General features: G+C 49.3%; 1 protein-coding gene across 1 annotated transcript; it reads left to right on the plus strand.

The window, feature by feature from the left end:
• The first annotated feature begins 12,817 nt into the window (after positions 1–12,817).
• PRLHR (prolactin releasing hormone receptor) lies at positions 12,818–13,930 on the plus strand. Its single transcript, XM_037059572.1, has one exon. The coding sequence runs from the start codon at positions 12,818–12,820 to the stop codon at positions 13,928–13,930; it is 1,113 nt and encodes a 370-aa protein (XP_036915467.1).
• The last annotated feature ends 57,734 nt before the right edge of the window (positions 13,931–71,664 follow it).

Here is a 71,664-nt window from a genome sequence, read left to right on the forward strand (position 1 = left end):
GAAGAACCGTGCCTGGAATGGGTTAGATGGAGGGGGCTGATCATTTCTGCAGGCGGCTGCCCCAGGGACTGAGATGTGTAAGCTGCTGGGTCTGGTTTCCAGCAGGTGGGCTGGGCTCTTCAGGGTGGGGGGGGGGACCCAAGAAATGGAGCTCCAGGCCCTGCTCCTCTAGCACTCGGCTCCCCCACCTATAAAATGTGGGTAGGCACAGCTGACGTCTGCTGAGCGCTCACTCTGTGTCAGGTGCTATTTTCAGCACTACAGTCATTGATTCTTATAAAGGAGGCTGGAAAATTACTTTTTAGAGATGGGGAAACAGAGGCCCCGGCCCACAGCCACATGTCACGTTGGTGGTGGAGACTGGTTTGCACCCCATAGTCCACACTCTGAACCCCGAGCTGTGTGTGTAGCAGGAGAGCAGCTGCCCTCCTCATTATAGGACGGAATTACACGAGGGACTCTACTTGTGCTGGGTGAGCCGCTTTGTCAGCTCAGGGGCTCCTTGGTGTTCTTAGGAGCACCCCCAGCCCCTGTGTGCTCATGAGGCGGAGTGGGGCGCGGAGGCAGATAGGCCAGTGTGTGCATCCGGGCTCTGCCCCTTCAGCCACAGGGTCTTTGGGAAATCACCCAATCTCTCTGAGCCTCGGCTTCCAAGTCTATACAATGGGCGTAACAATGCCAGCTGCTTCTAAAGTCCACTGTGAGGTGGAAGCAAGGCAAGGGACGTTGGGGGCACCAAGAAAAGCTGGAAAAAGGCTGACATGGTTGCTGACTTTTACTGAGGACCGACCATGTGCAGGAATCTCATGTAGACTCACAGCAGGGACTGTAAGGAACCCAATTTTACGGAGGCAGCAACAGGCTCAGAGAGGGAGGTAACTTGCCCAGCATCACACAGCCAGGAAGGGTTAGGACATGTGTACCCATGTCTTTAGCCGTGGCATGCTGTCCCCGCCACAGACCTTCACAGGCAGTGGTTTTGCAAAGTCTCCAGCCCCCTCCCACGAAGCCTTCTGGATGACTACCTCTGGGTGTACACTCAGTCCCCTTGAACTTGTGTTTTGACTACCACAAGCTTGTTCCCAAGAGTAACATGTCTCCTTAGTCGTCGTTCTCCCAGGCCTGCCTCTTGTCATCTACAAGGCTGGGACTTGCAGAGCAGTCATGTTTGAGCTGGGAGTGTGTGTGGGGGGCAGGCTAGTGACAGTGGGATTGTTTCCCACTCCCACTTTCCCTGTTCCTGCCCCTGGCTTCAGGTGAAGAACTCTGCCCGGGCATGGATGGTTGGAGTGCGTGATTTGAGCGACTGAGCTTAGGGAGGGCTGTGTGGATGCCCGACCTCACTGGGGTGCAGGAGTAAGTAACCAGGGCAGGCCAAAGGCTTTGGTGTCAGAAAACGCCGTTACCTGCTCAGAGCTAATTCAAAGGACGTGCGGCATTAATGCTGCCAGACCGTGTCCCAAGACTCTCAGGATGGCGGGGAGGGAGCGGCCTGAGTACAGAGGCAGGGCCCCAGCCCAGGACGTTTCCTGCTCTCGGGGCCTGGCCTGCTCTCAGCGTCTCAGGGAGGCCAGTGCCCGCCCGCTCTCTGTCCTGGTCTCACTCCTGCCTGGCGCTGCCTGCTTGGGCTCATAGACCCCTTTTGAGTGAAAAGGTAGAAATGACCAGATGTATGAATCAATTTTTCTCTTGCAGAACCAATGCTCTGCTTCCAAAGAATCGAAGGGAAACAGCAAAAGGTTGGATTTATAAGGCAGACATAATACTGTGTTGCTCTGTCTCCAGGGAAAACGTTTTTCTCCTCTCATCCTGGCTGGCTGGGACCCTCAGCACGCCTCCTGGGTATACTATACTCTTGGTGATTCTGGAAGCTGTTGAATCTCCTTCATCCGGAGGGAACTTAACCAGAACCTACAGAATGCTGAGGGGAACAGAAGGATGAATCGCTATTCTTTGCTGGTCTCTTGGGGGGCAATTAACCAAACCAATACAACCTGGGGCAAGGAGAAAGCACTGAACGAGGGTGAGAGCTGGACCCCAGGGCAGCGCAGGCCACAGGCACTGGGGGCATGAGGAAGAGGGAGGGCCAGTGTGGTCCCCCTTTTTTTGTTTTGAAAAATGAACAGGATTTTAAAGAATAAACATGCTTGAGGCTGCCTTTCCTCACTGGGGCGGGCACAACCTAGACAAAGAATTCCTGGGCCCGGGCAGACATCTGCGTGCCCTGCTTTTCTCTGTTTTTATCACTGTGTGCGCAGCCAGTGTGGGTTTCTGGGTTTGACTGGGTAGCAGAGACGTATGATGAAGGTCTGGGAAACCAGAGGGAGTCTGTTACTCGGGGACCTTGATGCGACCGGAACCTGCCCTGCCCCCCCCACCCCTCCCACCCTGAGGAAGAAGCAGGATGTGAGTTCCAGTGAGCCGGAGCCACGGCCTCCTCGCTGGGCTACTGACTAGCTAGTGGCCTTGGTCTATCATTCAGTCTGGCCTTGGGCTCCTCATCTGTAAACATCCCTTTTGCCTTCAAGTTCTGTGCTTGGCCATCTCCCTAGACACCCCAGGAAGTGCCTGGCTGTCCTGGGTGGACCCCACAGTAGCCAACCTGGGGTAACATCACGCCCAGGAGTGAGACACCCTTCTCCCAAAACCAAGAGGACCAGGGTGGCTTTGGCACTCGGGGTTCAACTGGAAATGACTGAGGCCCTGGGGACAGGGTCTGCTCTTGCCCTGTGCCCAGCGGGGTGCCAGACTCAGTGTTTTGGTTTTTTGTTTTGTTTATGTTGGTGTCTCTGTGTAATTTTAAATTGCACCTCTTTTAAAAATCTCCGTAGAGAGTGTACCTGTGGATGGATGTAAAGGAAATATGTAAATAATAGACTGCTTTTTTATTCTGAAAGATGTTCCTATTTCTCTGTGGATAAAACATGGTAGTTTTTGACTACAGGAAAAATCAAGTCTTTATTAATCTGAGTATTTTCTTAATTGGGCACAGACTCAGCACATTCTGAACTCAGTCCTGAACCTTCCCCCAACATCAGACGCCAAATGCCCTGGTGAAAGATTGGGGTTTACCAAAGGTTTGGCAGGAGGTGGAGAAGAGGTTACTTTGCACAACAGTGAGCCCTGTGGAACTTCCCTCTCGGTGCTGAGGACGCCCAAAGCCCCGCCTGCGGCCAGGCTGGGTGAGTGCGGAGGGCGGAGACACATCTCCGTCTTCCTATTGCTTCTCTTCCTTCTTTTATCTTCACCTGTAGCCTGGATTCACGCGTGGTGCCCACTCTGGTACTAAGAAGGAGGGATGCTCTCTCTCTCATTCATCCTTCCTACGTGGATCTGAAATGTCGCCGTCCTCGTGGGCTCTCCCGTCTGCTCCGGAAGGCAAAGCATTGAGTGGGAGCAGTGAACTGGAGATCGATGTTGCAAAATGGACGGACATTAAAAGCATAGTATTGAATGAAGATGGTTACCCAGAACCAGGTGGATGGCACAATAACATTTATGAAAATTTTAAGCCTTCCTCTAAGCCACGCTTCTTTGTTTCAGCGATATACGTGTATTTTCAAGAATTTGTATTAAATTATTAGATTGGGAGCCTAAAGTGGGACATAAGGGAGAAAAAAACCCAAACATTTATAGAAGGGGGGGACCTTGCTCAAATAGTGGATGCTGATTATCTCGGACGGAGAAGTAGGTTCAGTTCCCACCTGAAGTTCACACACACACACTCACTCACGCACACACCCCTACCTGTGTGGTGCAGGGCCGGAATAAGGAGTGATCTGGGTGAATGGGATGCCTGGGGTCTGGTGAGGGGTGAGATACCTCTGTTGGAAAGACCCAAATTGGACTGCGGTACCAGGGGGTTCAACCCACAGCCCATAGGTGGAGTGCAGCCCAGGGTGGCTATGAGTGCGGCCCAACACAAAATCGTAACTTTACTTAAAACCTTTATTTTGTTCATCAGTTTTCATTGGTATTTGAGTACTTAATGTGTGGCCCAAGACAACTCTTCTTCTTCCAGTGTGGCCCAGAGACGCCAAAAGGCTGGACACCCCTGTGTGAGTCTGAACAGCTCCAGGTCTTTTCAGGGCCTGATTTTGGCCTGAGCTGCGTGGCAGCATTTTCTCAAGTGCTGCTGCCGTGTCTGCGGCTGTGCAGACTGGGGTCCGAGATTCAGAGCGCCTGGCGGACGGCCAGGTAGAGAGGCTGCTGATGCAGTGCTTCCCAAACCGGAACGTGTGGCCAGATCCCTGGGGTCTCACTCAGGGGCTCCTTCTGATCCAGAAGGTCTAGGGTGGAGCATGGGGTTCTTTCTAGTTTCTAACAAACTCCCAGGTAAAGCTGCCAGGCCTGGGACCGATCCTGGAGTAGCAATCCCCTCAAATATTTAACCCCACTTCTGATAGGCGAGTAAATAGAATTGAAAAAACAAAATGAAGAAATGAAAGGAAGACGGTCTTAAGGCCCAGGATTGTCAACTGCTTAAACATTTCATTTACCACTGGACGTTTCCCAGGAAAATACCTGATGGTCTCTGTCCTGTGTCTTTTCTGTTCTTTTCTTTTGTTGATGAAGAGACTTGCATAAGAAATATCCCAGGAAGCTCTCTAGCTATGTTTAATTTTGTGAGTTTGATGTTAACAAAAAGAGAAACCCATGGCATCCTTTAATTATGCTTTTGAAAATTGTGATATGAAAAGAAAGTAGCTGAGGAAACAGTAAATTAACTATTACAATTTTTTAAAAAAATCTTGCATGCAAAGGCCTCAGTGAACCGGCAGCCTTCACGTGGCCGGAAAACGCCTGAAGGGTGAGAATGAGAGATTGTGTGGATTGGATCTGGTGAATCATAGGAATCGAACAAAACGCAGCCAACTGAACTCCAAAGCCTGGCTGACTGTCTTTACCGTGTTTAAAGGTCGAGAGCGGGACCTGCACAGAGTACAGGTGTTCTGACTCCTTTCTCTCAGGGGTACTTCCCTTAGCGGAGGGTGGGTCCAAGGGCCTCAGGTTATTTCCTGTATTTGTCAGAGGGCCAGACCCTTGGAGAGAAACACTCCAGGGAGGCTGCAAAGGATGTCCAGGTGCGTCAGAGAGAAGGGGGACTGCCTTTTACTAAGGAGGTAAGTGGGGGCACCCAGGTGTGGAGAGAGGATGTCATCCAGGTGTGTGCAAAGATTTGACTCGGGATCCCAATCTCCAACTTGCAGGGGCCTCCAACCTGAGGCCCGGGGGCTGCATGTGGCTCAGAATGGCTAAAAATGTGGCCCAACACAAAATTGTTAATTTACTTGGGACATTATGATATTTCTTTTTGTGATTCCATGTCACAGTGTATTTACTGTGAGGCCCAAGACAACTCTTCTTCTTCCAGTGTGGTCCGCAGATGCCAAAATGTTAGACAGCCCTGCACATTAGAACTTGTAGAGACCTTCAGGATAATGTAGGCCTCCCCCAGCCTGCTTTGTGGATGAGGACACAGAAGTCCTGGGCTGGATGGGGCTTGCTTGCTCTGGTGACTGGGGCAGTGGCCGTCAGTGTGGGAATTTGCACCAGGCATCCTGATTCGCAGGCCTGAACACGAGTGCTCCCCTGAGACCTCTCAGGCTGTCCTCTCATCCTCCACCCAGCTCGCTCCCGCCAGACTCAGCTAGAGATTCCACCTGACCCAGAGGGTCTGGCGGCTTAGCTTGTGGCTGTAGACATTTTAATAGCCACTGAATCATGAGGTTAAGTGACGTCACCGATGGGCACCTAATTTTTAAAACATTATAATGTGATTCCCTCTCCAGGTGGACAGCAGTGTCTTTGGCTGATGCACACACTTTGTATAAGTCTTTCCTGGTGAGCCAGTGGCCCCCCTCCCCCACCTGAGGAGAATTCATCTTTCCCAGCAGCTGCCATGAGGCCCTGGTTGGCAGTGAGCTCTGTAAGGACAGTGGCAGTTTGCCATGTCCGTGGGCCCTCTGGACATGTGTGCTCCCAGGGAGGAAGGGACACACGCAGGGAAGACCAAGTCAGGGGGACACGGCGGTCATTCCCAACATCCATGAAGAGTGCTGCTTGGTTCAAGAGCCGTGTCCCCTCCCACACTCACCGGACCATCACAAGCACTCACGCTGTGTGTGATGGGCTCTTACAATTCATTCAGCAAAGAGAGTCGCCTGCAGGGTGAACTGGGTCATATCTTGTGACTTGGAAATCTCTCTTTGCTGATGGACCCCTGAGACATGCTCCCCAAGGAGGTGTGTAGAAACATGTTTATTTTATTTTTTCCACATTTGAATCCTGAGTTTTTACCAAATGAATGACTATTGAGCACTATAAGAATGTTTGGGTCAGCTGGAAAACATCCCCATTGATAACATATGTATTTCTCTCTTTTTTTTAATGTTTTATTTATTTATCTTTAGAGGGGAAGGGAAGGAGAGAGGAAGGAAACATCAATGTATGGTTGCTTCTCGTGCATTCCCTGCAGGGAACTGGCCCCTGCCGGAAACTGGCCTGCAACCCAAGCATGTGCCCTGACTGGGAATCGAACCGCGATCGGCTATGTATTTCTCTCTTAACCCAAATCTCAGAATAACATTTGACGTCTCTTCCTCCAGATGTATGGGGATATATGTAATTGACATATTGCACAAGTGCGAGGTATACGACGTGTTGATCTGAAGCACTTGTATGCTACAACACGATTCCCATCATAGCACTAGCTAACACCCCCGTCATGTCACCTAACTACCATTTTTTTGTGCGCGCGCGGTGAGAACATTTCAGATCTACACTCTTAGCAACTTTCAAGTACATAGCACACCATTATTAATTGTAATCACTGTGCTGTCTGGTAGGTCCCTAGAGTTTTTCATCTCATAGCTGGAAGTTCGTACTCTTCCGCCAACATCCGGAGCACGTTCTTTGGGGTAAGCTCTGCAGTAGCAAAACGTTGCAAACAGCCTCACTTCCCGGACTTCATTCACTCCGGAAAGCTGGTCTAGAAGCGATTTGTCTGAAAACGGAGTCTCCTTGGTTTGCCACCCAAGGGACGTGTGACAGGTCTCACAGGACTCAGCAGGAAAGGGCTGTGGGTAGGGAATTAAGACCGGAAGTTTTCTCAGACCCCTAGACATTTTTTCCGTGAACACCTTGGTCGAGAGCCAGATTGTTCGAGACCTAAGATGTTTGAGCACCGAGGCTGGACTGTAGTTACTTTCCGTGGGTTCAGACGTATGTGTATAAATGCACGAGGAAAGGGCACATGCAACCTCTGAGGGAGGGACTGAGATTGAGGGTGGAGGTCAAAGGGGATGTTAGGCTTGTCTGTTTCATGTCCACAAAACATGAGAATGTGTTCACGTGCCCTTTTCATCATTAAAACCAACTTGAAACAGATGGAACAGAGAGAAAGCACTGAGCTCCTACAGTACAATTTTCTCCTTGTATTTAAGGAGGGAAGGAGGGCTGACATCCAATGTCAGCTCCTCCGGCGGGAGGCCGGGCTGAGCCTGGCGGCTGCTGAGTGCTCTGGGGCCAGCATCCCAGCTGTGGCGGGGAAGGGGGCAGCCAGGGTTCCAGAAAGTGCATGCCTCGTGGCAGCCTGCAGGACACAGGGCTCACGCTGAAGTCTGCCTCAGAATGACCTGCCACGCTGGCAATGTTTTCATTCTCCCAGGTCTGTCTGGTGGTCTGTCGATCTGCATTTTTTTAACGAGCACTAGGACTCATGCTGATGGGCGTGGTCTTTGAGCCACACTGGGGGGAGGAGACCTCCCTCATTGTTCGCCCTTTTCAGAGACAGTGCCTCATGATGTCCGCAAAGATGAAGGTGAAAGCCGTTTCCCTGGTGACAGAGACCCACTTGCTGAGAGAACACACCTGCCTGGATGTCTGAGCTGCCAAACTGGCATCCTTGAATGTCCTGTGTGTGCAAACGCACACGTAAATCACTGGAAAAACACCACCAGGGCCGTTCCAGCCTTGCATTTTGTTAAAAAAAAAATAAGCAGGCAATGGCCCAATCTCATGGGCTAGCAACACCAGCACGAATGTAGATGGGCCTAGGTAATAATTCAGAGAGGGCAGAAGGACACATGGTTTGGGTTTGTCAGTGTTTTGTCAGGAGGCGTACATCGTGGAAACCCAAATGAAAAGCTTTGGCAACGCTGAGTGTCCTGTCTCAATGTGACTATAAAGAGCTCTCCACCAGTAAATGCCATGATGCAAATGCAAGATGATTTTCCATCCATAAAAGCCATTTCTACTTGGTAATGAAGCAGATTGGAATCAAAAATAGAAAAGCAAATTGCCTGCCTTAGGAAGAGAATGTAGTAGAAATGGCTTTCAAGTGCTCATTTTTGGTCTTTATATGTATGTATGTATGTATGTATTTGTATATATTTTCTGATTCTAATATACTACACTGAGATAAGCCATCCATGCTGTTAATGTCTTGTGTTGGTAAGAGTCCAATCAAATGTTAAAATATAGAATGTGCTGAGATCTTGGATTGGTTAGACTGGTCAAGCCTTGTTGTTATTAGTTGTTGTTGTTGTTGTTGTTATTATTATTATTTTGTATAGAATGTCACCAGAGAAGGCAACCTGGCTGGATCCTGGATCTTCAGAAATGAAGTGATGTCCAGGCATGTATGTATTGAGGCTGCCTGTGGCAAGAGACCCTTGAGAAGGCCAAGGTCAGGGACTAAAGCTTCCCTGAAATGTTGGGGTGAGGGGGCAGCAACTGGGTTTCCCCTCAGCCCTGGATAATCCCCCCCAAATTAGGCCACACTGTTAGCATCACTCAGAGACCACTTGGGATGTTACTAAAGACATGCGTTTCTAAATCAAATTAAACCACCAGAAAGGAGGAGAAAGGGCCGAGTTACTCTGCCCCAGGGCCTGTTGGGCCCCTTCGAACCCGTCACAAGGTCAAAGAGCAGCTGGGGAAAGAGGGGCATGGATCCCTGGCACAGTGCTTCAGCCTGCAGAACTTTCTGATGATTAGAAAGACATAACGAGCGCTCAGTTTTGGTTCAGTTTCTGCCGCCTGAACATTCGCAGAGATTCATAACAACTAAATTGTCGTGTGTGTTTTATGTAAACCCAGGAAGGGAGACACATGCAAATGACACGTGCAGTGTTGATGTGGTTGAGTAAAAAGTGTTATGAACTCTTTAAAGACTCTAGTGAATTACAATAAGTCTGATCTATGAGGGTAAACACAATTCTAACTTACTCAGGCAACCAGTAAATTCCCCAGGGATCATCAATGCCTCCCTTTCCCAGCAGGTGGCAGTAGTAGCATCTATCACAGTCACACATCACCGTGACTTTTGTAGACTTCCCTCTCACCCACTGGAGTGCAAATTACCAGACAATAATGTTTGGTTCTTGTCGGCGGTGGAGCTTGATTCTTTCCACAATATCCCACCCTGGCCTTTGCATGCCTGGTAAACAATAATGAAACGAAGGAAAGCGTGGAGACTGAGAAACAGCAAATTCTCTTCACCACAAAGATGATCTTTGCGGATGGACATTCAAGCGGAAGGGCTGGGAACTGCACCCGGAAACTTTCTTGCCGAGAGGCAGGGACGTAAGACAGAGCAAAGATTGTCCAAAAGTAGACACCACGGCCGTGTGCTGGGCACATGCGGTTCCTTCACACATATCGGATCTAAACATCCTCTGGATGTGGGCATTTTTATGAGCTTCTTTCGTTGTCTACGACTGGGATTCTTCCAGTGTCAGGAATTCACCAAACACTCACATTTAGTAATGGTGGGGCTGCTACACCTGACTTGATTGGGCTTCGGGCTTCGGGAGTAGTGATCTCCTGTGTTTGGCAGTCAACTCGGGCTTAGGTTAGGGTTTTTCAGAAAAAAACCCAATCATCTTTTTTTCATTTGCCCCGGGGCTCTTTCAGGAAGCAGGGGGAGGACAGTCAGAGAAATGCAAAGTTCTTAAAACAACCCTGGCATTCAGATATCTGAAGAGAGCTAACTATGAAGGCTGGTAGCACTTTCAGGTGGATTACTTTGTGAACTTTAGGAATGCTGAATTGGGGTAAGGCCCTGGTTCTCAACCGGGGGTGATTTTGTCTTCCACCCCCCACCCCCACCCCCACCCCCAGGGAATATTTGGCAACTTTTAGAAGCATTTTTGGTTGTCACAACTCGGTGTGCGACCAGCATCTAGAGGGTAGAGGCCAGGGATGCTGCTAACCACCCTACAATACACTCAACAGCCCCGCGTGACGCGGAGTTACCCCGCCACAAATGTCTCTATTGCCGAGGGTGAGAAACCCTTTTATGAGGTGTGGCTATATTTCTCGTATCATTGGAAGCTAATTTGGGGGTGGCTTTAGCTAAATTGGTTATGACTCAGAGAGCGCGGGTCTAGAATAGATACAGTTGCATGAAATTGATTGCTTTTTTTCCAGCGTTGACTTTTCCTCCTGTGTGAGTGAATCACCTGAATCTGGAGGGTGGACTAGTTTTACTTCTTTCTGACCTAACAGAGAGCCCTGCATCCAGAAGACAAAGTACCAGGGCTTACCTGAGAGAAGCTCCACCCTCTGGAAAAAGGAATCGAGATGTGGGGAAATGAGACAGTTTCAAAGGAGCGTCATGCAAGAAGTATCTGAACCTGCAGGAGGTTTCTAGGGGCTTATTTGAGCCAAGCTGACGGCAGTTGCTGGGATGCTGAGTCTCACTGGACTGAGAGAACGCTCCAGATAATGGCGGTTTTGCAGCTTATTTTATACAGTGGAATCAAAGGGGAAGACAAGAGGTTCCATGAATTCTATTGGTAGATTAGTGAGGGAGGGGAAGCAAAGCAGGGAAATCTCTGGGATTGGATAGAGAGTAAAATGGAAACACGCTTCTTTTACATTGGAGGGTGCAGGGCAGTTAAGAATTAATGTTTACAGCACATAGAGATGGGTATTCAGGGAACAAGATAGCAACGGGGTGGGGGTGGGGGAGACTCTGTGGTCGGGGCCCCGAGGGGTCTGGAAAAAGAGATTGCTTTGTTAATCTAAAGGTATGTTATCTTAGATGTAAAACGACAATAGAAGGGCTTATTTAAGATACAGACTGACCTTTGTCAAGGCAGCTACAGGCCTAGGATGGGACTGTTCACACTGACCTGCTTTTTGTAGGAATTTTTGTGTTCAGACCAGCTTGTGTTATTATTCCTTTGGTCTCTGAGTTTGCAAGGCCCAGCGTGCTGGCCTCCCCTGAGCTTGTCAGGTTTAGTGTGGCCCCTGTTTTCTTTAACAGGAGGGAGGTTATAAAGCTTCCTTCTCTACCCCACCCCCACCTTGGTCCAGGTTAATTTGCATTTCAAGGGCAACTTAATACGACCGAAGATTTTATTTAAACTTTAAGCTTCTCCAATGCTTGTTGCGTTTGTTGCCCTAGTGGAAATCCTGCCATTACTAATGTGCTGCCCGTGTATATTTTTACTCTGAAGTGAAGAGGCTCGGGGGTGCTCAGGTAAGGAGGGAAAGGAGAGGGTCCCAGGGGAGGAACTTACTTTCTGTGCTGGAAGGGACAGGCAGATAAGGGACCGGGCTTGGTGGCTGAGAAAGGGGGCAGAAGAGGTTGAGGAGGGGAGCCGTGGGGACGGAAGACTTAACCGCAGGAGCATAAGTCACCCTCCGTCCCCCATGGACCCGGGCTCCTCGGCCTCCACTCCATCCTGCTGTTCTCGGAGGTGGCAGGCCCAGCTCAGGAAGCAGGGGCTGAGGCGGCTCTTGAAGCCAGGCTGGTCCCTTTTCCGAAAGTAGTCGACTCGGAAGCGGGTCCGTACTCCCCTCCCAGGCACACACACGCCCAGCGGCGGGCCCTGGGAGCTGTCCGTGGTGCTGAGCCCTTTCTTTGGCCTGGCCGGAGCCGCAGCCCGGGCAGAGGGCTCAACGTGTCCCGGAGAGGGCGAGAGCGCGAAGGTCTGCTCCGGCCTCTACGTTTTAAATCTCTGCCGGAACCTCCTCCGTTCCTCTCTCAACCCCGGCCTAAACTCTACGCCACACCCCGAGCTGAAGGACGGGTCCCTCATCTCTCTCCCACCTATCCTGGTGCATCTCAGACCCCCATTCCACTTCCTCGCTCGCTCCGTCCGCAGCGAAATTGCACCAGGTCACCCCGAGAGAACTGGCGCTTCTCGCTCCACTGTCCCCTCGTCCACCCCACCCTTCTCCCGAGCGGGACCCTCCTAGGGCACAGCAAGGCCCCTGCAGGAGAGATTCTCTGTCACCCAGGGTTGTCGGCCCCCTCCTCTCTCTTCTGTTTCCATTCTCCTCGCACTCGCCCTTCTCTCTGGCTGTCTAAGCACCGCCCTGATTTTTCCATACAAGGCAGCGATGGCGTGGGGGCGGGGCAGGAGGAGGCGCTCTCCGTCCCCCTCAAAGACTGCGAGCCCACTAGCAACTCTTGAATCTGTTCAGCTCCAGCAGAGAAACGGAGAAACGCGAAGCCTGCACCGCAGGTGTGGGCGGGGGACTTCCAGGGGCCAGCGGGAATCTGTGCCCCCCTCTCTGAAGCACGTTCCCGCTGAGAAGTCACACCTAACAGGTAGGACAGTGCTCCTGCGTCTCGCTTGCGGGGACTGTGAGGGCTCTAAATCGACTACAAGTCGTCTAAATAACCAGTGCACGTGTAATCTGTGCATAAATTTATTTTTGCAGAGGTAGGATGATGGCACTTCCCATTGCTGTTATGTATTTTGGCCAAAGGGAGTATTTGGGTAATGGGGGAGGGGGTAGGAGGGGTCAGAGAGAGAATGGGAAGTGACGGGCTTTGCTTCTCTTTGGATAGGTGGCCATGGCCTCACTGCCGACTCGGGACCCCCCAGTCCCTGACTTATTTTCTGGTCTGCCACCGGTGGCCTCAACTCCGGCCAACCAGAGCGCAGAGGCCTCGGTGGGCAATGGGTCGGTGGCGGGCCCAGGCTCTCAGGCTGTCACGCCATTCCAGAGCCTGCAGCTGGTGCATCAGCTGAAGGGGCTGATCGTGCTGCTCTACAGCGTCGTGGTGGTCGTGGGGCTCGTGGGCAACTGCCTGCTGGTGCTGGTGATCGCGCGGGTGCGCCGGCTGCACAACGTGACCAACTTCCTCATCGGCAACCTGGCCTTGTCCGACGTGCTCATGTGCACCGCCTGCGTGCCGCTCACGCTGGCCTACGCCTTCGAGCCGCGGGGCTGGGTGTTCGGCGGTGGCCTGTGCCACCTGGTCTTCTTCCTGCAGCCCGTCACCGTCTACGTGTCGGTGTTCACGCTCACCACCATCGCGGTGGACCGCTACGTCGTGCTGGTGCACCCGCTGCGCCGCCGCATCTCGCTGCGCTTCAGCGCCTACGCCGTGCTGGCCATCTGGGCGCTGTCCGCGGTGCTGGCGCTGCCCGCCGCCTTGCACACCTACCACGTAGAGCTCAAGCCGCACCGCGTGAGCCTCTGCGAGGAGTTCTGGGGGTCCCAGGAGCGCCAGCGCCAACTGTACGCTTGGGGGCTTCTGTTCGTCACCTACCTGCTTCCCCTGCTGGTCATCCTCCTGTCCTACGTCCGAGTATCGGTGAAGCTCCGCAACCGCGTGGTGCCGGGCAGCGTAACCCAGAACCAGGCCAACTGGGACCGCGCGCGGCGCCGACGCACCTTCTGCCTCCTGGTGGTGGTTGTGGTCGTGTTCGCCATCTGCTGGCTGCCGCTGCACGTCTTCAATCTGCTGCGGGACCTCGACCCTCGCGCCATTGACCCCTACGCCTTCGGGCTGGTGCAGCTGCTCTGCCACTGGCTCGCCATGAGCTCAGCTTGCTACAACCCCTTCATCTACGCCTGGCTGCACGACAGCTTCCGCGAGGAGCTGCGCAAGCTGTTGCTCGCCTGGCCCCGCAAGATCGCACCACGCGGCCAGAACACGACAGTCAGCGTGGTCATCTGATGCCCTGGGGCACCAGGCCTGCGCTGGGGAGCTCCACGTCCGCTGGGTGCCCGCCGAAGCTGGACTGGAGAGCTTGTTCCCAGCACCAGAGCTGAGCCAGTTCAGACAAGACCTCCAGCTCAGCCTTCTTGTCCAGTGGCCTTGCCTTGTCCTTGAGTCTGTGTAGATGTTAAGTGAGCTTTGTAGCCAGTGCTTTGCTTGGAGAAGGCGGGGAGAGGAAAATAGATTTATAATTTTCTCTTTATGTTTTGAAGGCCAATCAAGGCTCTTTCTCCCGTATTTCAGAGCCATAGCTGCCTCGCTTGCTTTTCCTTGTGTTTGCTAAATGGTGAGATGAAAAGGAACGATGGAAGTAGGATTTAAAGTAGCTGCATTTTGGAGTAGGTAAAGCTTTTCAGGTCGCCTTTTAAAAAGGGTGGAACCGAGATGTAATACCTGCTATTGCTTAGTAAATATGAACACACTCGCCTCTAGAGTTCCAGGGAAATATGTTCCAATCTATGTCTAGGAGTTTAGCATTTCCTGAATAAGACCTTCCTACATCAAAGGGGTTTCATTTGAAATCCACTTGCATCTATAGTGAAAACACTTACAAACTACCTTCCAAAAGGTCTTGCTATCATTTCCCCCCTCCTTACGCCCACCTTTTATTTGAAAATGTTTAGCTAACGTAGTCAACAAAGAGAGAGGAATAGAAATAAAGAGGAAAATGTACCAGTTGTGTAAGGGGACTTATAGCTGTGTATAGGACAGACATCCTACACGTGTGTGTGTTGGTGTGTATACAGCCAGTGTTTGCCGCAAACTTGGCTCTCAAACATTTGCTTTTCTGGGTGCTCAGTGTAAACTGTGTGCCGCGGCGTTCGCTTGCGTTCTCCAGTTGCCCCGTTGCAGCAGAATCAGTGCTGTCTTTCAACTGCCAGGCACCTGCTCTGTAGCGACACTACTTGGAACATGATCAGCCCAGAATACAAGGACTGGGAGAAATAAGCTGTCGCTCGCAGGATGCATAGGTCTGTGAATGAGAACAAGTGCCCTGTGACAAGGGTTTCCACACTGATGTGGGAGCAGTGACCGGGCAGTGAGGGCAGGAGTCGTAGGAAATGGCACACGGCATCCGGCTCTCGGATCAGCGCCCGTGGCATGCAGGGCATGAACTAGCGCCCGCAGCCACTCAGTCACCAACTGCAAGACTTCAGCATGGCCACAGCTCCCTGAACAGCAGAGCCCACGTGTCCCCAGCTCTCCCTTCTCTTACTCTCAGAAGTGAGCTCATTCAACTCATTAAGGTGTGCCCTGAGGTGAGGCAGAACAAGCAGGTGATGTGGGGAGGACGAGGGTGGGATCCTATTACGCCAATGTCAACAATCGCGATGGAAGAGTGAGTATTTGTGGTTGGGCTCCCTATCAGTGGGAGACTTCAGTAGCTATAGGTCTGCAGTTTTTGAGGCGTAGGAAAAGCCTGGCTTGGGAGAAAGGAAAAGGCAGGTTAACTTGGGAGGGGCAAGTTACCTTTGGGGATGGCAATGAAACTACCCGCTTCATCTATGGACGTGGAGAACAAGACCGTGTGCTCTCACAATGCAGCCCGCCCACATCAGGATGTCACTCTCCTGCCCCAGGTGAGCTCATCTCCCAGGCATCCCAGGGACCGGCTCCTGGGCTTCCAGCAGCTCCTTACTTGGGAGGCCCAAGGCCACGCATTTCCCATTTCCCTGGAGCATTCTTTGGACGGGTATGTGTGGGGAGCAAAGGCAATGGAGGAAAGGATGGGATTAGTTGGGGGTTCACTGTGCCCTCTTTGTTGCAAGTTTGATTCACTGGTTCTCAGCCCTGGCAGCTCCCCGCACCACCGGGGGAGCTTTCGGAAAACATCAGCACCTCGGCCCTGTCCTCAAGAGCCCAGTCGATTTGAGATGGGGCTGAGCCTCTGTTTTTCAAAGCACTTCAGTTGGTTTTAATATGCTTTCAAGATTAAGCTCCTCAAAATGAAGGATAAAAAACTATCCTCTTTTTAGTGAATTTCAGAAATATCCGAATGAAGCTTTAATTGTACCTGTCACAGGTTTTAAGGATTTGATGTTGAATTCTGACAATGAGTTACAAGGCATACTTGGGAAATATTCTCTTAGCCTTCAGACAATACCTGCCGAATCACAAGAGGCAACTGGTTGCAATCAGAAATACACAGGTGTTCATTCAACATTTGCCTCCCATATCGCCTATGGGTAAGGCACCATGTGAGTCCAATCAGATCAATCGCAGTATAAAGTCACACACCATGAATTGTTCCAAATCCAAAAATTGAAGTGCCTCCAGATTAGCTTAACGTGAGTCTGTGTGAACAGTGAGAGGTGTCCCGATAATGACTAGGAAAGCTGCCGACTGTTTCTGTCGTGCTCTATAACTTAAAAATTGAACATTTATATGGATTTTGTGAGGAGCCTAAAGAGATTGGAGAAATATGCTGTGTTTATAAATATCTTTACAAATTAAGCCCATGGGCAGTTACACAGCAACTAATTCATTCTTACCCCATCCAAAATCGATTTGGGATTAGCTTGACTATAAGACGAACTAACTCAAAAAATCTCTCAGAAGTGAGTCCTAGAGAAATCCACAGAGGACTGACGCAGAAAACTTTATTTTATATAATTCACGTAGGCACTACCAAGCCTCCAGTCCTCTTCCTGCAAGGAGCCAATCCGGCCCTAGCGCTGGGAACTGCGCCAGTCTGGGACTTGGCAGTGGCCTTTTCTGAGGCCGATGTGAGAGGTTCTGCAATCCTCTTTGCAAACCTTGTCACCAGGTCTCACTTTGGGCAGCCGGTCAATAGATTTATCTCACTAAATCAGCTGGGGAGTGTTTCCAAATGTGTTGGCAACAGTTACCTGGAATGAGCAACTGTGAGAGCTGCTAAGGTCTCAGGGACGTAGGCCTCCTGAGTGTTGTTCGAGTGGGCCTTCAGCCTGCCCTTCTCTGGGGAGCTGTTGAGTTCTGGGTTCGTTTTCTCGGGTGGGCTGGTTCACCACCTCCGTTCCGTGGTCTGCATTCCTGAGCATCGAGTAGTCTTGCGAAGGCAACTGATAGAACCGACATCAAGGAGACGCAGGCAAAAGTGTGGTTGGATCTGGGAGCGAACTCAGGGTCCATCCCCCACAACGGAGACGTCAGGAGCACCTGTGTGCCCCCAGGGACGTCCCCGGTTGATTTGCCTTCATGTGTGATGTCTTCATGTGTGCACTACGCATGTGTGGCTGCCTCACTGTGAAGCTCTTCAGGCTGGGGCTTGTACTGTGTTTGACATGTTTTGGGTGCTCAATAAATATTAAATCAGCAGTATGGTCTCTGGCTGTGGAATAAATAAACCAAGCCAGTTACACACACAGTGTAACTACACAGCCTTGGGTTGGCCGGGGTAAAGGCAAGGATAAATCAGGCCCTGAAAGACAAGCTACTTAATCTATATTTGTCAGCTTCAGCCACTCTGGGAGTAAACTGTTATTTGGGGTCTTCTGTGAACCCCCAGAGCCTACCTCAGCAACGACAGCCTTGCAGGGCATAGTACCGAGTTCTGAGACGGTGTGTACCCAAATCCACAGGTCCAGCAAAGGGAGAGTAGAGAACTTCAGGACTGATTTCTGCATCATCGTGAATCTGGCTCATTCTTTAAATGTTAGCGTTTACTCATCTTCTTCCACCTATAGCTTGAAGATTTTAAAAGCATTCAGCGCTTGAGCCTATGAGCAAAATTGATCATTGAGATTGTACAACATTCATAACAGAGTCATAAACAGGATTTTCTGGCACATCAAAAATAAAAGCTAAAAATGGACCTGGCTGGTGTGGCTCAGTGGATTGAGCACCAGCCTGCGAACTGGAAGGGCACCAGTTCAATTCCCAGTCAGGACACATGCCTGGGTTGTGGGCCAGGTCCCTGGTTGGGGATATATGAGAAGCAACCAATTGACGTTTCTCTTGTACACTGATATTTCTCTCCCTTGCTTTCTCCCTCCCATCCCCTCTCTTTAAAAATAAATAAAATCTTTATAAAAAGTTAAAAATGGATTTATGTACACCTTTCCAGAGATCAATATATTTTACTGAATCAGATAAGCCAGCCTACAGATGTTGGAAATACAAAGTATTTCTTTGGATGGGTGAGAACAGCAACTTGATTTGTTGAAAGACCGCTCGTTCCCAATCAGTCCTTGGGAGCAGAAAGCCTTATTTTGGGTTGGGTGTGCATAATTCCAACAGGGTTTGAATGATTTTTTTCTCTGCTTTCCAACTCAATTCCATTCTTTATTTCTCTATCCTGCCTTTTCTTCTGCTACTTTCCTACATTATCTATTAAATACCTCTGATCTGAAGCTACCTCCACCCCAGTGGAGGGGAGCTGGTGGGTCCTCCTAAGGTGAGTCCCGTTGGCAAGTGAGCCTGCCCACTTCCATGGCAGAGGGCGGGCCGCAGCAGACACGTGGAGGGTGGCTGTCATTATGTTTCCTGCCCACTCTGGGGTCTTGGAGCTCCCACAGCGGACTCCCTCGCAGATGACTGCGAGCAGAGGGGGACAACAGGCGTTTGGACAGAGGCTCTGAAGGGTCTGAGCATCAAATAATCTTATACGATCAATCTAGGGAGCTTGCAAGAAGCGCCTCACAATGAGAGGTCAGATGTGTTTCGTTTTGATGTTTGGGGCACAGACACCTCAGCCCGAATAAGCAGATAACGAAGAGTTTTTTAGGCATTCCCTGCTGCCCTCCCTTGACTCTCAGAAAATCCTCTTCTTCACTCCCTGGTCACTAAATCCTGCCCTACGCCCACCCCTGAATCCATCTCCTCCTTCCGCAATGGCCTCTAATGATGAATGGAAAGCTACCCTCTTCCCCACCACACGAGGTGAGTTATTGCCAAGTAATAATAATTTTTTAAAAAATCCTTTGAGCTGGAATCGTTAATAAAAAACTCCAGGCCTGAGCTCTGGGTTAGAAGTCAGGCGCTGGGCTTCTTCTCTACCCCAGAATGCCACAGTTACCCTTGGACTTCATCCTAGGAGCCTTGCGCAGCCGCCCGGGTGGGAGGCCCAGTGCCACAGCACAACCTGCCCCACCCAGGGCGGTCGGATGGGCCGCCTGCCCTGCCCGGGGAGTGGGGGGGTGGGGGGGCGCGGTGCAGCCAGCAGGTCCCTGTGTGGAGCCGGTCTTTCTGAGCCTTCTGCCCACTGTGGCGCCAGCGCTGGGGGCACTCGAACCCCCCCCCCCCACTACAACGCGGCCCAGGGCACGCGGAGCTAGAGGGCTCNCCCCCCCCCCCGCCCCCCTTACTACATCGCGGCCCAGGGCACGCGGAGCTAGAGGGCTCCTGAGCGCCTTCAACGGCCATAGCTGTTCCTTTAGAGCAGGCCCCTGTTTATGCCGCTCTCCTTCCTCCCCAGACTCCTCCAGGGAGCCCCCGTTTCCTTCTGTGACATGATTACAGAACTCGGGGCACTCACACATCAACATTACTTTATGGGAGGACACTTCTTTGTCCTTCCCTACAGATGTGAGCTCCAGGCGGCGGAGACCCTGTCTGCTTTATTCGCCGGTGTCTGCCCAGCACCTCGAGTGGGACCTGGTATGTCACAAACATCGTCAATGAGTGACCGTCACCACCATGCCAGGTCATGCCAGGGCGGTGTCATTTCCAGTGGTGGAGGGGGCATGGGAGGTGACACAGTCACACTGGAAGTGGGAGGGGCTGGGATTCAGACCCGGAACTCCTGGCTCTGCGTCAGGACCCACCCACCACCCCACGCTGCCCTTCCAGTTTACAAGCCCCGGTGAGGGGTTCACCCTTCCTTTGCCACGGCCCTTCTCACGGTCGTCTGACAGCTTTTAAGAAATACGGGGTCCCAGCCCCTTTCTGAGGTCCTCTAGATAAACCTTGGTGTGGAATCGTCTATTTAAAATATAATGTGTGGGAACTGGTTCAAAACCAGTGTGTGTTTAGATCAGGGGAGGATGCTTCTTGTGCACCTCGAGTGGGTGAGGTGCAGGCTCCTCTGAGCATCATCCCAGTCTGGCTTCTAGCAAGAGATGAGAGATCCACTGCGGGGGAAGGGAGCCCCTGCAGGGGCCTCTGCACATCTGTGTCTATGCAGGCACCAGGGAGCACCTAGTGGGTCCCAGGCAGTGCACCCAGTGAGTGCTCAGGTCCTGCCACCCAAGAGCGCAGAGGCCTCATGAGCGGTGCCAGTCCGGTGCCAAGCCCACACACCTCCAGTGCCAGCAGCAGCCCAGCAAGGTCGGTGTTGCTGTCCCGCATGAGGAATCTGAAGCTCAGAGAAATAATTTGCCCAAAGTCAGTGAGTGGCACTGGGCTTTGAATCCAAGTCTCTCTGTTTCCAAAGCCCCTTCCAGTCACACCGTGCTGCACCACACAGTTCACACAATAATAATAGTGATAACTGTCACTGTATTTTATTTGTGGCCATTTGCAATCCACTCATATTGCATTTTCTAGGTCAGGGAAGTAAGTCACAGAGAGGTGTGGGAGCTTGCCCAAGATCTGGGGGCTTGGAGGTGAGCGGCGAGGCCGGGAATGCAACTCAGGCAGACCCCTCCGAAGCCCGTGTTTCTTCCCCACTAAACTGAGCTCTCTGTCTCTCTCTCTCAACATGTGTTTCCCAACGTGACAGGCTGTCCTGAAACATACTCCCTGTGTTCCTGTCGCTCTGTGTTTGCCAGCATCCTTTGATGTCTGGACAGCTGGTCTCCTGGCCCACACTGTAGGTGGCTGGCTCTGAGACAAAGCCCAAGGCCACGGTGGGTCTCCCAAGCAAACCCAAGTCCTCTCTGGATGCTGCCCCAGGAAGGTCTGAAATTCTCTCTTTAGGTGTGATGTATCTCTCCCTCCTTCCCTCCCTTCCTCCCGCCTTTCCAACATTATTATTGCCCAGATCTTTCTTCCTTTGCTACTGGTTATTTTCTACTTGAATGGCAAGATGAAGGAAGCCTTGGCTGCTTGAATGAATGACCTACTAAACACGCAAGTATTTACATGAGTAATTTGTCAGGCATTACCACCCAGGTGCTCGTTATGACAAACAAGGGGTAATGACACTCTGGGGCTACAGCCGAAGCCTGAATGGAAATCGGCCTGCCTGGACTAAGAGAGAAAAGATCATGGGGAGGGGGTGTATTTGTGGATTTCTCATGACTATTGTCAAGGTCGTTGGAACGTGCGGCCGTGCGTCCATTCATGAAGGGTGATTTGGTTTTGAGTACATTTAATATTCACCAAAGAATGCTCAGCACCCTCGCCCATGGTCTGAGCACCTGCTCAGAGAATAGCAGCTCCTTATGTTCCTTTTCAACTGCAAACCAGACCCAGGAACAGGCCCACTCCTGGTACCTGCAGCGGACGGAAGGGACCCTGGACGGTCTTGCACAATCACAGCAGTGGGGCTGGTCTCTGTGTTTGACTGCAGCCTGTCGCTGGGGCAGGCCAGGCACTGCTCGTGTGACAGAACTCGGGCTACAGCGGTGCCAGTGGGGACCGCAGAAGACAGGGCTTCCCACAGGGTGGCAGCACTGTAAGTTCGAACACCCTCCTCTAGGGGGCGATGGACTCTGAAATGGAAGGGCGCCTGAGGGGGCCTCTGGTCCAGCCCCCACACTTAACGCATTAGGCGACCGATGTCCAGAGAGGGTTTTATGACAAGAGCCACATAGCCCTTGTCAGTGGCACTGCAGAGACACACTCCAGTGAATTGTTTCAATTCTGTCTTTTCATTTTTCTGATTCTATAAATAACTACCCTTGTTGTTCAAACAATACTCTTATCGTTAAACCCAGCAATACATAAGGGAGAAATGGGAAAACAGAAGTGACTTCTCAAGCTCTCCAAGCATGTCACTGCGAGCTTACATAGGATCAAGCTCATTTTGGACAGCGGTCTGTGGTATTTTGTTACAGCGGCGTGCGTGGACTAAGACAGTGTTTCAGGCGAAGAAACTTAGGCATCAAGAGGGAGTTTCCATTGCCCAAGATCTACAACGGTAAGCTCACAGTAGGGATGTTCTGGTTGAGGACATTCTGGGGGTAACCGAAGGCTACTTTCCTTCAATCTCTATGTCCTCAGCTCAAGCTTAAAATTCCAGGGAGGGAATGTCTGATGGAGTGGGTTTGTTCCCTTGGCCAGGGAGACAAGGAACCTGAGGGCAATCGCTTCAGTCTGGAACCTTGGAGAAAGAGCTAATTCTCCCAAAGGAAGTGGCAGGACCATCGGGAGGGGTGAGGGGTGAGAGGAAGGAGACTGGGTAGCTCCAGACACAGTCGTCTCTAGAATAATCTCACTGCAAAGAGAAGGATGCTGTCCTCATTTATTCACAGACTCACCTGTCCAATTAGAGGAAGCAGAGAGAGAGAGAGAGAGAGAGAGAGAAGGCACTTTGATGTGAGAGAGAAACACCCATTGGTTGCCTCCCTAGGAATCGAACCCACAACCTTTTGGGGCACAAGATGACACCCCAGCCAATGGAGCCACCTGGCCAGGGCTCGGTTAAGTTTTTTGACGCTAGCTCGGTTTTCTGGGTGGTGTGAGAGATGAAACATGACCTCTGTCTATGGAAACTTACAGTTGTCCTTGGAGTAGCGAGACAGTCACGGAACCATGGAGGATATACTGACTTTGTCAGAGTAATTACTAGCTTCGTAAAATTAATTCGGATATGTCCTTCTCTCTTCTGTTTTCTGGAAGAGCTTGTGTAGAATTGATGTTAATTCTTTGTGTGTTTGGTAGAGTTCTCTAGTGAAACCATTTGGGTCTGGAGATTAGTTTTTGGAGTTTTTAAAATTACAAACTTAATCTCCTTAATAGTGGTACTTTATTTTCTAAATAATTGCAGCATGGTAGTTTGTGCTTAGCGAGGAAGCAGTCCATTTCATTGGAAAGGATGTTCATTGCATTCGCTTATCACTCTTTGGATGTCGTCCGGGACTGGAGTGACATCCCCTGTTTCATTCCTGACAGCTATAATCTGTATCTTCCGTCTTCTTTCCTCTGTCAGTCTTTCTAGATGTTCGTAATTATTACCGATCTTTTCAAAGAACCAGCTCTTTGCTGTACTGATTTCTTTATTTTCTGTTTTCAATTTTATTGACTTCTGATCTGATCTCATAATTTCCTTTCTTCTTCCTGTGCTGAGTTTTCTGTTTTTGAAGGCACAAGCTTAGATGACCGACTTCAGACTTTTCCTCTTTTCTAATGTGTGTGGTATCTAGGGTTGCAAATCACCCTCTCAGCATTGCTGTAGACGTATCCCACACTGCGTTTCATTTTTATTCAGTTTCCTGTCTTTTTATTTCTTTAATGATGCTGTTACAGTTGTCCTGATTTTTCCCCCTTTGCCCCCCTCCACCCAGCACCCCCTCTCCCTCAAGCAATCCCCCCACTATTGTTCATGTCCATGGTCATACATGTAAGTTCTTTGGCTACTCCATTTCCTGCACTGTACTTTACATCCCCATGGCTAGTCCATAAGTGCCTGCTTGTACTTCTTAACCCTTCACTTCTTCTCCCCCACACACCCTACCATATGGCAACTTCTGGTAACTAACTTCTTTTCTCTTGCTTTTATGAGTCTCTCTTTATCTTTAACCTTTGGCCTTTTAATAATAATGTCTTGGAGTGGGCCTCTTTTCATCCATCATAATTGGGACTCTCTGCGCTTCCTGGACTTGCATATCTCTTTCCTTCACCAAATTAGGGAAGTTTTCTTTCACTATTTTTCAGATAAATGTCCAATTTCTTGCTCTTTCTCTTCTCCTTCTGGCTCCCCTATGAGGTGAATGTTGGACCTCTTGAAGTTGTCCCAGAGTCTATTTATATTATCCTATTTTTTTTTGGATTCTTTGTTTCTCTCACTGTTTTGCATGGCAGTTTTTTGCTTCCTTATGTTCCAAATCATTGATTTGATTCTTGGCTTCATCCATTCTACTGTTGTTTCCCTGTAAATTGTTCTTTGTTTCAATTATTAGTGTATCCTTCATTTCTGACTGGATCTTTTTTATACCGTTAAGATCCTCACTAAGTTCCTTGACCATCCTTATAAATAGTGTTTTGAACTCAGCATCTGATAGATTGCTTATCTCCATTTTGTTTAGTTCTTTTTTCTGGAGTTTTTATTTGTTCTTTCATTTGGGCCATGTTTCTTTGTCTCCTCGTTTTAACAGCCTCCCTGTATTTGTTTCTGTGTATTAGGTAGAGCTGCTTTGACTCTGTGTCTTGGTAGTGTGGCCTAATGTAGTAGGTGTCCTGTAGGGTCCAGTGGCACAGCCTCCCCTATCACCTGAGCCAAGTACTTGAGGTGCACCTTTTGTGTGGGCTGAATACACCTTCCTCTTGTAGTTGAGGCTTGGTTGCTGTTGGCAGGTCAGTGGGAGAGGTTTACCCAGGCCAGTCAGCTGCAAGGACTGGCTGACCACTGACCACCAACCTCTGCCCTCCGTGGAGGATCAGCTGTGCAGGGGCAGGGTGGTGGTGCTCTGATGTGGTCTGTAGCTGTCCCCTGGGTGCGTTAGCCCTGGGGTTTCCCATGTTGTGTAGGGCAATGTCTGCAAAACCTGTGTTTTGCCTGGGGCACCTGAGCTGTAAAGCAATCTGAGATGGCTACTACTTGTATTGGGCGTGGAGATTCCAGGTGAAGCCAAGCTTGACTCTAATCTGGCTGCGGCTAGGGCTCACGGAAGCCAGCTGTTGTGTGTTTGATAGGATTTAGGAGCTATGACTAGCCATTCTTATGGAGAAGCAGCTTAGGTGGCCCCTTGGGTTGGGTGGGGTGGAGCCTTTGTGGATCTCCAAGGTGGGTCACATTGTGTTAGCCAGGTTGATGGATTTTCAAATATGGTATGGCTCTTTGTGGGGAGGGCTCAGCAAAGGGACAATGGCCTCTGCTTGCCCCGATGCCAGACACTTCAGTCTCTCCCTGCACACCACTGGTGCCCTTCAAGCTGCGACCCCGGTGCTGGATCTCAGAGGGAGGAGTCTGAGTAGGTGAGTCTGTGTGTGGATTCCCCAAGAGAAACTGCTTGAGGCTCCAGAATCCCCCTCCACCAACTCAGTCCCCGCTGGGTTTTGTAGCCAGAAGTTGTGGGGACTTATCTTCCTGGCATTGGAACCCTGGGCTGGGGGGCCTGGTATGGAGCTGGGACTCCTTGCTCCTGAGATAGCCCTCCCAAATTTTTATCCACCACATGTGGGTGAGAGATCAGTCCATTCTGCATGTGCACCCCTCCTACCAGTCTGGNAAACTGCTTGAGGCTCCAGAATCCCCCTCCACCAACTCAGTCCCCGCTGGGTTTTGTAGCCAGAAGTTGTGGGGACTTATCTTCCTGGCATTGGAACCCTGGGCTGGGGGGCCTGATATGGAGCTGGGACTCCTTGCTCCTGAGATAGCCCTCCCAAATTTTTATCCACCGCATGTGGGTGAGAGATCAGTCCATTCTGCATGTGCACCCCTCCTACCAGTCTGGATGGATGTGGTTCCTTTAATTCCATAGCTGTCAGACTTCCATTCAACTTGATCTCTGACAGTTCTGAGTGATGACCTATATCTTAGTTGTAATTCTGATGTGGTTGGGCGAAGAGGTGAGCCCTGTCTGCCTATGTCACCATCTTGACCAGAAGCCCCCCAGTTTCATGTCTTTTTAAAAATTTCCTCGTGATTTCCTCTTTGATCCATGGATTGTTTAGAAATTTGTTGTTCAGTTTCTACGTGTTCAGAGATTTTCATGTTATCTTTCTGTCATTTATTTCTAGTTTACTCTCCATGGTCAGAGAGCACACTCTGTAAGATTTTAATTATTTCAAATTTGTTGAGATTTGTTTCATTGCTCAGGAGATGGCCTGTTTTGGTATATAGTCTGTGGGCATTTGAAAAGAATGTGTATTCTTTTTTTAAATCCTTACCTGAGGATATTTAAAAATTTGATTTTTAGAAAGATGGAAAGGAGGGGGCATAGAGAGAAAGAGAGGGAGGGGGAGGGGGGAGAGAGAGAGAAACAGGGAGGGAGGGAGGGAGGGAGAGATAGAGAGATAGAGAGATAGATAGAGAGAGAGAGAGAGAAATTGGATGTCTCCTGTATGTGCCCTGACCTGGGACCGAACCCATAACCTCAGTGTGTGCCCTGACCAGGGGATCCAACCTTTTTGGCCTGCGGAACGATGCTCCAACCCAGTCATCTGGCCGGGGAAAGAGAGGGTGTTCTGCGGTTGTTGAGTTCAGTGCACGGGAATGTTGATTTCATCTTCCTGGTTGATGACGCTGTTGAGTAACTGGAGTAGAAGGCAGTTACTTCCTGAAAGTCATCTGTCTCGCTGAGCTTCTTTCCTGTACTAGGCTAGCGACAGCAGGCTTTGTGTGTGTGTGTGTGTGTGGGGGGGGGGCTTTTATTTTTGTGTCTATGCCTCGTGGTGTTTTTGTGTTGCCAGCATTTTTAGGTCCACCTCTGGGATCTGTGACATAGAAAGACAACCCAGGGAGCTCCCCTAGGTACTTCCCCAGGTTGCAAGGTCCCTACCTGCTCCGCCTCCTTCCTCCCACCTTTTAGAACCTTATGTTTTCCTTTTCTTGTAATAGATAGGATTTTTGTTGGTACTTAGCAGGAGGAATAGGAAAAAAATAGGTCTATTCTGTCTTCCTGGAAGCAGAAGTTCCAAGATAATGTTTTTAACTGTATAAAATAAAACACACAGGTTTTTTACAAAGGAAACCAAGTTTATATTATATTAAAACCTAGTTTTCAGATATTAGAAAACCCACATTTGGGATACATCAGCATATCCATTACTTCACTAATGTATTAAAATACCCAGTGGTGGGTCTTATGCTCCCTGTAATAATAGTGAAGGAGTCGCTTGTGTAAGTGGTGTTCTGAGAGCCTGCCGCAGCCGTGGTGTGATGTCAAATGATCGGTGACTTCCGGTGGCAGCACCACTGGCATCTCTCACTCGACTCTGTACCTTTGTACCTACATTCATACTCAAAGGAAACACCAGATTTTATTATAGGCGAGTCAACAATAAAGGTCAAAGATTTTCTGATCCCACTTCCAAGACCCACTGAACGGTAACCCTGATGAACAGTCCCTGCTTACAAGGACTTATCCTCAAGCGCAGAGCAATAACTGTAAAGCCTGTAGGCAGGAATTTCTGGCAGGGAAATAATAATAATAATAATAATAATAACAAGAACAAGAACAATAATAATTATAATTCGAGACCAGGAGCCCACAGTGGTCAATAAGTAAGGTGCTCAGTCCAGGGCAGCCAAGAGCACACAGCTGGATATGACTAGGGGCCAGCCCACAAGAAGCCAAGTTTCTGGGCCAGACGCTGGATCTCAGAGATTTTTCCTACCCAGAGCCCCAGAGCTTGGACACCACATCCGTGAAGTGGGGATCTCAGGGAAGCCTGGCCTTTGCTGGTCACCCAGGAGACGCCATCTGAGGAGAGGGACAGGCTTTGGCAGTTCAGCTGGGCAGAGTAGAGAAAAAGGAGAGTTGCCCCACCCTCCTGACAACCAGCCAATTACCAACTCAGTGCCTGTCGCTGCTACACAAAAGTGATTTTCCTCTGTGGACATCGTGTTCTGAACTCATTCAGGGCCTGACTCCCACGCAGTGACTGGCTGGGGAGCCCCAGATTGGCTTTGCGAACACGCCGCATTTTCATAAAAGGCAGGACTGCTTTGTGATGCATCGGAGGGGCACGGAGTGCTCCAGCTGCGGGAAAATGAAAGAAGCACCCCTATTTACAAGTTGCCAGTTCGGTCCGAATTGTCTGGGCCAGGCCTGATGTAATTTGAAGGGTGGTTAGGAGTTTCTTTGGCTTCATTTTTTTGCTTTTTTCTCCTTGTTATTAAAGTTACAAGTAACTATGCCTCACATTTTAATAAAAGGGAGTCGTGTGAATAACCGGAGGCTCCGGGAAGAAACCTGAAATAATAGTGCAGTTGCTAAGGAACAGGGCCGGACAAGTTAATTTTGTTGGCATAACATCTCCTCATTATTTAATCTCCTAGAGTATTCATTTCATCTGTCTGTCACCATGTCACTGAAGCCTGGAGGAGCTGCTAATTGCAACACCGAGGTGGAGACCAGACCTCTCCAAACCTCGTGTAGATTTCATCGGTCAGAGTGGGGCCGTGAGCTTCGATCTTGCTGTTGGAGGGAACCCCCTCCTCTATGGTGAGAAGCAGCTGGTGAGGGTCTCAGCGCTCGGTTTCTGCAGAGGTCAAAAAAAGCCAGACCACCAGGCGCTGCAGCCATGGCTCTGGGCCCCGGGCTGAACATCAGTCACCCAGGGTGCTTTCACAAAAGACCGGCCCTGGCTGGTGTGGCTCAGTGCGTTAGGTACCAGCCTGTGTGCCAGAGGGTCACCAGTTCAATTCCTGGTTGGAGCACATGCCTGGGTTGTGGGCCAGATCCCCTGGTGGGGGAGCAGGTGAGAGGCAACCACACACTGATGTTTCTCTCCCTCCTTTACCCTCTCTCTCTCAAAAAAATTGGATAGATAACATTAAAAAAGAAAGAAAGAAAGAAAGAAAAAAGGACCAGTGTCTGGGCCCCATCCCTGAGGACACTGATGTAATGAATTGGTCTGGGGTGGGGTCTGGCCATGAGATTTTTTTTAAAAAGCTCTCCTAAGTGATTTTAATGGGCTGCTCAGGCTAGACCCACGAGTTTATAGAATTGTCGCCTTTCTACTGCTGCGTCTCACATCGAAGTTTGAGAAAGTCTGGAGTCTTTCTCCAGGGGCGGGGCGGGGGTCTCTCACTCACTCTCTTCCTCTCTGGAGAAAGGAACTAGGGTAAGGAGCCTTTAATGAGGGCCCCCTGCTCCCCCGGGCAGCGCTCTGTGGTTCACCTGCAGGAGCTCTTGGGGTCCCTCCAACAGCCGGGCGAAGTGTGCATTTTCGTTAGCCCACTGTGACAGACAAGGAAACTGATGATTCCAGAGGTTAAGTGCCCTGCTGGTAAGGGACGGACAAGAGTCTGGGTTTGAAAAAAATATGAGATTTTGATGAGGGGGTGGGGCAGGGAAACTGAGTTGAAACACCAGCGTCCCTTCTTGTTGGTGATAAACGAGTAAGAGACCTGTGGGATTTAGGGGATTTTTAAGACTACCTGTGGCACCCAAGGTACGTCCAAAACTGTGTGAGCCTGGAGCGCCACCTTGTGACAAAGAGTGGTATTTTCCTAGGTTGGACTTCTCTCCTGAGAAAAGCCTCGGGCACCTCCCCACCTGCAAATAGCACTGAGCAATGCTGGCCCTATGCTAGGGACACAAAAACGACACTGCCCACCGTGAAAAGCCCCGGCCCAGATAATAAATACAATGTGGTACAGTTGTCCAGTTAGCGCAGTTGGTTGGAGCATGGTGCAAATACATACAGCATGGTGATCACTGTCTCAGAGTGTAGCATGTGTCCTCTGGGGGTCCCAGAGTGGGAGGCCCCCAAAGGCCAGCCTAGAGCATGCACATTAGAAATGCTTGCCCTGGCCCCTGTGGCTCAGCTGGTTGGAGCATTTTCCTGTAGCCGATTCCTAGTCAGGGCGCATATGTGGCTTTAGGGTTTGATTCTTGAGTCTGGGTGCTTGGGAGCGGAGACCAAGAGGTCCTGCTCTCCCACGTGGATGTGTCTCTCTCCCCCTTTCTTTCTCCCTTCCTCTCTCTAAAAAAGCAATGAAAAAAAATGACCCTGGGTGAAGAAAAAATGAAAGAAAAAAAAAGGAAATGCTTGATGAATGAAGAGATAACAATTCCTTCCAGATTACCCCTCACCACTGTATTTTCTCTTGTGCATGTATTTCTAGGGCTAAAATTAGTTTCTGGCGTAGTCTCAGTCTTCTCAATCTAGATGTTACTCTCACCGCGAGCCTGCAATTTGTCTCCCTATCCAGGATTTTAGGATCGATAGTCCCCTTGGCATCTGCCCCTCGATCAGTGAGAGGGCCATTCTATATCCATGGCTCTGCATGACTTAAAATAGTACGCCTTGCCCCACAGTCTGCGTTTTTGGAACTGAAGTCATTCCTGGCCCCTCACCTTCTTCACACACACAAGTGGGGGGAGCCATGAGCCGGCAAAGCTGGGACCTCCACGGGCTCGGGAAGTGCCCCATCCCCAGATGGACCCAGAGCGCTGGGCAGGTGGGGGCTGCTTTGCTCCCAAAGCTTGACTTTGCACCTTCCTGACAAGCTGCCCCGCTGAAGGGGCAGGGGTCCCACACTGGTCAGTGCTTTGTTTTTCAGTCACAGTTTATGTTCACTATTATTCTGTGCTGGCTTCCGGTGTACGGAGAAATGGCCAGAAGATCATGCACTTACCGAGCGGTCCCCCCGCTGCCCCCCACACCCACCTGGCCCCCTACATAGTTACCACGACACCATTGACCATATTCCCCATGCTGTAAATAGGATCCCTGTGACTACACTGTGACGCCCATTCGCCCGTTCCTACTGCTTAATCCTCCGCCTTTTCCCTGCAGCCCCGCCCCTCCTGTCTGACAGCTCTCAGTCTGTCCTCTGTGTCTGTGAGCCTGTTTCTACTTTGCTTGTTCGTTTTGCTCATTGGATCTCACGTAGAAGTGAAGTCCCATGTATTTGTCTTTCTCTGTCTGACTCGTTTCACTCAGCGCATCATGCAAACTCTGCGGACTCGGATTTTCCCGGAGGGACCCACTGGATGAAGCTGCCATTTCCACGCTGGGGGTGGCACCGTCTGGGGTCGCACCGTCGGGGGGTGGCACCGTCTGGGGGTCGCACCGTCTGGGGGTCACACTTGCCCACTGTGTCGCTTGTCCGGAGTGCACGGGGAGCGGCCTGGGTCACTGTGAAGGGGTGATTAGTGATGGAAACGGCTATTTTTGAGACTCGGAGGAAAACGTTCCTTCCCTTCAGGGAGAGGATATTCTAGGTGGAGTCAGGCTTTTATTGTAGTTGCAGTGAGTCACCGTGGAGACTTTTAAGAGGAAGTAACTTAATCTGGTTTTTTCAAAAAAATCTTTTTACAGATTATTAAAAAAATTATTTTCAGTTACAGTTGACATACAATATTATATTAGCTTCAGGTATATAGCACAGCAATTAGACATTTATTAAACTTGCGAAGTGACCACCCATAAGTCTAGTACCCATGGTCTGTCTAGTCCTGGGCTCGGGTGGGGTGTCTCCTGACCACGAGAGCATGGAACCATCAGGGCTAAATACAGCATCCGGGGCCCTCTCAGATCTACTTTTTTCTTATGGTGGTGGTGGGGATACACTGCCTAACACCCGCCTTGTCCCATTGGTTACATCACAGGGGCCGTGGCCATGTTTTGTTACAGTCCCGCTCTCCTTTTGTGGGGGGACTTTTGGGAAAACGGCCTCACGGTCGTCTACCCTGTGCCCAGGGGTCTGAGCTAGCCTGGGCGGGGATGCGTCTAGACCCTGGCTTGTCTGAGAAGTTGGCAAGGAGCCCCACACTCCTTGAGAGTGAGGGGGAGGTGCCAGGAACCTGGCATCCTGCCCTCAAAGGACAGCAACGTCCTCCTGTCTGGCTCCTGGCGATGTTCACCTGGGCCGTCGCAGATTCTGTGCCCCCCTCCCACCCCACAGTAACTGTGGTTGCTGTTTTTTGTCTGCTCCAGAGCTCTGTCTGATTTCTGATGGTCCCAGAGCCACGTAAGCACCATGAAGGTAGGAAGCCTGTCTGTGCTGCTCACCATGGATGGCATCTCTAGCCCCTGAGGTGGTGTATTCATTGGGTGAATAAAAACTGAAATGATGAATACATCTGGGGAGACCAAGTATGGCAGGGTGCTGGTGTCCTTGTGTGTGTCCATGAAAAGTCCTAGTTTTGTGACCTGAATGGCTCTTTGACTAGGGCAGGCACTGAAAACTGTTTGAGCCTCAGTTTTTCCATCTGTGAGAGGGGAAGAATAATGGGGTCAGTCACACAGGGTTGCAGAAGGGAGTGCCTGAGACAGTCAGGTGACACTCTCAGCCTGTGTCCTGGCCTCAAGTCGGGGCCTCATAAGCTCTAGGTCTTTGTTCTGGTTCCTGATGGCCATGCAACAGACCGGTCCCAAACCAGGGGGCATGAAACAGCAGCAGTTTCATTTGCTCATGGATTTTGTGGGTCGGAATTTGGAAGGCACAGAGGGGGCACATCTTCAGTCCACTGCCCGGGTCCTGGGCTGGGTGGCTGGGGGAAAATGGGCTGGGCGGGCACTGGGGGCTGCGGGAAGCTTCCACGGGGTCTCTCCAGTGTGGTGGCTTCATGGTGGCTCGGGCCCCAAGAGAAAGCCCTCCAGGGAGTGAGGTGGAAGCTGCGGTCACATGGTGTGACTTCCATCGCAGTCTAAGGTGGAAGCAGATGCAAGCCCACCCATAGTCAAGGTCAGGGGCACGGGCCCACCTCCCCTTGGGGGTGGTACTGCCAACTTCCTGGCCATGTTTTAAAACAGCAACACTCTTCTTTTTACTTCACCTTTTTGGACACAATCTCAGACGGACAGGAAAGTTGCAAGAATAGTTCATGGACCTGCTGTTCCCCTTCACTGAGCTCCTAACCTCTCACACTTGCTCGTTCTTTTCTCTGTCTCTAACTTGCATAGAGTTTATTCTTGCTGAGCTGCTGAGTAAGCCACAGACGCCACAACCTTACATTTCTGTACACCTTTGTGCGTACGCCCGTAAACAGTACAACGGCCAAAATGAGGAAAGTAACACTGTACGTGATTATTTCTAATATCAGACCATGTTCAGATGTGAAATCTTCTACAACTGCCAACCACAGAGAGACAACACGAAAGCCTTCACAGCCAAAGAAAACCCAGGGTCACGTGTTGCCGTCGGTTGTCACGTCTCTTTTGTGTCCTTTCAACGGGAACGGTTTTTGAGACTGGCTTTGTATTTCATGGATTTCTATTCTTGAAGACTCCAGAACGGTGAACTTGGAGGAGGCCCTTCTCTGGGCTTGTCAGACGCTACCCTGTGACTAGATGCCGGGTCGGCACTTTGGGCAGCGATACCTCAGAGGTGACGCTGTGTCCTCAGCGCATCACCTCGAGAAGCCCAGGCTGTCGATCGCGCCCATTATTGATGAGGTCGGTGTTGATTGTTTAATGGAGGTGGTGCTTGCTAGGTATGGTGCCTATGAAGTTACTGTCCTACCGTGTATAACTGATACTTACGGGGTGACACTTTGTCACTGTGTAAATAGACACATGCAAAAATAAAATTTTCAACCTCTGGTTGAAGTGTCCATTCGTTGTTCTTGCCTTAACCAGTTGCTATCATGACGACGATTTTCTAATTCAGCGATTTCTTCTGTATTTATTCACTGGCATTCCTCTGTAAAGAAGAGCCCTATCTATTCATTTCATTTATTCATTCACACGTGTGTGCCTTTGCTTAGCTCCATCAAAGCGGACTCACGGATTCTTATTTTATTCTGTAGGTTATAACCCATTATTATCTCTATATATTTTGATGTTCACACTGTCCCAGATATTTTGCCATGAGGTCCACTTCAAGCTGGCTTCCCAGGCCTTCTGACACGTCCCTGTCATTTTTAAGCACGTGCTCACTTTGCGGCACACGATGCTCTGGGCTCGTCTTGTGCTCCCTCGGTCTCTGCCCTGGACTCGCTGTTGTTCCAAGAAGCCCTGTTTACTTTGAATGGATCGTAGTGTTTAGAAACTGATACGTGAATGCCGGTAGCTTATTGCTACTGGGATGTCACTGCTCCTAGGCCCTCCCAGTGAGCTGAGGTCAGAAATAGATGTAGGTGCACACACACACACACACACACACACACCTGCATCTGTTTTCATACTGAGCAATCCGTACATGTTAAAAAGCCTTAGTCCACACCGATACCTCCAGTTCCAATTCAGTAGCACAGGCTACACCCCAGCTTTTGTCTTTTCTGTATTTGCTCCTTTACTGGCTCTGTGTAGTGCTGTTAGTTGTTAATCCAGGATAGACATGTTTTATGGTGTTAAGCAAACATCCTCCTATTCCTGGTTTGTCCCAAGTTTCTAACAGGGAATGATGATGACCTTGATCATCAGCGTATACAGAGATGATGACTAGGGCTTGTTTCATTCAGCGAGTACTTCTATCGGGCATATTCAACACCACGTGCTTAAAAGTAAACACCTTTATAAATGTTTAATTCTCACAACTCCATAGAGAAGGTGATGTTAGTATCTCCATTTTACAGTGAGTGAGCTGAGGCGCGGAGGCATCTGACTGCAGGATGGAGATTAGACGGCAAGGCAGAGAGCCACAGCATGAGAGGGAAAACCTGGGCTCCAGCCCAGCGGCGCTGGCTTCGGACCCAACAGTCAGTCCCCAACCCTGCTCTCTCCTGCTGTTAGGCCTTCTTTCATCTACCAGTGGGATAAATGACATCCACGGCTTTCCTGGTATCGAGCCGTCCTTGCATTCCAAGTCACACCTGCTTACGGCAAGATTAGTACTTGAAAATTGGCTTCCTTGACTTGCAATTTAAATTCACATCTATTTTACAAGGGAGTTTGGTCTTCTTTTTTTCTTTTCGTGGTGCAGTATCAAGGTTATGCTGAACTTAATGAATTGGTAAACTTAGCATCTCTCGCAGACTTATGGCACCATTTATATAAAGTGGAAGTCATAGTCCCTTGCAAGCTGCAAGTAAAGAGATAGCCTATAAAACCACGTGGGCCCAGGGTCCTCCTAAACTACTTTTTAATTTCTTAGCTCACTGTCTTAAATTTTTGCAGGGTTACTAATCTGCTCAGATTCCTCACGTGTGTCTTAAGATTATTTTGACAATTGAAACTTTCTTAGCAAACCACNACCCTTTTTCCCTTAGGTTGTTAAATTTTAAAAGATGACAATAGCCAACACAACAATAGCTGTCCAGTGTGAATGAATCAGAATTATACCTATTATTTCTACTTTTTACACTCAACATGTTTTCTCTTTTTTAAAAATCACACTACCTAGAGATCTGTCTATTTTATGGTGTTCTCTTCTTTCTTGTTTTCTGAATGTCTTCCTTTTATATTTGTTAGTGCTGTTTTCTCCTGCTCCCCTTAGGCTTGCTGTGTTGCAAGGAGCATTTTCCCCCTTCTGTCAAGGCTGACATCAGAAAACCAATCTTTTTTCCCTGCCCCCTGGAAAAATTCCATGGTGTTTTATTAACAAGATTATCAACACTCAGTGGCTTCTGTGATCCCCTCTCAATTAATCCATTTACACATTCAGTAAAGCAAATTTATTTTTTAGGAAGGGCGTGCTCCTGAGTGGCCACGTTAAACGCGGTGGGGGGTGTCTGGGCGATGGCAGGGGACCTGTCTGCAGTTCACATCCAGCAGCGCAGGCAGCACTTCCGGTTTCCTGTTGTCATCTCAGCCGCCGGCTCCCACGTGCACGCGTGTGTAGGAGTTGTNACTTGAAAATTGGCTTCCTTGACTTGCAATTTAAATTCACATCTATTTTACAAGGGAGTTTGGTCTTCTTTTTTTCTTTTCGTGGTGCAGTATCAAGGTTATGCTGAACTTAATGAATTGGTAAACTTAGCATCTCTCACAGACTTACGGCACCATTTATATAAAGTGGAAGTCATAGTCCCTTGCAAGCTGCAAGTAAAGAGATAGCCTATAAAACCACGTGGGCCCAGGGTCCTCCTAAACTACTTTTCAATTTCTTAGCTCACTGTCTTAAATTTTTGCAGGGTTACTAATCTGCTCAGATTCCTCACGTGTGTCTTAAGATTATTTTGACAATTGAAACTTTCTTAGCAAACCACCTATTTTATTAAGCTTTTCAAATTTAGGATCAGAATTATACCTATTATTTCTACTTTTTACACTCAACATGTTTTCTCTTTTTTAAAAATCACACTACCTAGAGATCTGTCTATTTTATGGTGTTCTCTTCTTTCTTGTTTTCTGAATGTCTTCCTTTTATATTTGTTAGTGCTGTTTTCTCCTGCTCCCCTTAGGCTTGCTGTGTTGCAAGGAGCATTTTCCCCCTTCTGTCAAGGCTGACATCAGAAAACCAATCTTTTTTCCCTGCCCCCTGGAAAAATTCCATGGTGTTTTATTAACAAGATTATCAACACTCAGTGGCTTCTGTGATCCCCTCTCAATTAATCCATTTACACATTCAGTAAAGCAAATTTATTTTTTAGGAAGGGCGTGCTCCTGAGTGGCCACGTTAAACGCGGTGGGGGGTGTCTGGGCGATGGCAGGGGACCTGTCTGCAGTTCACATCCAGCAGCGCAGGCAGCACTTCCGGTTTCCTGTTGTCATCTCAGCCGCCGGCTCCCACGTGCACGCGTGTGTAGGAGTTGTCTTCATTTAGCTCCCATTCCAGTTAAAAGCTCTGTTCGGCCTACTGTATGATCTTGTACCCCCCCTGTGCTGTTTCAGGATAACGACAGCTCGGGACCCAGGGCTGAGGGGGCCGAGTTTCCCATGGAAACGTTTTCAATAGAGAAAAGGGGAGTCAAACAACTAGCGTTTATGCAGCAGCTAAGTGTTCGACCCCCAGTGGGAGTGAAGTGAGGCCGGAGAGTGGGGAAAACAGCCCTGCCTTCGAGGAGCTCACAGTTCTGTCCATTCCACGCTAGGTCAAGGGCAAGATGCTTTTCATGTATGTTGTGATTATCCTTATGACAGCTTTTCTCTCTCTCTCTAACACACACACACACACACAAGCGAGGTCTTACTATCCCCATTTGACAAACACAATGCCTTGCAGGAGAGAAGTTAAACCGTTTGCCTGTGGGCACACACCTAGTAAACAGTAGGTCTGGTATTTGAACCGAGGTCTCAGCCCTCCCTTGGAGGGTGGTGAGCAAGGGCCATCTAAGTCTAAGTGGGGTTCGGAGGGGGCCCAGCCTAGGGTGTCGAGGCCCCAGCAGGGCGAGGGGCCAATGCAGAGGTAGCTCAGTGGGTGTCCAAGCCCAGGGCAGGGAGGACAAGGAGGGGCAGTGTTCAAGTTGCTTTCAGCTCATGAGGGTCCCAGGACCAGACTCACTTCTGCTTTCCAGATTTTTGCCTTGCTGGTTTAGTGCCCTTTGACCTGGGCACCGCCTCAGTGACTTCCCAACACCCCTCTATCCACCTCTTGGTCCTGGAAGCAGCTGGAGCTGGGCGGGAGCCTCTTGCAGCCAGAGGCGTCCTGCGTGATGTCGTACTCGAAGACCACTAACACCCTCCAAAGCAACAGCAGGTCTGCCTGGAGGCCTGGGGGGAGCCACCTGGCAGCGGGTCTGGGGCCCCTCACGTGGCTTTGTTCATTCAAGTGGGTGAGAGACGGCAGGAAATCACACCCAGACTTCCAGAGGCTTCTAGTGGGCACACCCACCACCGACTCCTTCTTTTATAATTACATGAATTACTAACAAGTGCATGGTGGTGATACGTGAGGAGGCGTATTATGGAATCAGATGGTCTTTGATGGTATAGTGAATGCTAATGTGATGATGATGTGTGAACGTTTAAATGTAAGACACGCATTATCAAAAATCGATCTGAAGAGCAGACACTGGTTTTCCTGTCACATTCTTTCTGGTTCTCTGACTCTGTGTTCTTACTGGTTCAGCAGGATGGCACGTGCCTGCCTCATTCCCTCATGAAGGGGCCTGGCTGTGACGGCCAGGTGTCCTCAGTCCCCCAGAGTCCCTGGGACCTGAGTGGGTGCACCAGCGCTCCTCCCTCTGCTGGCCTTGGGAGCTGGGGTAAGTAAGAAATGGAAAGTCAGGGGGCAGCCCTGAGCAGGAAAAGGACTGGCTTGGGCACGAGGAGGCTCGAGTGCGGGGGCGACCTGGAAGGAGCCAGTTATCCTGTCTGGGATTCTCTTATAAAATTGTTGGGTAGATAAAAAGTCAGCCAGTAGAGGACCATTTAAATAAATTAGTGCGTTCAATAAAATACTGCACCGCCCTTAGGAAGATGGAGGCAAATACAGCTGTTTGTTTTGACAAGTCTGAGATCTGTCGCTTTGAAAAAAGACTTCACCTGTAGTATGATTGTATTTTTTAAAAATAACTAAAATATGCACAGTGACAAAAAATCTGGAGGAGTGTCACCAACCATTATTAATATTTTGGTTGAGTTTATGGAGAACTTCTGCTTCTTAGAGGAAATATTTCTGTAATCTCTTGAACATTTCATTATAGGCAAATATTTCCTTTGCAAACCAGGGTAAAAGATCAGCAAAAATTAAAACATAAAATAGAGGAAGCCCTGGATGTTCCCTATGTCCCTCTTCGTGCCCAGAATGACACTCTTCTAAGATCACTGTCTTTTCTGCAGCTCGGTGCCATCGTGGGAGTTGGGGACAGACTGGCCTTTGAGAAATTTATTAATTGCAGTACCAGATCAGGACTAGAGGGACGGGGTGATGTGGTTGCCTGAGGCTTGTAGAAACGGTAGGTGGGAAATACATCAGCTGGGGGGGGGACACCGGTGGGACGGGGGCTTCCCAGACGCTCCTCTGTGTACTTGGGCTCTCATGGCCCATGCACGTGGGTGGTGTCTCCTTCCTCTGCCCTGTGCAGGCACAGAACCCATCCCAGGGGGTTGCTCCTGCCTTAACCGCTTTGGCGTAGTGGAGTCTAACATGGCACCTGCCAGGCACGTGGCGGGTAACTCCCTGACACACTGGGGCCTTGGGTGAGGAGTGAGGCCTCAGGGGAAGGTGAGTGAGGCTGTGGGGTGGCTCAGGCCAAAGGCTTGGGAAGGGGAAGGACTGGAATGCAGGGAGCGCTGTGTGCTGTCCACAACGCTGTGGTCCAGGGCCCACTGACTTGTGGGGATGTGGGTGTGGCCGTGGGCGGCTGTGCAGAGGGATTGCGAAACCCGAGGTCTGGGTGCAGGGGTGGAGGGTTTCCTGCTGATCCCTCAGACAGTGGAGAGGGTGGTGGGCTCCCACCTCTTTGTCCACCCAGGCTCCAGGGGCTGACAGCCAGGCCCATGGGAGTGTCTCTTGGAAGAAGGAGCATGGTAATAGGGTGACCCTTCCCATGTGCTTCAGATGGCCCTGACCCACCCTTTCCAGTAACCCTGCACCCAGGATGTCATGTGACCCCATAACCCCCTCTCTTGAGATATGATCGAGGAGGAATTTCTAGTTACCCAGACAGACGGGGGCTTGGAGCCAGATCTGGTTTAAAATTTTTCTTAAAAGACAGTGACATAGTCTTCTTTTTGCCACCTGAGGGTCATGGAGCAAAGTTGCAGTCACGGCATGTCTTTCTCGTGTTTCCCTGCAGCAAAGGTTTCGCCCTGACTTAGGCATTTCCTGACGCTCGCCCTTTCATCCTGCTCCACAGGCCTTGCAATGGCCGTCTGGGAGCCCGGCTGTTACTGCCTTTCCCCAGAAGGTCACTGCATGTGACACGTGGGCATTAGCGCCCTGTTACGGGGTGCCGCAGCACGCATGCCATCAGCAACCGCTACTGTGGCTCAGCCTGGGCCTGTGTTTGGAAAGTGCCCAGGATGCCAAAAGCAGCAAATGGTCCAAAGAGGGAAGCCAGCATGTTAGCCCCTGGCTCACACAGGAGCTGTGTTGTTCTCATCACCTGAGTCCTCCCTGCTGTCTCCCCTTCACTGTTAGTCACTGCAGCAAAAGGCATACCCCTTGCTCCTTTGGGCTGGGTCTGGCGTTTGGCTCACGTAGGGCCCTTAGTCAATGGCCGGCTGAGTGAACTGTCTCACAGATGGTCTTCTGGGAGCCTGTGGTCAGCCCATCACTCAATTAATAAACAGTAGGTGAGCCCTGGCTGGTGTAGCTCAGTGGATTGAGCGCGGGCCTTCGAACCACACCATCGTGGTTCGATTCCCAGTCAGGGCACATGCCTGGGTTGCGGGCCAGTTCCCAGCAGGGGACCCACGAGAGGCAACCATACATTGATATTCTCTCTCTCTCTCCTTTCCTTCCCCTCTAAAGATAAATAAATAAAATATTTTTAAAAAAGATTAAAAAAAAACAGGTGAGCCCCTATGCTATGTCACCGACCGCATGAATATCTGTGTCCTCTGGTCAGCCTCGAGTCCGCACAGGCACCTCATCGCAGCCCTCGGCACCATCCTCAGCTCCCCAGGGTGGGGGTGGGGGGGCTGTGGAAGGGGAGGGACCAAGGAGGGCGGAGGTTGATACCCATTGTTTCTGTGTCCCTTTCTCATGCCAGCCGAAAAGGAGAGCCTAGGTTTCAGTAACAGTTTCCATCCTCCAAAAGCCCCCTTGCCCCCTTAGATGGGAGAGATCAAGGACTTGCTCTCCTTCCCGGACCCGTCTTCAGGTGGAAGTGGTCCTTTCCCACCTGAAACCCCCCACATCACGTCCCTTCCAAGGCTTGCTGTGCAGCGTGTCTCAGCCTCTTCCACTAGAAACCCTGACCCTCCCCCTCCCCCACCCCCGCCACTGCCGCCCAGGGACAGCGGACACCTCCTGCCTGTGGAAAATGTCTTTGAAGTGGGCTGGATTGTTTTTAAAAATTGTAAGAGTTTTGCATTCTGCTGGATAATACATGTGCATTTGTTTTCATTTAAAGTAATTTTAAAACTATTGTAAGACTTTCTGTATTTCTTTGAGTGGGTAGTTTCTTCAGAAAACGTGCCTTGTGTGTCCTGGAGTTCTGTATTGCCGCGCTCTTCCACTGGGCGGGCACACTGTGGAGGGCACAGGCAGGCTGGCCCCCCAAATTGTCGGTCTGTCATTCAAGGCCCTTTCCAAATGGTCTTGATCTACCTTCCCAACCTCTGCCCCAGGAGACCCCAGTTGGAACATTCCCCGATTTCCCAGACAGCCTGTGAAGGAGAGAACCTGCCTTTCCTACTGTCTACCTCTGGCGTCCACACTGCACCTGTGTAGAGTAGTTTCCCCAGACAGCCTAACCTCCCGGGTCCCATACTCCGAATGGCCAGCAGATGGCACCAAGGCTTCTGCGAGAGCTGCCCGGCAGGTGTGTTCCTTGCCTGATGAAGGGCTGATGAAGGAGGGAGAACACGGGTTAGCCTGGGGCCACACCCCAGTACCCTGCTCTCGCCCTGCCCCTCCTGGCGGCCCATTCAGCCTTCAAGAAGGCGAGAGATGAGGAAAGCCAGGTGGGGGTTGCCCCTTTGTGGTTTCTGCCTGTCTGGGGCAGGGNCGGGTCCCATACTCCGAATGGCCAGCAGATGGCACCAAGGCTTCTGCCAGAGCTGCCCGGCAGGTGTGTTCCTTGCCTGATGAAGGGCTGATGAAGGAGGGAGAACACGGGTTAGCCTGGGGCCACACCCCAGTACCCTGCTCTCGCCCTGCCCCTCCTGGCGGCCCATTCAGCCTACAAGAAGGCGAGAGATGAGGAAAGCCAGATGGGGGTTGCCCCTTTGTGGTTTCTGCCTGTCTGGGGCAGGGATGGATACCTGCTGATTCCAGTTTCTAGAAGAATCTCCAGACTCCCCTCTGTCTCAGAGACGCTCCAGGGAATGAAGAGAAAGTGATTACGCATCAGGCAATGGGAGAAATTTTTCTCTTGAGCAGTAGGGTATTTATCAGAGGAAAAGGTACTAAGGTTAAGAAACCATAATATATTGAAATACTGCCATTTTGGCCATCACCACTGTTGTTGCTGCCACCATCACTATCACCATCACCATCACCACCACCATCACTACCATCACCATCACCACCACCATCACCACCATCATCACCACCATCACCATCACCATCACCACCACCCTCACCATCACCACCACCATCACCACCACCACCACCATCATCACCATCACCATCACCACCACCATCACCATCACCACCACCATCACCACCACCACCACCATCATCACCATCACCGCCATCACCACCACCCCCACCACAATCACCATCACCACCACCATCACCACCACCACCACCATCACCACCACCATCACCACCACCATCACCACCACCACCACCATCACCACCACCACCATCACCACCACCATCGCCACCACCATCACCATCATCACCACCATCACCACCACCACCATCACCATTACCACCACCATCACCACCACCATCATCACTACCATCACCACCACCATCACCATCACCACCACCATCACCATCATCACCACCATCACCATCATCATCACCATCACCACCACCATCACCACCACCCTCACCATCACCACCACCATCACCATCACCACCACCATCACCATCACCACTACCACCACCATCACCACCACCATCACCACCATCACCACCATCACCACCATCACCACCATCACCATCACCACCACCATCACCACCACCACCATCACCACCACCATTGCTACCATCACCACCACCACCTCCACCGTTATCACCACTCCGTTTAGAGTTTTGCAGACTGAGGAATACCTTACGTGTGTTACATACTTCTTATCACTTGGTCTTATCAGAGACACTTCACATACTGTGATAACACCCAGGGAGCTGGAAAGTTAAGATAGTTTGGTAGGAGACCCGAGTAACTATGGTTCTTGTCTATACTACATACTCTATCCCTTTTCATGGCCTATGGTTTCTTTGGGAGATCCTTAGCAAACCAGAAGAAGAGTGTGGGTGCCCCAGATAGGAGGGACAAAAGCCCAGTGTGCTTCAGAGGGAGAGGGGAGAGTGGTTAAATAGGGGAGAGAGACCATGCCTGCCCTCCCAACCTGGAGGGCTCATACGGATGGCAGTGCTGACTTGAGCTTTGCTCCTCCTGGGCACCGTGTATGTAAGTGACCATTAGCAAGATCCGTGAAGTTTACCCACTGGTTCTCCATTTGATATCTACGGTAGAATGGCAGGAACACACAAAGACCTAAAACCGCAGGGCCATGCAAAGGCTCCTTGTGGTAGCACAGGGCTCTGCAGAGGGCCACTACAGATTCTCCAAGGACAACCCGCAAGGCCTGGTGTGGCGGGGCTTCCAGGAGGACCCCTTGCAGGGAAGGTGCTGTCGGAGTGCCAGTGGACGTGAGCACCGCACCTGCTAGTGATCAAAGACCGACATGCCCCCCTGCAGACCAGTTGTATGACTTGCTGACCTGGTGCAAAATGAAAAGCCAGGGGTCTTTCTTTAAACATTACTAAAAGTTTCAAGTCCAGGGCCTTTCTAAGTGTGGGGCCCCATGTGACTGCCCAGGGCACACGGCCACAAAGCCTCCCCATTACCAGAGGAGGCCCCGCCCCCCTCGTGGCAGACAGTGGGAGAGCAGAGGAAGCGTGAGCCAGGGCCGGGGGGCGTGAGATTTGGGGTCTTGTGTTGGCACTGCCGCTTGCTGGGCTGGCGGCTGGGGTGATCAGTGACATGTTCTGATGGGTTGGTGGCATTTCTATAGAATGAAGGACCGAATGAAATTGTGTGAAGTGACTGCACTGCCCTTAGTGTAGTCCTCAGTAAGCCAGAGTTCTCTTTCCTTTGACGATGCACTCTTTCCTGGTTACCACGGTTACTTTATATACCACGTCCACCCGGAACCCCACAGGGAACCCAACAGTGTGTAGGACGGCGCCAGATAAGAATTTGATCGTCACTGTGCAGTCACCTCCAAAGAGCCATGCTGACACCATGTCACCTCCTCCAGGACAGGGAAGTAAAGGGTGCTGATGGAAGGCATAGCATCTTTCTCTTTGCCAAACTTGCTGCCTCCCCATGCCTTTTTCTTTAAAGCATTATTTTTAGAGAAAGGAGAATGGAAGAAGAAAGAGAGGAGGAGAAACAACATGTGAGAGAGAAACATTGATTGGTTGTCTCTCCTATGTGCCCGACCAGGGATTGAACCCACAACCCAGGCACGTGCCCTGACTGGGAATTGAACCTGTGACCCTTGGCTTTGTGGGATGAAGCCCAACCAATGGAACCACCCTGCTCAGGGTTCCCCATGCCTTGCAAATTTCCAAACAGGCTTGACAATAAAAACTCACTTTCCGAACGCCCCTTGCCTTGCACCCTGGTGGCAGTGTGACGAAATTCTCACACTCCTGTTCAGAGGTGGGTCCTGCTGCAGAAGGAAGCCAACAGCTGTGCGCTCTCAGGAAGGCGCAGGTGCTCCGGACGGTGCCTCCTGCGAGATTTGTATAATCTGTCAGACGGTGATTTAAAGTTTGCAGGTTAGCGAGTGACCCCTGCCTGCCCAGGGAGCCATGCAAGCCCTCTGAGGGAGGGGGTGGGCCCTGGTCGGGGGACACTCGGGGGGCAGCAGAGTGACAGAGGAAGTTCCAGGTGCCAGTGCAGTTACCCTGGAGTGGGAATTGGTGGGTGCTCCACGGAGGGTGTTGCCTTATTTTCATTTTTATGAAAATGGTGGCACTCCATCCTGGTTGGGAAAGGTGTTCCTTCCATTGCTTGTGCTGCAGTGGTTCTTGGAGGCCGCTGGGCTCTGCTGCCCAGGCAGAGACAGGGCACATGGCATGTTCAGTGGTCAGGGGTCTTGGCTGCTGGACCCGTGTGTGGACGGTGTAATCAGGTGCTGAATTGTGAACGCTGGAACAGGCAGGCACAGCCTCTGCCTGCTGGGACAGAGCACGCTTAAAGCCACTTCAGGAAAGTGTTGACTGGGAGATCAGTAAATAATTGGGGGGTGCTGTGTTTTTGCTTTGTCGTTGTCGTCGTTTTCAAGGGCACGTTGTGAAGAAGCCGCAGACAGGGGTGAAAAACGCATTCCTTCCAGACTGGTCCAGGCAGACACGATCTGTGCCTCTGATTCCCATTTATGGCTCTGCAGCTGCCGCTGGTGCATTTGTTCTTGGCACGCGCTGGGGGAGCCGTGGGCTCTGGACACACAAAGAGAGTGAGGCAGATGACCTTACAGAGCTCCTTCTCCTACAAAGGGAGGTGGGCAAGAAGGTCAGTTCTTTTGGCTCAAAGGCACAAACAAATCCAAATGGCTGCATAATCGTTTCTCCCTCCTCTTCCCCAGGCACCACCCCGGGGGATACACAGTAGTCAGCGTGACACTTTGAACTTCTCCTTAGTCAACAGAAGACAATTGTTCTCTCCAGCGAGTCCTGGAGCCCCCCATTGGTCTGATTAAGGTCTCCTGCTGCTATTTAAATGCCCAGGCAGAGACTCAGCATTTACCAAAAATAAATGTTGTGGCGAAGACTTGACATTTATTTTTGAAACGAGAGGCCATCTTCCCGTTACAGCATCCGGTTTGTTAGATATTCTTTTTATTACACCAAGTGATTCATGTTAGCAAATAAATACAAATCAGCTTGTTAGGCCAGCAGGCTGACATCATCTCTGTTTACCAGGCTGTTATTGAAAAGGTGGGGTCTGATTTTTCAGAGCAGATGTGGCCTTGCTCAGTGTTGGGCTGTCAGGGCGCAGGAAGGCCATACATAGCCTCGTAGATCCGTTGCATGAGGCTTCCCATATCCTTCAGCTTTCACTGGTGAAGCTTTAGGTCGGGTGGGACCCAAGGAAGGCAACAGGAAATGGAATAGAGCACGTTAGTGATGGACTCAAATCCAGGTCACAACTATAAGAACCTCCCCCAAATGGCTCGTCACAGTGCCCTGGTGGGGTTTTGGGGACCAGGTGGGTTAGCCTGAGAGCAGACCAGGGGTTTGTCGGAGAGTTTATATACTGAGTGGTGATCTGGTTCTGCTTTTAATGGGGGTGCTTTCGCTTGACCATTTTTTTATTTGTGGTTTCACAAGACCAGAGCACCCAGTTAGTCTCCCTTCTTAGCATGTTTCCTTTACTTCCCCCCTTTCTTCCTTACTGCCCACTTAGTGGAGCTGCTAGGGCATGAGCAGGATTGGTGGGACTATGGTCATTCTGGGAGAGGTAACTGTTAGGCCATAAACATCAAGGAATAACTTCTGGGCAAGACTGGTTCTGTGATTCACAGGGTCCAGGGAAAAATGAGAAGTCAGGGCCTTAATGAAAAAAATCATGAAGACTTTCAAGATGGTGACGGCAGGGTCAGGCATAAGGCCCTTCTCTGTATACAGGGTCCTGTGTGAGTGTACAGGTCTCCCGCAAAGTGTACCCGCAAAGATGGTCTTGCCTCTGAGGTCATGGAAGGTGGGGTTAGGGTGAAGGAAGTCACCACAGTCCCAGTTTTGACTTCTCCGTCTGAGAATCTAGAGGGGGGCCCTCTCAGAACTGGAGATACCGCCTCCATCCTCCCTACAATGGGAAGGGTCCATGGCTCTGATGGAATGAATGGGCAGTCTCCAGAAAGGGGCCTTTCTCCAGAGAGTGGCCCATTAAGCTCCTGGAGAAAGCCAGATAGAGAAAGCTGGTCCCTCTGTATGGCCACAACAGACTATTCGGGGACAAAGAGGAAGGTCACTCAAGGTCCAAGTTCCTTGTGCCAGCCCTTAGCCCCTGCCCCTCCTTCATCCTCTCCCCACTTGCTGAGACTGATGAATGCTGAAATGGTACTGGACACCAACATCATCCGTCTGTCCCTCTGTCTTAAACACTAATAAGACACTTCTAACCGCACTCAGGGACCCAGAGTGGGGATCCTAGGAATTTCTATCACCCCATCCCTACTTGAGACAAATCACAGGTCTGAGGAGACCTGCCTCAAATCCGGAAACCAACAAGGAACTGAGGAAAAGCTTCTATGCCATAAATGATGAAACATGCCCAGCAAAAGATGAATATACATTTAAAAAATAAATTTTGGATATATAATCTTTATAAGAATAGGAATAGTATTTATGAGTAATCTTGAAAAAATGGTATTAGTTAATTGGCCAGGCCAAGATAAAAGAGATGTTGACCTAGGTAGGAAAAGACATTTATGGAAGCAATGCCAAAATACAATTTAAGGTAATATTATGATCATTTGAAAGCAGATGGACATGGTTGAAGATTCTTATTGGATGTGGAAATCAGGCTTGAGAAAGCCCTCTAAGAATGCCAAGGAAAAGGTCAAAATGAAGCAAACAATTGGGTGATAATAGTATGAGATTCTGTAGCTATGTGTGTCTAGAGAGACTGCTGAAGAAAAAAATATTCAAAGATATAATAGAAGAAAACTTTCCTGAACTGAAGAAGGAGCTGAAGGCATAAGTTGGAAGAGTGCCATACGGACTGGTAAAAGGAACCAAAAGTTGCCAAGACCTGGGCAAACATCCATGTCTTCAATCTTTCTGAATTTTAGAAGTAGTCTGGTTACTTAGAATGGAAAAAAAATGTCAGGTTGGCTACAGAATTTTCTGCAACGTTAGATTTCATAAGACAATGGACCGACATTCATGGAGGTCTGTGAGTATAAAAGGCTTCCGAGCAAGCATCCTAGGGTCAGCTGCAATGCATGACTTCATGCTTGCCACCACGCTCTCTTTGGCCACCTGTGATCTCAGCTCTGGTGGCTGTTCCCAGATGTGTTTCCCACCTCGGGCTGTTTGGGGAGCTTTTCTGCCTAAGAGCTTTATCCAAAGCTGTAGAAGCCAGGAGTGAAAGAGATTAGTGTTCCTGAGAGCCACTCTTGACCAGCTGGAGATGGATGTCGGTGGGTGAATGGCCCAGCCTCCCGTGCTTTGTGGAACAATTCTGAGACCCATTCTACATGGTTTTCCAGATCTCCCAGTGGCAATGAGCTCAAACATACACCCATGACTGGCTTTCCCATCTTTCCTGCCTCCCCCTGTTCCTTTCCTGCTGTATCCTGGGAACGGCTCCAATCCCTGTCTCAGCCATTCCAGGTGGAGCCTCAGCTAAGGCCCCTTCTACCTCCTTTTGCATGAAAGCGACAGAAGCAATTCTCACATATTTAAGGATTCAGAAAATATTCATTTATCCAGTGTTTGTGATAAAATTACCTGGACATACACTGCAGCCCTGGGAGAGATGAATAGAGTAAGAGCTCGTGAATGAGGAAATGGGTGATGAAAATTCAAAATGGACCAATAGTGAGCATAGAAACCCATTCAGCATGGAATTATCTAAGTGGCTGTAGTAAATGTGGTCTTAAAGCAAGGCACGTGTTATAACTCTTGGAAAGGCCGTGAGAAAACAATGTAATAATAAACATGAAGATGCATCATTTCTTGATGTTGATTAGTCAAGGCACATAGCATAAAATACAGATTTTGAAGTCTAACAGCTACATTACTAGGATTAAAAGTGGTCTTGTTGCTACTGCCCCTGTTTCAGCCACCCAATTGTCTTCCCTACAGGCAGCCATCGTCAGGGCGCGTTGTGTGTCTGGCATAACTATTCAATGCGTATTCCAACAATTCTTTATATGACCCCCCTCCACCCTCTTTTGGCACAAATAACATGCTAAAGAACCTTGTTGTGTTTACTTAATGAATGTTGTGATAGTCCCTTTGGGAAACCATTTCTTCTTTTCTACACAAGGGGAGGATTCCTTCGTCAGTCTCCCATCACAGGCTCTTATGTTGCGGCTCACTTACTGCACTTCCAACAGTGCGTAGGTGCCTAACCTCAGCCTGGGCATCAGATGACTTGTCTCCTCCCTCCCCCCCTTGAAACTCTTTCCTCTCTTGATGTCCATGGCACCGGGCTTTCCTGTTTTTCCGGATACTTCTCTGCCTGTACCTTCTCAGTCTCTCTTGCCAATTCCTCTTCCTCTGCCTTATTCTCTGAACGTCGGGTGCATGAGGCTTGCTCCTGCACTCTCTCTCCTCTCACTGTGTTCCTGCCCTGGGTGCGCTCGTCCGTCCTAGGCCTTCAAAACCATCTCTATGCTGCTGAGCGCTCAAATTTTCTCTGCCGTCGAACCTCTGAAGTCCAGTGCTGTCATGCGCTGCTCACTCCCGTCTCCTCTAAACACCGCAATATTAACAGCCCGAAACAGGACTCAGACCTGATTCACAACCCAGTCTTCCCTAGACCGGAGAGCAATGGGAGCTCTCTAGTTTTTCAAGGCAAATCCGGGATGCAGCTGTACCTCCCAAGTATATCTAAATCCTTCTCCTTTTTGGGGGAGGCTCCCCAGGATTACCACTATTGTGCAGGTCACCAATATCTCTCCCATGGACCACGGCAATCCTCCGGCTGGTCTCCCCGTGTCCACTCTTGCCTCTGACAATCTCCTCTCCATTCAGCAGCCAGAGAGGGACTTTGTAGGGTGTCAGTCACTTTTGTTTCTACATCATGGTGGTTTTGACTGTGTAATAAGGGCTTGTTTTCCTGTTTGACCTCCTGCACAACGGGGCGGGGTCTCCCTGAGACATGACGGGGTACTGACTTTCCAGCTCCTAGAACGCTGTGTGCACCTGTTCAAGAAGGAAATTCACATGACACTGAGTTTCCAAATGACAAGGAGGAGTACCATTAGGTCGAGTTAACAGGCATTTTCTAACTCATTTACGGCACAGCGTTTAACAATAGCTACCTTAGAGCGAACGTGGGCTATCCCGACCCGTCTGTGGTCTCCGTGCCCTTTCCTCTTCTGCCATCCTCTGACCTTTAAATGCCTCGACCGGGTGCTTTGGGAGAAGTGAAGCTCNTCCACTCTTGCCTCTGACAATCTCCTCTCCATTCAGCAGCCAGAGAGGGACTTTGTAGGGTGTCAGTCACTTTTGTTTCTACATCATGGTGGTTTTGACTGTGTAATAAGGGCTTGTTTTCCTGTTTGACCTCCTGCACAACGGGGCGGGGTCTCCCTGAGACATGACGGGGTACTGACTTTCCAGCTCCTAGAACGCTGTGTGCACCTGTTCAAGAAGGAAATTCACATGACACTGAGTTTCCAAATGACAAGGAGGAGTGCCATTAGGTCGAGTTAACAGGCATTTTCTAACTCATTTACGGCACAGCGTTTAACAATAGCTACCTTAGAGCAAACATGGGCTATCCCGACCTGTCTGTGGTCTCCGTGCCCTTTCCTCTTCTGCCATCCTCTGACCTTTAAATGCCTTGACCGGGTGCTCTGGGAGAAGTGAAGCTCTCTGTGAGCTGCTGCATTTCTGAGGCTTTGGGGAGATGCCCTGGCAGTGTGCAAGGGACTCAACAATAAAATGATAGTCCCGAGAGACTTTCAAGAACTCATGTTATTATTCTATTTGTGAACAGTAATGATTGTTATGATCTCTTCCTCTGTATAGACATTTTAAAGACTGGCTAAGCAACTGAGAATTAATTTATTGGTAATGAACATTTTCAACTTCATTAGATACTCAGAAGCCGACTACATTATCATTATCTGGTTGCTAAATTTTAATTGCATGCATCCCAGTCCCTCAATAATTAACACATTGTGTATCCCACGTAACTCACAAACTAATTGTCATTTCTTAGATCTTAATATCACTTGCTAATTTTGCCAAGGATTAAAAAAAAACCCTAACTGTCAAAACTCCAGAGAAAATGACATTATCCAGGCACGATGGTGACAAAGCAAGTTAATTTATTGCAAAGTCACCCAGAGAAGGAGTTTTTAATTGCATATTTGTTACCTTCATAAAAGACATAAACGGCTTTTAGTTACATATTTGCTTATTTCTTACCTATTAAAATAAGTGTTAACAAGCCTGATTAAAATTAATTGCGAGGTCCAAGATCCGAGGGAAGGTACGCACATCCGCAAACTTCTAATTGAGGCTGGGAATGAAAAAGAACGGATGGAATCGGAACAGATGTTTGACCACAGAGACGGGAAATAATTAAACGACCCAATGAGCAAATGAGAATCTAAAGAGAAAATCAAACTTGATAATAAACAGGAAAAATTTCATCCTAGCAACATTAATCGTTGGTAACAGTGATTTACTTCTAAAGGCTCGGGTGGAACAATAATCCATGTTATTAAACAACTCAAAATGAAGCGCCCTCTGTTGCTACAGCGTGAAGAGTTGTGATCATCAAAAGGTCCCTTCTTCATGTCACAGAATCACTTGGTGACTTTCCAAGTCAGTGTTGACTCCCTCTCTATAGAGCGAGGATCTACATTAGCCTCCTTTGGTGAAACATGCATCTCGCATGGGCTGGGCNAAATCAAACTTGATAATAAACAGGAAAAATTTCATCCTAGCAACATTAATCGTTGGTAACAGTGATTTACTTCTAAAGGCTCGGGTGGAACAATAATCCATGTTATTAAACAACTCAAAATGAAGCGCCCTCTGTTGCTACAGCGTGAAGAGTTGTGATCATCAAAAGGTCCCTTCTTCATGTCACAGAATCACTTGGTGACTTTCCAAGTCGGTGTTGACTCCCTCTCTATAGAGCGAGGATCTACATTAGCGTCCTTTGGTGAAACATGCATCTCGCATGGGCGGGGCGGCCATTATCATTTAGAGAGATTGGCAGGTGGGAAGCACTCTGACCTGTTATTTTTGGGACGGATGGCTTCCATCAGGAAAGAATACCACCCTCCCCGACGTGGCATGTCCCTGCCACTGCTGACACCCACATGTCCTTCAGTCTAGCCGTCATCTGTGGAGAGGGAAGACGGCTTTGACTGCTCACAGTAAATGTCTCCGGAACTGTGAAGTAGGGACATGACTTTTCCCTTTCCTAACTACCCGTAATAAATAGAACGTGCCTTTAAAAACAGGACTTTCCCAGGAAAGGGATTTTGTAGAAGGAGGGAAATGGCCATTCGTACCATCTATAGAAGAAGTAGAAAGTGCTGCTATACCCCATGAGCTCCTAAATTATTTATGACAATTAGTTGTCACGGTGGATGGGAGCCGACATAGCTTTTCACTGTTTCAGCAACAATGAAAGAAGTCGTGCCTTCATGCATTCTGTTCATGAAGATGGATTTCTACAGGTTTACCTGGTGATGGGAAATCCTCTCATCGGATACAATTAAAAAGGACTGTCAGCCAGTTCTTCCAAAAACTGGTTCAAGCAGAGAATTATGAAAGATGACATATGAGAACTTTACTCAAATTATTTTTTTACTTATAACATATATATATGCTTTATTTCAGTAATATTTTGATAGGAGGCCAAGACCTTTTCTTTTTATTATCATTATTAGTTTTAATCCCCACCCAAGAATATGTTTATTGATTTTAGAGATAGAGAGAGGGGGAGAAACATCGATGTGAGAGAGAAACATGGACGGTTACCTCCCTCATGCACCTTGACCAGGCATTGAACTTGCAACCTTGGTATATGCCTGGACTTGGAATTGAATTCACAGACTTTTGGTGTATGGGATGATGCTCCAACCAATTGAGCCACACAGCCTGGATAGGCAAGGCCTTTTCTGTGAGCATTGGTTTGTTAACTGCATTTCATGTGGTTTTTGTCACACCCAATAAATCAATAAGGCATTGCCTGTCACTTCCAAAGTCATTTTCTTTAAACTGGGGAAAGAATGTAAAATTAATTGTGAAGTATTTTAAGTACCAAGTTATTTTAGATTTAATTTTGAACCCTTATTTTTTTAAGTGCCTTGCCCTTATACAGCCTTTTCAAAGAATTCTACGGTTAGCTCGTGACCATTCTGTGTGTCTGGGACATTTGCTAAATGTTATGCAGACAGATAGGAGAGCTCCTACTTTAATAAATAAATTTGGAAATAACTTAAATGTTGGGGGTTGGTTTTTAAAAAATGGTACACGTAGGTGACAGAATACTATGAAGGTATCAAAACAGCAAAAAATATTTTCGCAACATATTTAATGACCTGGAAAACAGCACCTGATCTATTAAATGAAAAAGCAGATGAGAACCCCACAAACATAATATTATCCCATTTTCACAAAATAAGAGTATGCATATGCACAGAAGACTAGATATTAGGTTACCAAAAACACACTGAAATATTAGCAGTTAATCTCTGAATGGTGGAGTTAAAGGTAATATTTATTTCCTCTGTGCTTTTCTATACCTTGAAAATCCAGACACATTCCTTCTGTAGTACCATAAAGGCATATGTGTTAGTTCTAAGCTGGCAAGCAGATCACAGTCCCTTGTGGTCATTGTCCCAGGGGACTACAGCCAACGTATTCTGCTGGTCTGTTGCACCTTCCAAAGGGACACACTCTGAGGAGGTGACAGGCCCTTCGTTAGGGGAAGTGAGGCCTCCTAGTGGACAGGCTGCACCTGTGGTGGTTGAATTCCTGGAGGGTGCCTGTGACCTTCGCTCTCAGATGCTCTCTTGGTGCCAAAGGCAGATGGCTTGGGTGATGGGCCACAGCACCCACTGTCTTGGAGCGCCTCGTAGTTCAAGGAGCGCTTTCTGCCCTCCAAGCAGAGGGCCCACCCCTGACATTGGGAAGTCTGTCCTCTGAGAGGGAAGTTCAGGGGCCCTCCCACTTCGGTCCAGACCCCAAAGGGAGGAAATGTGTTTTGTAGAATTGACTCTGGCAGCATCTCGACAGCATCAAAATTTTGGAATAAAAATATCTGCAGAGCTCACGGCTCTCTGGAAGTCCCTATTTTGGTTAGAAAATTTCAGTGGACCAGTGTGAATCAATGCGTTTCCCGAATGACTCTTCCCAGGGCTGGGAAGTGCTGGGGAAAGGGTATCCACATGGACTTCTGGGGAAATGGGAACTGGTAACATCTTCCTGGAGTAGAGTTTGGTCATGTGTTTCCAAAGCTAAAGTGTTTATTTGTTTGGACCCGGTAATTCCACTCGCAATATTTCCATAAGATACATTAACAAGACAGAGCTCATGAAAATAATCGGGAGTGTATAGAAAGAGTTAAGTACAAGAAGGTGGACCACAGAGCTACTCACACCAATGGAAAGTGGAAGATAGGCTGGTTGTCCAGAGGCAGAGGGTTTTAGTTAAACAAATAAAAGGCCCCAAATGAACGCTGCCAGCTTATTCACAGTTGAGCCACAGATGAACACTTAGGAACATGGAAAAAGGTCAGAATATGATCGGTTATAAAATATGTACTGATCCCAGTTTTAGAAAAGGGAAAAGGTATTGTAAGTCTTCAGAAAAATGTTGGAAGTATAATTTCTTAAAGATAATTTAACATTAAAAAATTAATATTTTAACACAATAAGAGCTTATTTAGCAAAAGGTAAGATTCTGCCCACCTCCACCCGCTCCCTTTCTCAGGGGACAGCCATCGCCAGTCTGGGTTTCCTTCCAGAGACGTCCTGTACGTATTAGGGTGGGTTTCATTTTCTTCATAACATGTCTCCGTATTTTCTAAATAAAAAATAAAACATTTCAAAAGCACGTTTCACTTTACTTGTTCCAAAGCTCCATCAATAATTTTCACTAGATCTATAGTTACTGTTGTGGCATATAAATGAGAAAAATGGAACAGAAGTTATTCAGCATTTCATTTAATTTCCATTTATATCGTGGAATGAAAAACAGCTCCTTGCAATTTTACTTAAATAAGCAATTTTGATACTGTTTTATTAGTCTTCTAATAGCATGAAGGCCCAGAAATTAAATTGTTCCACTTCCTTATCCATAATTTTGTGCAATTAAAATGGTTACAGACCCTAAAGTTTTCTTCCAAGCTCCAGAGCCTTCAGCTGTCATTTTTGATTATCTTGAAACCCAACACTTTTTAGTAACACTTTGTATACACCGAGTTAAGTGGAAGAGGAACTATTATGTTTAACTGATGTGGGTGTTCTTTAATTAATCTGAATTAGCTTTTTTGATATGGGCACTAATTGTTTTCTTTGAAAAAAATCACCATAGATGCGTGATTCTTCTATGCCTGTTGCTCTTCAAGAAAATAGTTAATTGCAGAAAACAGGAACATTACCTTTTTATAACTAATAATCAGCATCTCATCGGAAGAGTTGCTCTTACCCCAACTTCCTGACTTGCGCGCCCAGGAAGCCTGCCTGTGTCCGACCAGCCGCGCTCCCTCGTGGTTCTGCTATTGTCTTTACACACATTCGTAAGGTATGAGGAACCCTTCTAACGTGAGGCTGGAATAACAAGGGTTTCCTTTGTCTGTTTTTTAACAACTTCTAATGGCTATGTGTTGGAATATCAAAAACTCTTTATAAGGGAGCGAGGTAAGAAATAAATCCCCATCTGGAATTATAGAGACAAATAAGCGAACTTACCGGGTTTTTTCCCCCCCAAATAAGCTTGACCTTGAACTTGATTCAAGCTTATTATCAAAATGTAAATAGCTTACATTAAATAGCTGGATTTCACTACAATCACCACACTTCACCCTCATTAAGACGCCCTTTTCAAGATCCAAGTGTTTTGAGCATTAATAAAGAAGTGTTATCCTAACAGGAGTGATAATGAGTTAAGTGCACTTGGGAGCCTAACCAAACTTTAAAGAGATCATTAAACCAACATTCTCCTTTTCAAATTGGTCCACGGCATTTTCAGATCTCTTTTCAATGGCTATCGAACCTTGGGCACAATTCTGCCTCAAAAAAGGAATATATTTTAAACGATTAAAGGTTGGTGATCTGTCGCACACACTCTCTCTATTTCCTTGGTATTTTTTCCATTAGGAAACGAGATGAAATCTAGTCTGTGTGGCTTGTGCTGGAGTCATAGCTGTCATTCTCATCCAAGTAAGTGAGGCTCAGAGTGGAAGGGGCAGCCGTGTGGCACGGCGGTGAATTTTGCAGCTTTCCCCTCGGAACAGTTCACGTACTTGACTCGTTAGAGCGCACAGTGTCTGCTCGTGCTGGCCTTCGTCGTCCTGGCCTCTGACTCGCGCCTCTCCCTCAGACTTCGGGCTTCCTCGTGCACACAAGGTACAGCACTCTGGGAGGAAAACAGTGCTGAGTTGCAGTGATAAAAGCTGGCCCTAAGCCATTTCCACTAGAAACACAAAAAACGATTTTTCGGACACTCAGTGTCATATCACATGAATTTCATTTTAGCCCCAAATCTTCTCTGAGCACCGCTGGGGGGTTTCATCACCCACTGAACGTAATCTGCCGGTCCCCACACATTGGGGGCCTGGGGGACTTGCGGATCAGTGCTGGGAGATTGACAGACAGGTTTCTTGCTGGCACAGCCCAAGCTCTCTCTATCTCGGCGTGGGAGCCACAGGTGTGACCAGCAGCATCAGCACGCTGGCCGGGTGCAAGAGGGCCACGTGAGTGTCACTGCTGGCAGGGGGTGGAGGCCAGAGGTTGGGTGAAACACCAGGGAAAACTTCAGTCATGACTTGCGCTGAGCCTTGGGGGATGGAAAAGGCCAATAAGGATGGAAAGAAGCAGGCGGAGTCTCCAAGGCCAGGGCTTGGCCCTGGGGGAGGGGTTAGCAAGGAATGCCTGTGAATGGGACCCAGCTTGACCAAGGAGCCACTGTTTCTCAGATGTGGGGATGTCATAATGTCATTATTGAAGACTGGTGGAAGCTGTGTCTTTGGGGTTGATTTCTAAACAGCGCCGGTGGATTTGGCTTGTCTGCTCTGACTAATGGTATCCTTATAAAATGGCTAATGGCGGCTGAGGATGCCCTGTGGCACCCGCCTGGAGCAAACGTCGCATCCAGGGCTCTCTCTCCTCACCACCCTCGGGCCTTCCCAGCCTCAGGCAAGAAGAAGAATCCAGTGGTGGAAAGGAGGAGGTCAGAGGGGCAGGCTCTGCTGAGGTCTGTGCCCTTTCCCAGCTCTGGGACTTGTCACTCCTTGTCCTCCCTGTTTTCCCAACCTGTGGAGAGCAGTGACTGGTTCTTTTTTTCCAGCAGTTTCATCGAAGTTCAAATTGTTTCTGAGTTCAGTTTCGTAAATTTGTATTTTCATCATGTTTTCAATCATTTGATTATTTTTTTCTAGCTGTACAATTTTGATGATTTGGGCAGGTGTGTGTGGACTTTCCAGCTGGAGAACCCGGGGCTCGGATGATGAGGGTGATGATAAGGATGTAGTAACAATCTCTGCTCTTTACTGGCCACTAGCTACACTCCAGGCAATGTTCTATGGAAGCCCCATGTACTCGTTAATGTTCATAAAACCCAGAGAGGCAGATGCTAATATCTCCATGATGATGAACGGGAGGCCCAGAGGGGTTAACTTGCTTGTCCAGGGGCACACAGTGAGCATAGAACGGAGAGCCAGGGTTGCACCAGGCAGTCCGCTCACAAGTTTGTGCTTGACCTCTGGGTGACCTTGGGCATACACTGGTTCACTCGTTCGTCCATTCACGGATGCCCTGTCAGGCGCTGGAGCTTGAGGTCCAGCGGGAAAGCCGGTAGAGGGTGAGGATGACTCGGGTACAGGGGATACGAGCGAAGGAATGGATGGCCAGCCCCTGTGCTGTGTGAGCCAGAGGTGGGGCCTCCAGACTGTGGACTGGGAGGGGGAGGGCATCGGGGAGCATCCCCTACCTCCAGGGTAGGCAGCCCTTAGGCATTGGTTAGGTCAAGTGGAGAGATGCAGAACAAGGAAGCTCTTTCAACCCTCTGAGTCTCAGCTGCTTTTTAATGAAATGGAGGGGCCATTTCAGGGCTGCTGTGAGCATTCAGGGACATACACACATCCATTGCGTGGAATGGCACGCGGCACACAGTAGGGCCTCAGCAGGAGGAAGCCCTAATTACCAGGGAAGAGAAGGATTGGGCAGACAGGTGGAAGGCACGCTTAACCCTCTGAGGGCTCCAGTACTATGGGGGGTAGCAAAAAGTGGGGGGCTGGACTGTTTCCAGAGAGGCCAGGTGTGTAAAAACCAGCGAGAGCCTGTGAGAGGCACTGTCACAGCTGGCTGGGATTTGAGGGACGCTGTCCAGCAAAACTGGCGTGGTATCACAAAGTTTCTCCCTGTTTCCTCAAAGAGCTGATTGGCAGGCAGAGTCCAGCTAGAGGGACCCACCAAAGTGAGTTAACGGGCCTGGGAAAAGGTAATTCACTGCCAGACTTTGGTGCCCGGGTGAAAACTGCTAGATACCAGAAAGGTGCCCGTGATAAGCAGGCTCCTTGTACCCAAGACAACCTTTCATTTTGTTTTGGCTGTGTAGACTCTGGCTAGAAAAGAGTGCATTTTTCCCCCTTAAACTTTGGGGGTTGGGGAATAAAATAAAAATTTTCAGGGGTGAGATCGCCTGACGTGGCCCACAGTTCTGACTTTTGAAGTTGTGTGATCTCTAGCCAGTTGCTTACCTCTTCATGCCTCTGTTTCTTCCTGTGTGAAAGGTGGAGAAATGGAGATGAATTAATGATGTTTGAGATGAGAGCTATCTCAGTGCTCACCTAGTGCCTCCTAAATGTCAGCTCCTTGTCCGGTTCACCGTGTGCTCTGGGTTGGGGGGTCGGGCACCAGACCTGGGCTGGCTCAAAGATCTCGTGGCAACCTTGAGAGGGAAGGAGATGAGCTCCTAGAGGTGAAGGAACTTGGCCTAGGTCACACAGTGAGGCAGGAAGTGCCAAGGCCGAGCGGTGTCTCTGGCATCCCATCACCAGGTCAGGCCAGGTTGCCATCCCCAGATTGGAGACAGAGCCTTGGGAACAGTGTGCTAATGATTTGAACAAAGAACTCCACAGGAGCTTAAAAAAAAAAAACCCTCCTATGCATTACTCCCTTCTCATTGTAGGGGGCGAGAACACTGTCCACATCCTAAAAGATGCTTGCACCGCGTCAGTAAAAATGTGTTCACTTGTCGCTTGCAGATTGTTTTATTTTTAGATTAATGAAGATCCAAATTAAACCATTGGAGTGCAGTCATCCTGCTAGTCCTTAGCACGTTTTGCTCATTATCACTTCATTTATATTTATGATAGGGAACAGACGGCACCCCTGCCATATTTCCATGTGGATCGTACCCAGCTCCGAGGAAATAGCTCATATTAGCTGCACTTATCAAAATATTTGTGCTTCACAGCAACAGAAATCCGAGCCTATGTACTATCTTGTCACCATGTCGCAGCTAACCATTTAGAAGAGACCATTTAAATTAGATATGTGAGGGGGAAAAAGCATCCTTCGTCACTGCCGGGTGAATGCACTGAACTCTGGACAGTAATTACGGGTTAGCCGTAAGGAGAGAGTCATTTGTCTTGAATGAAAAACAGCAATTAGTGTCTGTTGTCTTTGTGGCACGCTCAGAGTTTTTCATGTGAGCTGCTCGCGGAGAACACAGAGATGCAAAGGGAACAGTTGGTGACGGTGGCAGGAGAGGAGCTAGTGACAGACAGACAATGGGCACCGTCACCAAACCTAGGAGCCTGCCTTCTTTCCTGAATGGTAGTTCTAAGGAGGAGGCTGAGCGACACCTGCTCCCAGATGGGAATTATAAAACCTTTTAAGGTCGTATTGCGGTGCACACTTCGTGTTGCAAGAACTCGAGAGGGGCAAGGAAAGGTCAGAGTCCTGGGTTCCCCCAGGTTACAGGACGGTGCTTATTTGTGGTCACTCTCTTCCAAGAAGGGGTTGATCAGCACGCATTGGCCATTGGTTACTCCCAGACATGAGAGAGAGAAAGAGGCGCACAACTTGCTTCTTGACCTTGGTGAATTCAGAGTCCCATATGCAAGCCAGACACAACAGCAAATGACTCTAATGCCTAAAATGAAGACAAGTGTGTGCACAGTGGCCCAGAGGGAAGTAGTACCTCCATTGGTAGGAGCCAGGAAGGGTTTTGTAAGGCAGGTGATTGTGGATCTGGGTTCTGAAGGCTGAATAGGAGTTCAACAGTTGGATAAGCAGGTGGAAGTGAAGGACATTCAGTAAGGAAGCCATTTGTTGGAACGGTCAAGAGCTCACTAATGTGTGAGCTTGGGCAAGTCATTTATTGCCCTGTGCCTCAGTTTCCCCAGTCTGAAATATCAGGCCCATCAGCACCGATTTCATTAAGGCATCATGGCACGTTCAGCGCAGTGGCTGGAACAGAGTGTGTGCTCAGCTGATGTTGGCTCTTTTCAGCACCCCAAGCGCGGGAGCGAGCCTGGGCAAGGGATCACGGGCAGGAACCAGCGCGGCGTTTCTGTACTTTCCCGGAGCACACACCTCTAGCCATTGCTTATAATTATGTGACCAGAAGGTCCCAGAAAAGGTGAAACAGTACATGACGTGACAACATCTTTAAAACCTTGAAGTGACATTAAAGCCAACTGCATTTGATGATGCCATTTAGCAGCAATTTGTGTAGGAAACAAACAAAAATAGGAACTGTATTTGCACCGAGTCAGGTTGTTTGCCCAACGGGGAAGGCGCCTTGGAAGAGAGAAACCAGTGTGCCCCCGGAAGGAGAGGGGCTCAGGAGAGCCATGGGCCTGGCGCGAGCCCCCGCTTGTGAGCCCCGGCCCAGTGGCTCTCGAACCCCAGTCATGCCCAGGCTCCTTGTTGCATGACAAGTGCCTGTCACACTGGACAGAGCACTCTTCATGAGGGACTGGTGGTGGGTGGGAAAGCTCTACCTGTAAAACCAAGAAGAATTTTGCAGAAATACAGTTTGAAAAGAATCTGTTAGACGTGAAAGACACACTTGATACAGAGACGTCGTGGGAAAGGGCGGTGGTAGGGATTTGATGTTTACCCGGGACACAGGTTCAGGCACCTTCTGCTTGGGACTGGACCAGAGTCTCGTGGCTGGCTGGCCAAGCTGGCTGTCATGTTCTGTGACATTACGTAGCAGTGCCACCCCTGGGGGGTGAGCAGCAGGGCTGCTCTCTTGGACGCACTGGGGATTGGGCTCTTCCTTGCTTTCATTTGCGCGCTCTGCCGTGAACTTAGCCTGAGTGCCTGTGTCTCAGGGGAAATGAGAGGGACCTGTGTCACACAGGGCTGTGCTCCGATTTTTCTGTCCCCTCCAGGCTGATGTGAACACTCTGTCCTGTAAGGTGTATCCTTTCCCCACGGACTCCAGGTCCCTCAGGCGCACGGACCTCGGCAGGCCTGCCTCACAGCCCCGCCCAAATGTGTGGACTCACCCGGGTCCTGCAGAGAGCTGGGCTTAGGCCTCCCAGGGGGACTCCACCCTGAACACGCCCAAAACAATAACACGGTGGGGGACCCCTAAGAGCACAGAGGCGGTGCAGCCTCCGTGACTTGTGTGCTTAGCATGTCACAGCGGGCTCCCAGCCCACAGACTCATTTCTGTAGGCTTTTTGTTTCGCTTTGGGCTTTGGTCCCATAAGGTAACGGCCTCTCAGCCACTCCCAGAAGGACTGAATAGGCTCATCAGCTCAAAGCAAATGTCCCCTGAAGTGGCACAGGAACCTCAACTTCCAAATTCAGATAAGCTGACTCCATTCCACGAGAGTCTTTGAAGGTGGTCTGGCCACACCAGGCTGGGTCCTGAGCGAGTTCATGGCCACAGGCCGTGGGGTCAGCCCAAGGGGGCTTGGTACCTGTTTGACCACTTGCTAGTCATGTGACCTAGGGTAACTTACTTACCTCTGTCTCAGTTTTCTCATCTGTAAAAGGGGCAATATAATGTGCATTTATGGGGTTTTCTGGATAACTATGGGAGACAATGAGGGCAAAGGGCCTTGCCCGAGATTGGCACCTGGGGGGCTCTTAGGAACGAAGCTGTGACTGTGACCAGACTCCCAGGGAGAAGAGGGATGCACTCAGGGTCTGAAGGTACAGACACGATGAGGTGGGAAAATGGGGTGGGGGTGAGAGGTCAAGGGAATAAGAGCATTTCCAATGAGGGACCAGCGAAGCAAAGGCAGGGGTAAATCGGAAGTGTTGGGTGCAAGGTCTCCCTATAAAAGAACCCTCTCAGGGAATTCTCTAGATCTCGGGGAGGGATCCAGATTCAGAAGCCTCCACTGACCCTCCAGCCTCTGAACAGCTCCTGGTGTGGTCCAGGCCCAGGTGCAATGTCAAGAGCCAGGTGGCACGCCCTGTGTGTTTCCTGCAGGGCCACACTGTCGCTGTCCACTCCACGTCATTGCTGTGGTGTCACAGATGCCATGCTGAGTTTGATCTCTGTACATACTCTTTTCATGGCAAATCTCCAACTCCACTAAAAAGTAATGACAGGCTAGAATTCAATTTGACCCACACTCGCAGGGTTTATTAAGCATCTGCTATGTGTCTTAGACTACGCTGGGCAGGCAGTTTATCTGAGCTTCAGTTTACTTGCCTATTAAGTCAAGCTTGGACTAAACAGAATCTGAGGGTCTCCCCAACCCCCCAGTTCTTAACTTAGAGGAAATCCTAAAGGAGCTTAGAGTTTTGCTGGGAGGATAGTTTTACTGTCACTGCGAGAAGAGTTTTATAAAACAGAATATACCCAAGTGCATGTGGGGTACCAGCAACCAGTTTAAATTCTGGGTCCAAGGTGACAGCTGTTAGCCCAGGTCAGCAAGTCTGCACACAACGCGTGTCTGAGTACCCAGCCTGGCATTTTGGATTTGGGCAGAGACAGTGCAGCCCCAAATCACCCTCACATCACACACGATCTAGAAGTGCAAGAGGCAACTGTGGGGGAAGGTTCAGATGCCTCTTTTTCTCCATGGGTCTGTGAGCCCAGCCTTTTCGTCCTGAGAGATGATGAAAGGCAAGGCCTTCCTGTGTCAGGTCCGGCGGGGAGATTTCTGTGTTTGGCGGGTGTCATCACGGGTGGGTCGAGACGGCCCATCCCTGTTCACTGCTTGGAACAAGCACAATTAGAAGCTGACAGCAAACATGCTTCACAAAAATTATCACATTTAGTGTGATTCCCATAATAAAAACTGGAGCAAGCACAGGAGTCTTTTCAATTTACACGAAGAGCCCTGGGGTCTCACAGCAGTCCCGGCTGATCCAATGCTTCTGAGTAAACTTTATTAGGAAAACAGACTGAGCACTCCTGAGGGTTTGTTAAGTCTTGGTTACACACACACACACACACACACACACACACACACACACACCATGCCTGCACTAACACCTCATTAGTTTTCTCTTTAGCCAGGGTGCTTGTATAAACACTACCCAGTTATTTAAAGAAGGAAGAGGCGTGGAGGGTCCATTGCCACCAAATTCTGTGCCCAGCGATGTGCCAGGTCTCAAAGGGGCTGCCTAAATACATGCTTCCAATTCCATGGTTACTGGCAACACCCATGTGCATCCTATTACATTTTAACAAGCCCTTTCCCCGAGACATACAGATAAAGTATTTTTTACTGTTATTTTACAGGAAAAAACATGTTCAGAGGGAGAAAATAACTTGCTTGAAATCACCCTGCCATTTGGGGCTGGAGCAAGCTTTGAACCCTGAGATGGACCTTGTCTCAGTTTTCATGTCCTTGTCTCTTTAGGCATCAGAGAGGCAAGAATTGAGCATGCAGAGGACTCATTCATTCTGAAAATGTTAGTTGAGCACCTATGTTGTGGTTGCTCCCTGCGGCATTGTGTATACAAGGGAGGGATGCTTATTATTACTTTTTGTCCACTCAGAGTTCTTTAGGAAACTGCCCATCACTCATCCTATAATATTCCTGTTCTCTCTACTTGATTTGGTCAATGCTGGCTCTTTTCCTGCCACTTAGAGGGAGGTCTGTCCCTAACTAGCCAATCAGAATATGGCATACACCCATAGCTGTTTGTGATTGGTTCAGACACGAACATGTGACTTCAAATGGGCCAATCAGAGTCTGCCATAGGGCTTTTTCCTAGGGGTTTCACCAAAAACATTCACTTTTCTTTCTGGAACTGCCAGAGACCAGGAAGGAAAAGTATCTGATGATGAAAAAGCAAGTAGAGCTGAGAGAAAAATGAGTGTAAGAGGCCTGATGGCTTCATGTGAACTCTGGATCCTTCAGTGCCCCCTGGGGGTTCCCTGTCATTTGAGATAATACAGGCCCCAGTCTAAATGTGATATAGTTGGAGTGATTCTACAATGGACAAGGCCGAGAAGCCTCTTCTCTTCTATTGATAGAGGCAAGGCAGATAATAGGCCAGTCCAGGAATATTGTTTTTAATTTTTATTTTTAAAATCCTTATCCAAAGGCATTTTTTCCACGCTGCTTTCAGAGAGAGAGGAAAGAAGAGAGAGAAACATCAAAGTGAGAAAGAAACATTGACCAGCTGCCTCCTGTACATGCCCAGACTGGGGATCAAACCCGCGACCTAGGTACGTGCCCTGATGGGGAATCGAACCCACAACATTTCAGTTGTCGGAAGATGCTCCAACTGAGTCATACCATCTAGGGCCATAAATATTTTAATGTACTATGCTATGTATATTATACTGCATATATTTAATATGTATTATGATTTTATACATAATTTGCATATATACAATTTCCAAGTGTGATACGTGTTGTGGAGGCAAACACAGGCCAAAGAGCTTCGCTTCAGACGCAAGCCCAGTGGTCGGGAGAGAGAGCCATGAGTACACTCCAGGAGGGATGGGGTGGCGTGGAGCTGGAACGGTAGAAGCCATAATAGAACGACCTCGACAGTAATAACAACCTCGAGAGCGGCAACAGCTGATACCTATTGGCTGCTAGTGTACATGAAATACCATCTTATTATCTCATTTACTTTCTAAACCCCTACGAGGTAGGAATTACTACATCTATGACTCACTGATGAGGAAGTGAGGACAAAAGCAATGAATTTGTGTGCCCAAGGGCCATGGCTGCTGAGTGGCACAGCCAGGCATGAGCCAAAGACTGGCTCTAAAACTCATGCTCTTTAATTTTGAGGGCATATTACCAGTGAAGAGGGAGTCGTGTTCCGGGTGGGAGGAGGAAAATCAAGACATTTTCCACAAGCGAAGCAAAAGAGGGCAATGGGGAGTGCATGGGGCTGACATCAAGGCTGGCCTTTAACGTCTCGGCAGATGCCTGTTGACACAAAGCACGCACTGACCCCTGGCATGGGCTGGACACGGGGGGCCAGAGGGCACGGGACTCGGCTCCCGTCTCTGGGACCTCAATCCTCAGCATCTGGAGATAACACTAACAATTGGACCCACATGCCTCCGTGGGCTGCGCAGGAGTTTAATTTCCCATTGCTCCTTACTCAGCCTTGCCCTTCACGTCTCCCTCCTCTTCAGCACCCCTTATTTCTCGTTTCTGAAATCTCCCTTCTCTTCCTGACTGGAGCTAAGTTGGAAATGGAGCCTTTGGGGGTGGACAATTAGACAGTAAATCCCCTCGGCTTGCGCGCCACGTGATCCATCACCTGCTATTTTGCTTTCTGTGAGTTACTATGTGTGAATTACATACGAGCTGGATGTGAAAATCCAGGCCTATCAAATGCAGACCTGTCCCTGTTCACTTCCCCTCGGCCCTTTCACTCGGCTGCTCTTATTCATCGCCGTCCGCCCCCCTCCCCCCAGGTTTGACAAAAGCAGATTCTTCAAAATTGTCCTTCTGGGACTGTCTATTTCATTTTGAACTTGACACAAAATTACTATTTTGGACAGTTGAACTTTTCAGCATGCTCGATACAAATATTTCAATATCCTGTTACCTGAGCCGGGGGAGAGATATAAAGCTTTGCACCAGACACCTACAGCAGCAAGGGAATACGTTTCCTGGTGACTGATTTAAAGGTACAGTAATAGCAAAATGGTTAACGAGCTAACCATGCTCTGGAGGGCAAAGGGCAACAGGGAAAGTAAACCTGGTAACTCAGCCGAGAGCTCTGGGACAGCCTGCGAGGGAGGGAATGCTGCCTGTCAGTGCCACAGGTTCGCTCCACGTTCATTCCCGAGGCCGGACGAGGGGAAAAAAATTCAGTCCACCTCCAGAAAATTTTCTGATTTGTCCCGAGGGATGGGGGGGCCGGTGGGAGGGAGTCATCTGGGCGACCAGAAAGGCAGGCTCCTGAGTGCTGGTGTGCTGGATATGGGGCAAGCTGGTTGTGTTTGAAGACGTGTTGTGTGCTAGGTTATCTGGGTTGAAGACTACGTATCAAAATACTAGACATTATTTCAAGTCCCTCGGCACAGCAACCTAGAAAAGGGTGGAGTATCAGGCATGGGAAGGCAGTTCTGGGGGCAGAGCAGAGCCTCTCGGAAACTGGGACGGACCCACCCAGCCCCAGGAAGTCCTAGCGACCCTGGCCAATAGAACTTTCTGGAACGATGGACATTTTCTCTTCTATACCAATAGGGTAGCCTGTGGCCACATAGGCTTGTAGGGCACTTGGAATGTGGCTAACATTTCCGAGGAACTGAGTTTTTAACTTTATTTCATTTCATTCAGTTTAACTTTAATTTTACCTGTCACATGTGGCCAGGGGTCACCACACTGGACACACAGCTCTGAATACGTGGGAGACTCGGAGGAAGTCCTCAGGGGCTCCCGCCAGGGCCTCTGAACTTGGCTTTTCCCAGGCTGCACTCCTCTGCCCTCTGCCGTCCACTCTGTGGTTCTTCCTCTGCTCACTCCCAGCTTCTGCATCCTCATGACTTTGACTCATGTGGGCCATCTTTTCTCTATGTCAACAGTGTTAGTTTCCGGGGTTGATGGTGGGAATGGGGAGGGGGGTGGGATGGGAGGAGGAGAGCAAAGGGGGAAAAATTGGCACAACTGTGATACAACAGCAATGTAATCTTTAAAAAAAGTATTAATTTCTATTGTTGCATAACAGCAGCACCAAAAATTTAGCGGCTTAGAGTAATACATTTCTGGGGGGCAGACGTAGCCATGTGGTCTGCGTTAGGGCCTCACTACACTGCCATTGAGGTATCTCCTGGGGCTGCAGCCTCGTCCCGGGTCTGACTGGGGAAGTCGCTTCCAAACTTGCATTTGTTGGAAGAATTTAATTCCTTTTGGGTTACTGGACTGAGAACCGCAGTTTCTTTCCGGCTGTTGGCTGAGGCTGCCTTCAGCTCCCAAAGGGCTGATTGCTTCTCAAAATCAGTGAGAGAGCAGTCTCTCTTCCAGGTGGCTGGCACCGTCTCGTAGGTGTAGTCATGGAACCGCATACCCAGAACCGCACGCACCCTGCCGTCTTCTCTGTGCTCCGAGGGTGGGGCCCCACAAAGGTATGAGCCCCGGGTGGGTCCTGGGGCCACTCCAGAGTCCCTCCTCCACACCAACATCTCCAGCCTGACCTCTCACTGCTTTGGGCTCATTTTCTTGGAATTTCTGTGTTCAAGTTCCAGAAGAAAAAGTGGTAATCAACCCCCTCACCCCATTGCTTTGCACCTGGCTACCTCCTACATCCCAGCCTCGGGTTGGGTGGGCCACCTCTCTGGGCCGTCCAGGGGTGAAGTCACACAGTGAGCCTGGTGGCTCAACCGTGACTGGGTCCCTTGTACACAGAGTCCGCTGGGGCTGTGCCCAGCAACACGGGTCTGTGGTCAGGTCTTGCCCTGCGCACGGAGGAGGCGTAGGAAATTCTACCCCCAAAGCCGGGGAGAGGCAAAGCGGTTGTCTTCATTCTCCTTTTGCTCACGGCCTTTATCTGGGGTCCAGAGGGAAGAGGAGAGCCAGAGGCAAAGGAATCCTTTGAAACTGGATCCAGTTACACTTTAGACAAATTAAAGGAAATGTTACTTTACAGAGCAGAAAGTAACCTCATGGATTGCTTCCTTCACTCCAAAGAGGGCTAAGAATATAAATGGATTAAAAAATATAAGTGACATAGTCATAAATTATGTCTATGAAAATAATCCAAATAATTAGCAATATGGGAATAGTTAAACAAATTATGGTAAATGAACAACACAGAATGTTCTTTTAAGAATAATTCTGTGAGAACAAAAACAATGTAGAAAAGTATTTCTGATCCAAAGCTGTAAGAAAAAAACTCAGAATACAAACATTTAAACATAAAAAGATTAAAACTTTGTAAAATTACTTATGCATGGAACGGGCACAGAAAATACCTGATTATAAGACCATGAGTAATTTTTTTCTTCAAAAATATCCTTTATTGTTATCGTAAATCTTGTTACACACACGAAGTTTAGAAATAAGTGACTAAGAATAAGAGCTAATGTTCTGTGAGCTGACCTCTGTGCTAATTACTTCCCATGCCATTCACAGGGTGGTCCTCGGCTATTATCTCTAATTTTCAGATGAGGAAACTGAGGCTCCAAGAGGGTGATGAACTTGCTCAGCCAGGCAGAGGGATCTGAACGCAGGCCGTTGCAGCACACCAAGGCTATATGCTCTTCAGTGACTTGTGGAAAATTGGGAGCCTAAAAAAACGAAACAAAACAAAACAATGCATTCAACCCAAATTCAAACTCACACTTCATAAATATAGGACGAAATGTCCACAGAATGTGACATTATATTAACTTCATTGGAAAGGTGAAGACTCACAATGATTCAAGTTTCTGATTTTGCAGTCATGCCCCTGGTGTTTGTTGCAAAATGACAGCCAGTTAGAAATCAAATGAGTTGCTTTTGGCTGATATCACCAGTAGCGTTAGAAAAGTCCTTTAAAAAAATCCTTGCAGTTAGTCTAGGATGTGGATGTAATTAAAAATATTTGATACGGTATGGCATTGGAAATCTGTAAAAGCTTTCAGGAGCCCTGCCTGGGGCCCAGACTTAGACTAGCCCGGTGACCAGAGTTGACGGTGGTCTCTTGCACCTCCTCCCCACGAAGAGAGGCTGGGCTGGACCTCAGCGGGGCACAGCTCTTTGGGGCAGTGGGGACAAGGGGAGAAGGAAGATGACTGGGAAGAGGCGAGGGAGGAGTGGCAGGCAGGGAGCAGGGGTGAGAGGGGGCGTGCTCAGCCACAGGACGGTGGGCTGCACGCCTCCCAGAGCTCATGCCCTGTGATATTAATACTTGAGTTCTCATTCTTAGGCTCTCATGAGGGTCCACGCTTCTGGTGTGTGTGTGCACGTGAGTGCACTCGTGGCACAAGTGGGTTGCCTGGGGGGGGGCTGTGTCGTGGCAGAAACACTAAACACTGAGGTAGGGGCCCTCTGCATTTCTCTGCAGTTACAACTTTACGGATCCACATTTTTCAACAGGTTGCAAATGCAAACTGTAGTGATGTCCAGAACCGAGCCTGTGCTCCGGGGAAGTGCAACTGTGGATAATGGCCTGTAAATGGCCTGCAAATGGCCTGTAAATAATGAGGTGGCAGCTGTTGCACAGCCAACGCATCCAGCTTTCCCGAGTGGGTGCCTCCCAAACTACCTGCCTTGGCTTTATTCTCCTTGCAAGTTATCCCAGTCATCTGAAAGCAAGTTTTAACTGGGGCTTTTCTCCTGAGGATGGAAGTCACCCTCGGGGGATTTTAAGGGCCCTTCCCACCAGCATCCTCAGTTGCGGGGAGGAACCCAGCCAGGTAACAGCGAGTTCCTCAAGATTTTATCAACAGGTTTTCCTCCTCTCCCTCCGTCTCCCCCTAAGCCTTCCTTCCTACCAAAATATCATTCTCAATTTACAGGTGGCCTTTAAATATAACTTTTTGTTAAGTTACTCGAAATGAGTGTATGAGAGGGGGGCCTCTATGTACCTACTGTGAGGCATTTTTGAGGTAGGCAAGGCAACATCTCAGGTCTGGGGTCTTTTAAGTTTCTAGCCTTGCAAACTCATTTTTGATGACGCCCTTTAAATACCATTCATGGCCTTTTTTTCCCTCCATTCTGACCGAGCACTGGGATCTCATTGTGATAACTCTGGGCTGTATGTTACTCGATCAGGGTGATGTCGAATAATTACCGGCCCATTGCACTTCATTACACCGCTGTAATCGGTGGCGGTCAACGTTTCAGCTACAGCTGCCTGGAAAATTGAGCTGACATGGATACTTCGATAGGGCTGATAGGACGGGGCCCCCGTGCAAATGGCAGAAATCAGCATCCGGCCCACAGGTTCTGAAACGCAATCTGCACCCAGCTCAGGACACCTGCTTTCAGGGTCTCTCGTTTTTCTCTTGGAGACGATCTGATGAGCCTGGAGTAATTGAGTCCTTCAGCTTGTGTTCTGTCTCGTAAAAGGTCGTTGAAATGCCAGAGCAATGTTAAATACCACGGAGACGCTAGGAGAATAACATTCCATAACACATCATCTAATTGTTTCTAATGGTTAGTCTCGCTGGTGTGGTTGACACCTGGCTTCAGTCTAATCGGGTCCGTACACGCCTTTTCAACATGTACCTTTATAAAACAATGAAAAATGGTCCAGTGTTGTACAAGGGCTGTGGGGTGACCATGTAACATACCTTCTGGAATAGGGCAATTTAGATGGGAAAATGGAGCAATATTCATGATTTTACGGGCATGGGGCCCGAAACCAGGACAGTTTACAGAACAATGAGGCATATGGTACCCAAGGCATAGGATGCAGCTGCGACCTTTGTTCTCCACCTTCGCCCTGACAGCCAAAGCCAGTGTCATCTGGAGATGACCAAGGTCATGACCTTGGCCCTTCTTTCCCCCTGGCTGGGTAAAATGCATTCCGCTGGCCCTTCTAGTCTAGCAGGGAGATCCTAGCATAGGCTGGGAGCTTATGAGAGAAATCTAGGTTAAATACAGAGACTGGGGAGTCATCCCTTTGTGTGGGTGTGTAATGTATACACTTAGGGGAAAGCCCCAGTTTGGAAAATACCGTTATGGAAGCCACGGGCAGAAGAGGAGGGGGTGTCATGGAAGCAAGAGAAGGAAGAGCTTAGATTAAGGAGGAGAACTCGGAGGCTGCAGCCCCCTGGGAAGTGAGAGCAGGATGGAGAGACATCCACTGGGTCTGGCAATGGGGATGCGTGACAGCCAGCCTCCAAGGGCCCTGCCTCCAGGTGTCCGTGTCTTGCGTGGTCTCTCTCACAGCGTTAGGGATGTTCCGGTGTAAGCAGTAGGCTGTGGCTGAAAGGATGGAGTGTGGCTTTGGAAATTAAGTCATAGGGAGACACTGTGGCTTCCCACCATGCTCTCCCTCTGCATGACCCAAGGGAGGACAGCAGCCAGGCTGTGAGGGCGCTTCAGCAGTCCTGCGGTGGGGTCTTTGTGGTCAGGGGCTGGGGCCTCCTGCCAAGAACCGTGTGAATGAGCCGTCTTAGAAACAGTACAGCTGCAAAGAATACAAAGGGGCTGGCACAAATAACGCCCCTGTTTATCACACAATCGCCAGCATGTGATTCTGTAACATAACAGCATCACATTCAAGCACACTGTAGGACCTTGTAGGTGAAATGTCCAAATTAAAACTATAAATGATCACACCTATAGTATTACCCTGCCAATCACACTCAAGCAGGCCTTACTTCCACCAGACCCTGTATATATATTTTCGGCTTCCCACAAGCACTGCCTACTTGATTCTTTTCAAGGCAAATGACACTGTAAGAGTCGCTGAATAACGTGATTTAAGACGCTGTGTGCAGAAATCTGCCGGACGACTCCATGGCCACACTTCCCATTTCCCAGGGAAGTTGTTCGAGTTTCCTTTTAACTTTCCGTGCCCCCGCTTTGCCGATGGATAGTTCGGTGGCACAGGACAACCCACGTGAAATGGACCCACAGCCATTCTTCTCCGTGGCTGAACTTGCCGCGCAGGCCCCCTGGAATTCCGGATGGTGTCCCAGTGGCATAAACACCGTCAGAAGTCATTGTCGGAAAGACAACGGCAGGATCATCGCATGATCTGAATCTGTTCGGTTGGGGGAAAAGAGGAGGAGACGGAGGCCTGGCCAGGTGGCCCTGCTGGAGTTTGCTGACATTCTCCTCGGAAGAAGGCAGACTGTGTACGGCCTTTGCAGGGTGAGCCGAGCGTTCTCTATGGGCTTCTTCCAGACCCAGACCCTCTCTCTGCCCTGTGTCTCCTTAGCTAAATCACATCCCTGGTTCACTCCGAGTCATGAATTAGTAAAGAACCAATGAAATGTCCTATCTGAACACGCCTGTTTAATCTTTCATGGCTGGCTCCAGGAAGGATGCCCTTTGAATGGCTATTTCTTTCCTTTTCCCCCCATTCCTCTCAAGAGTTGACCAAAACAAATGCTGCCTTGTTTCTCCCACCACCCATCCACCCCACCCCGGTAATTTTTT

Source organism: Sturnira hondurensis, unplaced genomic scaffold, assembly GCF_014824575.4.
Source record: "Sturnira hondurensis isolate 20B ecotype Veracruz unplaced genomic scaffold, ASM1482457v3 Scaffold0011253, whole genome shotgun sequence".
Lineage (NCBI taxonomy): Eukaryota > Metazoa > Chordata > Mammalia > Chiroptera > Phyllostomidae > Sturnira > Sturnira hondurensis.

What these genes read in the sequence shown, in the direction of transcription:
- PRLHR (XM_037059572.1), top strand. Translation starts at nt 12,818, where the DNA reads ATGGCCTCACTGCCGACTCGGGACCCCCCAGTCCCTGACTTATTTTCT.